Source organism: Trichechus manatus, unplaced genomic scaffold, assembly GCF_000243295.1.
Source record: "Trichechus manatus latirostris isolate Lorelei unplaced genomic scaffold, TriManLat1.0 scaffold00007, whole genome shotgun sequence".
NCBI lineage: Eukaryota > Metazoa > Chordata > Mammalia > Sirenia > Trichechidae > Trichechus > Trichechus manatus.
In genome coordinates this window covers 6,302,320-6,374,408 of record NW_004443943.1, presented here as the reverse complement: position 1 = coordinate 6,374,408, position 72,089 = coordinate 6,302,320, and positions in this window count along the sequence as shown.

Sequence of the window (72,089 nt, the reverse complement as noted above, 5' to 3'; positions counted from 1 at the left end):
ATATTTATCAGGAGACTCTCAAAGAATGTCAGAAGTATATCTAGAGAAAAATGTAGATTAAAATTCAAATTCACAAAAAATGGACCAGACTTACTGGTCTGACAGTGACTGGAGGAACCCCTGAGACTATGGCCCCCAGACACCTTGCTAACCCAGAAATGAAGCCACTCCCAAAGTCCACCTTTCAGCTAAAGATTAGACAGGCCTATAAAACAAACTATAACACACATGAGAAACGTACTTCTTCGTTCAATCAAGTATACGGGACCAAATGGGCAACCCCTGCCTGAAAGCAGAGATGAGAAGGCAGGAAGGGACAGGAAAAATGGATGAATGAAAACTGAGAACCGAGGGTGGAAAGGGAAAGGGGGAGAGTGCTAACACATTGTGGGTATTAAAACTAATGTCACAAAACAATTTGTGTACAAAAATTTGAATGGAAAAAACAAACAAATAAATAATAGAGAAAGAAGAAATTTAAATAGCTGTTAAACTGGAGGCAACATGTAGGTTTTATTAGGTAAAACGCATAGAAGACAGTTCATTGCTGTGTTTGGCATATCAGCAGCTACTGTGATATTCCTGATAAAATAGCTTAACATTTCTTATCCAAGTTATTATAGGACCACTTGCTTATGCCCCTGCAGCTCAGTCTGTGTTAGGATTTTTAACAGGAGACCATTCACTCTCCTAACTTGGTGTAAAATCTGCATATAAAAAAAACTGTAGGTCATAGATTGAATTGTGTCCCCCCAAAATATCTGTGAACTTGGCAATGCCATGATTCCCAGTATTGTGTCACCATCCACCATTTTGTCATCTCATGTGATTTTCCTCTGTGTTGTAAATCCTATCACTATGATGTTAATGAGATGGATTAGCAGCAGTTACGTGGATGAGATCTACAAGATTAGACTGTGTCTTAAGCCAGTCTCTTCTGAGATATAAAAGAGAGAAGAGAGAAGAGAGACACGGGGACCTCGCACCACCAAGAAAGTAGTGCCAGGAGAAGAGCGCGTCCTTTGGACTCTGGGTCCCTGTGCCGAGAAGCTCCTAGTTCAGGGGAAGATTGATGATAAGGGCCCTCCTTCAGAGCCAACAGAGAGAGAAAACCTTCCCCTGGAGCTAACACCCTGAATCTGAACTTCTAGCCTACTAGACTGTGAGAGAATAAATTTCGCTTTGTTAAAGCCATCCACTTGTGGTATTTCTGTTAAAGCAGCAGTAGATGGCTAAGACATGGTATATTTTGTAAAAAGTATATCCAGCAGAAGTCCTTAAAATTATCTCTTCATCTCTCTTTCCATTTCCTATCCTCTAAAAAAAATCCCTCCCCACCAAAAAAACCTTAGCTCACCAAATCTCTTTTTCAATCCACCAAGCAGCTAGAGTTCTGTCTTTTCCTCTTTTGTCTCTCCTACATCAAAGTAAGTTTTTCTCTGTCTAAGGGGGGAAAAAAATCCCCAGGCTGTCTCTTATCTTCAAGTTCTCAGATATTTCTGTTCATTGTCTTTGTCTTAGTCATCTAGTGCTGCTATAACAGAAACACCACAAGTGGATGGTTTTAATTAAGAGAAGTTTATTTCCTCACAGTGAAAGTAGGCTAAAAGTCCCAATTCAGGGCGTCAGCTCCAGGGGAGGGCTTTCTCTCTCTCAGCCTTCTCATCAGTGTTCCCCCGGACTAGGAGCTTCTCTGAGCAGGGACCCCAGTCCAAAGGACGCGCTCTGCTCCCAGCACTGCTTTCTTGATGGTATGAGGTCCCCAACTCTCTGCTTGCTTCCCTTTCCTTTTATCTCTTGAGAGATAAAAGGTGGTGCAGGCCACACCCCACGGAAATTCCCTTTACATTGGATCAGGAATGTGACCTGGGTAAAGGTGGTGTTATAATCCCACCCTAATCCTCTTTAACATAAAATTACAATCACAAAATGGAGGCCAACCACACAATTCTGGGAGTCATGGCCCAGCCAAATTGATACACACATTTTTTGGGGGACATAATTCAAACCATGACAGTCTTGATTAGCTTAACAGAAGACCTGGAGGTAAGCAGGCAGTAACAAAGTTGTGAAGTGTCATACATGAATACTTTTAGCCCCAGTTGCACAATAATTTTTAATATAATCCATACAGCCGTCTGTTCCACAGTCACTAAATGGCAAAACGTTTTTTGCAATAAGAAGCAAGTTCAACGGACTTGCCAAAAAGCCACGTTTTTGAAGTCCGGAGGAAGGGATGAGGAAGAGAGTTGAAATGTGGCACAGGATGGGCAACGGCTTTGAGCAGACATTAAATTCTGTCTACATCCACCTCTTTCCCTTCTCTGATGACATCACATATCCTGATGCTTTTCCCGGGAAGCCCTTTTTTTTTTAAACCTGGGGTCATGAACCAATAAACCATTTCCTTGAAGATATTCCTACTTCCTGATGGTTATTTGATAGAAGAATCCTAAAAGGGAGAAAATAGAACCTCGGGGTCAAATTTGGCCATTTTGCTTCTAGCTCATGTCTAATGCCTGCAAGGTCTTTATGAGGATCCCATTTTTCTGCTAATATAAAACAATATCTGATCTCTGCCCATCCAGAGACCAGTATGGGCCAAAACCACCATTTAATGCTGGAATCTGAAGATGGGACAGGTAAGGTTCTTGAAGCATCCAAAAACCAAAGCATGTGGAGAGAGAGTCTAAGAGCATCTAAGATAAAAACATGTAAATAGTATGATTTTATAAGATATAAATATGACTGAAAGAAATAGAAAAATACTAAATGCACACTAAATTTAGACATACTGAAGAAATTGCCAGATAAGAGGGTTTTCAGAGTGTGGTAGAAGAAATCAAGAAATGTTCCCTCAAAAAATAGTGTATCTAGAAAATTTTCATGTCACCTGTAGTTGTCTAGGTACTAGAGCTACTTTGCAGGCAGCTTCTAAATGCTAGAGCTATTTTCTTGCCTTTTCCGGCTTCTAAAGGCTGCCTACATTCCTTGGTCATTCATTCATTTTTATTGCTTGTTCATTCATCCATTCCTTCATTTACTCAAAATACATTTAAACAGAATCTACTATGTATCAGAGCCCTGGAGGCACGGTGGTTGAGCACTTTTTTGCTAACCAAAACGTCAGCGGCTTGAACCCACCAGGAGCTCCGCGGGGGAAAAATGTGGCAGTCTGCTTCCGTAAAGATCTACAGCCTTGGAATCCCTTTGGGGTAGTTCTACCATCCTATAGGGTCGCTATGAGTCAGAATTGACTCAACAGCAGTGGGTTTGGTTTTTGATTTTTATGTATCAAGCACAGTTTTAGATACTAGGAATTCGGGCATGGAATAAGACTGACATGGTTCTTACTCTCTTGGAGCTGACAATATAATAAGGCAGACAGACACTGAATAGGTTATTACTTGTTGAGACATTGAATGAGTGCATTGAAGGTTATGATGGAGGAGTGCATGGTGCTATTAGAGCTAGTGACTCAGAGAAGGCTTTGTGGAGGACAATGACAAAAGAGAGGACAGTCACCTTCCTTTCCACAGCATACTACACCAGGTCAATATCAGCCGAGCAATTCAGGTGCCACTGCTGTCACCTCTGGTAAAGGTTTTTCTCTTTTACCTGAAGAGAATACATTAACATCAGATTAAGCAAGGAGCTCATAAAATGCATGATAACACACAGACCAATCAAAACATACCAAGCATTCTTTTCTAGAGGATTGGGAAAGAGATTCATTTTGAAATAATTATCTGGCAATAGGTTCAACCTGGAAAAAATAAACATGAAGCCATAATTCTTTTCAACAGGACAGGAGACTTATTCATCCTACTTTCTGAAATAGTATATCTATTTCATAGCATTGGAAGCTCAATACTATGTTTTATGTTCTGAGGGTGAAAACATGATGTCTGTTTTATTTCACAACACGAATTGAAAGAATTTGTGGGACAGGAAGTTGTTTTGGTTCAATAGGTTGTTCCAGGTTCCTAAGGAGTTTTATCCAGTAACTGCTTTCAGCTTTAAGAAATTGATGTTTCCATTTGTTTTTCAGATCCAAAGACTGCGTAAGCAGATTTTTCTGTTTTTTGATGCCTTATCCTACTGCTAGTGCGGTTTAAGGCAATCAATTATATAACTGAGAGTAATAAATAACCCTTGTTAAGAGTTTTTACACAAGTAAAACTTGCATTGGTTTGAGCTGGGATGGTGATTGTTCAACGATTGTAGGAATAAGTTGGAATCAAGCCTCAAAAATGTACCAGATTTGCAGCTCATGCACTGGTTGAGAACATTGTCCTTCAAGTTAATGCTGGTAAGATGCCAGGTGGACTTATGCTAAGATAATGAGAGTACCTGATGGGAACAGTAAAGTGACTGATTGCCTTGGACTACTGAACAAGTCTCTACCTGTACCTTAGGAAGCCTCCTGCCAAACTCCAAAGGGAAAACCCATTCTCTCTTGTCTTTCTCGGGGACCCAAGTCCAGGGTTTGTGCTTAGGAACAGTGAAACAAGTTTGTCATACTGGCTTCTCTCAGGACCCCTTTCCTCTTTACTTCTAGCTCCCAGTACTTTCTTTTCTACTGGCCTCTAATGGCCTAGAGTTCATCACTATGGATCCCTATGTTGGTCTGCCCCCCTTGGCCCAGTATTACTACCTTTTCTGACATTTCCCCCCAGATTTTATGCTTTTCCATTGTATTAGTTTCCTGTTAATGTTGTAACAAATTGCCACCAGACTTAGGGCTTAAAACAACAAAAAGTTGTTACCATACAGTTTTGGAGTTTTGAAATCTGAAATAGGTCTCACTGGGCTAAAATCAAGGTATTGGCAAAGCTGTGTTCCTTTCTGGAGACTCCAGGAGAATCCATTTTATTGCGTTTTCCAGCTTCTAAAGGCTGCCTGCATTCCTTAGTTCATGGCCCCTTCCATCTTCAGAGCCAGCAATGGCCGGTCCAGTCTTTCTCACATTGCATTACCTTGACTCTGCTTCCACTGTCACATCTTCTCCATCTAACGCTTTGGTCTGCTTTGTACTAGAAGAAAACTTGTGATTACATTAGGCCCACCTGGATAATTCAAGATGCTCTCCACATCTCAAAGTCAGCTGATTAGCAATCTTAATTCCCTCTGCTACCTAAATTCCTCCTGGCTACGCAAAATAACATGTTCACAGGTTCCAGGGATTAGAGTGTAAACATCTTTGCGGGGTTGGGGGGGACGGGGGAGGCATTATTCTGCCTATCACACCTACCTTCAACTCTACCGTTAAAACTTATTTTTATGTTCCCCAACAACTCCGTATTAAATTAAAAAGCAATCTGATAATTGAACCAACAGAGGAGTTTAAGGCAAGTACGTAGATCAGTTTTCTCCTTATTCTCCTAGATCTATTGACATTTCATGAATCAACCATGGTACTTTTTTTTGCTAAACCCAAACGAGCCTTTAGAATCCTATTTAAGGTGATCTTTATGGCAACTACTTCCAATTAATCAGATTTGGCATTAAAATGAAACTCATTTGATGTCACTGCTTTAGTGGGTTGTCTCTTTCATTTAACTGGGAACTTCTGGAGATGCAATAACTTAACCCAAAGAAATGCTTTGGGTGGTAAACTTTAGAGCACCAGTAACCAGCCTGTGGAGACAAGTGTGCTTGGAAGGTTTTCCTGTATTCTTTCAGGATACAATGAATGGGTGGCTTCCTGCTCTCCCTCTTCCTAAATCCACCACTGCACAGGGAACAGGAATGGATGCTCTAGCACAGAGCTTCTCGGCCAGGACAATATTGACGTTTGGGGCCAGATAATTCTTTGTTGCATGGGGCGATATCGCACATTGTAGAATGTTTAGCAGCATCCCTGGCCTCTATCCATTAGATGCCAGTAGCAATTTCCAAGTTGTAACATCCAAAAACATCTTCAGACATTGCCAAACGTACCGTGGGAGCAAAATCACTCTTGGTTGAGAACAACTGTTCTAGTAGAATGGAATGGAAACCACCTATTTCTGGGGACTTGGGCCTATTGTAAGACAGAATATACTTTTAAAAAAAAAAAAACACTTTTTTTTTTTTTAATTCTTTTTGGTTTGTCTTTACTGGCATTCCTTTGCCAATAGAAGACCCCCATTGACAATAGCATTTGCCCAAGTCTTCATTTCAGAAATGACGATTCCCAGAGTAGACCACAGCCATTTGGCAACAAGGGCTTGGTTAGCATGAGGAAAAATATTGATTCTACCTATCTTTTGAGGCTCAGCTTAAGCCCACCCCTTCCAGGAACCTTTCTCTGAATATTCTACTAGGAGTGCTTTCTTCCTTTTGAACGTCTATTGGCTAAACTTCCAATAACCCTTGTCATGTACATTTGGTATTATTAGTCATTTTATTTATGCGTACATGGCAGATATCCAGCTAGAATGTCCAGATAGTAAGTGCCTTGAAAACAGGTTCTATGTGTTATTATGTCAATACCTTGTGTGTACTTAATTACTTAAATTTTTAAAAATTTCTTTCAAAATTATACATGCACATAGCTTAAAGAATCAAATAATTCCTTTAAGTTAGTTTATGAAAAATAATGGACCCAATCCTTTCTCCTACCCTATACCTGATTTTCTAAAACCTAGAGGCAACCACTTTTACATTTTTTAGAATATAATTTTGGCATTACATCCATGTTGTTGTATAATATGCTTGCATCAAAATCAAGCCGCTTCTTGATTTTTCAGTTTTAGGCATTATCTATATAGGAAAGGTGGGGATTTATCTCTCTTTATTTCCTCTAACTCCATTCTACACATACAAACTTCCAATCTTTAGAAAATTAAAATTATATTATTAATGTGTACTAATCTTCCCAAAACAGTTATAGCATAATTTTGAGTTGGTATAATATTCATTATTTATATCATTATTACTATGTAAATACTATTTATAGCTAAGCTGTGTAGAACACTATGATTACTTTTCCTTTTTTGCACAAGTTTTTGAAGTTAATATTGATCTACAGTTTCTTACCTGCAATTCCAAAATTCAAAAAACTCTGAAATCAAAATAGTAAATATAAAATTTTAAATATTGTAAGTTGGTGATAAACTCCTTGTTATGGATTGAATTGTGTTCCCCAAAAGTGTGTGTCAACTTGGCTAGACCATGATTCCCAGTATTGTGTGGTTGTCCAGCATTTTGTCATCTGATGTGATTATCCTATGTGTTGTAAATCCTAACCTCTATGACGTTAATAAGGCAGGATTAGAGGCAGTTATGTTAATGAGGGAGGACTCAATCTACTGGATTAGTTTGTATCTTGAGTCAATCTCTTTTGAGATATAAAATAGAGAATTGAGCAGTGAGGAGAGGGACCTCATTACCACCAAGCAAGAAGAGCCCAGAGCAGAGCACATCCTTCGGACCCAAGGTCCCTGCACTGAGAAGCTCCTAGACAAGGGGAGGACTGATGACAAGGACCTTCTCCCAGAGCCAACAGGGAGAGAAAGCCTTTCCCTAGAGCTGGTGCCCTGAATTTGGTCTTCTAGCTTCCTAAACTGTGAGAGAGTAAACTTCTGTTTGTTAAAGCCATCCACTTGTGGTATTTCTGTTATAGCAGCACTAGATAACTAAGATACTTGTTTGACAGCAAAATGCATTCATCTGTGGCTACTTATAGTTTTTATTTATACTACCTGGTATGATTATTCAAGGAGCCCTGCTGGAGCAGTGGTTACATGCTCAGCTGCTAACTAAAAGTTCAGAGGTTCAAACCCAGTCTGCTTTGGTAAAGATGTACAGCCAATGGGGTTGGCAACCAATGTCACAAAACAATATGTGTATTAACTGTTTAATGAGAAACTAATTTGCTCTTTAAAGCACACACACACACAAAAAAAAGATTTATAGCCATGGAAAACCTATGGGGCAGTTCTACTCTGTCCTATAGGTTTGCTATGACTTGGAATCGACTTGACAGCAATGGGTCTGTTTTTTTTGGTTTTTGGTGTGATTATTCAGGTGCTTTGCTGTAGAATTTTTGATTGTATAGAGTAGCTTAAAACCTACTGGGGGGTTCTATAACACATATCATATTATCATATATTTCTAAAATCTGAAAAAAAAATTGAAATACATCAGTCCCCAATATTTTTCTTATATCTTCTTCTACAAGTTTTATAGTTTTAGGTTTTATACTTAGGCCTGTGATTCATTTTGAGTTAATTTTTATTTGTGATGAAAGGTATGGATTGAAGTTCAGTTTTTAAATTGAATATAGATATCCAGTTATTCCAATGCCATTTGTTGTCAAGACCACCCTTTCTCAACTGTCCATGTATATGTGCCATTACGTTTGGACTCTGTATTCTATTCACTTGATCTATTTGCCATCTTTACAATAATACTACATTCTTTTGATTACTGTAACTTCATAATTCTTGAAATCAGGTAACCTTTTTCATATTTGTTTTGGCTATTCTAGGTACTTTGCATTTCCATATGAATTTTAAAGTCAGTTTGTCAGTTTTTAGAAAAAAGTCTGATGGAATTTTTTTTGCGATTGAGTTGAATTGAGATCAATTTGGAGAGAACTGACATCTTAACAATATTACGTCTTCTGACCCATGAACAAGGTATAACTCTACATTTATTCTGTTTTTCTTTAGTTTTTGTCAGTAATATTTCATATTTTTCAGTGTTCAGTTTTTTCATGTACTTTATCAGCATTATTCCTATTTCCTATTTTTGATGCTATTATAAGTGATGTTGATTTTAATTTTAATTTTCAATTGTTAGTTGCTAGTATATAGAGGAAATGATACATAAATCCACTCCATCACATCAAGAGCACATAATGTCTGGATATCCCACTCTTAGTTAAGGTAAGACTTAGTGAGTTCAGACAGTGTTAACATGCATCCATTCAGAAATTCTCCATAAATCTTTCACTTAATAATTCTAGACCATTAGATGAATTATGTCATTAAACCAAAAGAAAAAAAAACAAAAACAAACCAAACTTGTTGCTGTGAAGTTGATTCCAACTCATAGCGACCCTACAGGACAGAGTGGAACTGCCTCATAGGGTTTCCAAGGAGCACCTGGTGGATTGGAACTGCCAACCTTCTGGTTAGCAGCCGTAGCTCTTAACCACTATGGCACCAGGGTTTCCAATTATTTCATTAGGGTTGCAAAATGGTTACTTTCTAGTTCTATTATTCTTCTCGAATTTATTAGCTGTGATTCACCTATAAAGATGAAATTTTGTTGGAGAACTCTTTTGTTAGCTGGAAATACAGTATATGGTGATAGCAGTATAAACATGTGATTCTTTTATTTATTACTTTTAGAATAAAAATTTCATGCCCTAGTAACTTCTAAAAGTGATCAATGAATTTTTATTTTGGGGCTATCATTACAAACACCTAGATTTATGTATATATTTGATGTATTTCAATTCATTGGAGCCATTACTTTTTAGATGCTCAAATTATTCTATCTTTGCCCACTGTGAGCTCCTTCCAACTGGCTCCTGTGTTCTCTTTAGTATGATCTCAGTAGCTATTGATAACAAGATGTCTCAGACTCATACTGTACATTTCCTGCTCCAGATTTGGGATCGCTATTTTGATAAGGTTCCCTATTCCTTTTTTTGAGAAATAATGTTTAGAGATCACAATCAAGATGCTAGGGGCACTTATTACTTCTGGATTGTTATTGTTTCTTTCAATGATGTACTTTTATAAACAGAAGTATTTAATTTTGTCAAATTTATTGTTTTTCTTGTATGGTTAGTCCTTCTTGTGTCTTGTTTGAGAATATTCCTTCTCCTGATGTTATAAAAATATTATCCTGTACTATCTTCTGAAAGGGTTTATTGTTCTTGCTTTCCTATTTAGTGCCATGAGCTAACTAGAATTGATTTTGTTACTTGGTAAGTATTCCAGTTTCATTTTTTACCAAAATAATAATTGATTTTCTTAACATTAGTTACTGAAAATTTCACCTAACTGCTCTATAGTACTACCTTTGTCATAAATCAAGTATCCATATGCTGATATTTTTAGGTCAGTTTCTGGGCTACACGTAGTTTATTCTACTGGTCTATTTGCCTATTCTTGCACCAATATCACATTGTCTTAAGTACCATGTTTTTATTGTTGTTGTTGCTGCTGTCGAGTCAGCCCCTGACTCATGGCAACCCCGTGCACAATGGAATGAAACACTGCCTAGCCCTAAGCCATCCTCATGATCTGTTGCAGATCAGACTGTTGTAATCCATAGGGTTTTCACTGGTTTATTTACTGAAGTGTATTGCCGGGCCTTTCTTCCTAAATCTTTCTTAATCTGGAAGCTTTGCTGAAATCTGTTCAACATCATAACAACTCATAAGCCTCCACTTTCAGATGGGTGGTAGTTGTGCATAAGGTGCATTGGCCAGGAATCAAAGAGCGTCTCCCACATGGAAGGTGAGAATTCTACCACTGAGCCTCCATTGCCCTCCATTTTACCACAGCTTTTAATATGTCTTAATATCCAATTAAGCCAATCCTCTTACTTATATTGGTTTTCTAGGGCTGCTGTCACAAAGTACCACAATTGAGGGGTTTATAAGAACAGAAATTTTTTTGTTTTACAGTTCTAGGGGTTAGGAGTTTGAAATCAGAGTGTTGGCTATGTTGATAAATTCTGTCTTAGTTATCTAGTGCTGCTATAACAGTAATACCACAAGTGGATGGCTTTAACAAACAAATTTATTCTATCACAGTCTAGGGGGCTAGAAGTCCGAATTCAGCGTGCCGGCTCCAGAGGAAGGCTTTCTCTCTCTGTTGGCTCTAGAGGAAGGTCCTTGTCATCAATCTTCCCCTCGTCTAGGAGCTTCTCAGTGTAGGCACCCTGGGTCCAAAGGACGCGCTCCACTCCTGGCTCTTCTTGGTTGGTGGTAATGAGGTCCCTCTCCTCACTGCTTGATTCTTTTATATCTCGAAAGAGAGTGACTCAACATACAAGCTAATCTGGTAGATTGAGTTCTGCATTATTAACATAACTGCCTCTAATCTTGCCTTATTAACTTCATAGAGGTTAGAATTTACAACACATAGGATAATCACATCAGATGACAAAATGGTGGACAACCACACAGTCCTGGGAATCATGGTCTAGCCAAGTTGACACACATTTTTGGGGTACACACTTCAATCCATAACACCTTCTGAGGGATCTGAGGGAGAATCTGTTTCATGCCTGTCTCCTAATTTCTGGTGATGGCCAGCAATCTTTGGCATTCCTTGACTTGTAGATGCATCTTCACATGGCCATCATCTGTGTTTCTGTATCTTTTCTCCTCTTTTACAAGGACACCGCAATGATTGGTCTGAGAGCCACCCTACTCTGTTATGACCTCATGTTAAGTTAATTGATAACATCTTCAAAAACCCTGTTTACAAACAAGGTCATTTTCACAGGTTCCAGGGGTTATATCTTCAACATATCTTTTTGGGAGACAAAATTCAATCCATTAACACTACCTAAATTGTGTCTTGACTGTTCTTGGCTCTTTGCATTTTATATATTTTAGAATTGGCTTGTCAGTATCTTCCCAAAAAACTCTTGAGATATTCATTGTATTGCATTGAAACTGTAGGTTAATTTGTAGAGAATTGCTATCTTTACAGTATTAAGCCTTTCAATCTATGTATATATCTCTTTATTTGTTTAGGTCTTTTAAAATTTTCTTTATTAAAATTTTTCAATCTTTGTCAGAATTTTTTTACATCTTAGGTTAGAGTTATTCCTAGTTACTTAAGATTGTTAATGTTATGAAAAATGGCATATTCTTTTTAATTTTCTAAATGTTTGTTACTCATATATATAAATAACAGTTTTTGTATATTGATTTTATATCTAGCAACATTGCTTAAAATAATTTAGTCTAATAATTTATCTGTAGATTTTTAAAAATTTTCTATGAGTATAATCATATCACCTGCAAATAATGTCATTTATATTTTGTTTTAAATCTTTACATATCACATTTCTTTGTCTTGTTTTACAGTTCTGGCTAGGACCCTCAGAAGTTGACTAGAAGTTGGGATGGTGGCATCCTTGTTTTGTTCCTTATGTCAAAGGGAAAACTTTCAATGTCTCCTCATTAAGATGGTGTTTTATTTATTTATACTTATTTATAGGTTTTATTTATTTATATTTATTAACTATTTTTCAGGTAAGGAAGATCCCTTCTATACTTAGTTTGCTAACCTTTTTTTCTTTAAATCATGAAAGAATGTTGAATTTTATCAAATGCTTTTTCTGCATCTGTTGAATTGATCATATGATTTAACTTCTTTAACCTTTTAATATGGTAAATTATGTTGTTGTTGTTGTTGTTGTTTTTTTTAAGTGTTAAACCAACCTTGAATTGCTTGGATAAGCCCATCTTGGTTGAATTACATTATCCTTTTACTATACTGCCAGATTCAGTTTGCCAATTTAGTCGGGTTTCAAGGGTTAGTGAAAGTAGATGCATGTGTTCAGTTTGCCATTTTTACCTCCAAGTTAGTACTCCTTAATTTTTGCCAGTCTACCCTGCCACTGTTCTCTCCCCTGAATCCTGGCACAGCTAATTACATCATCTTCTGGGTGCAAATGTAATATAAACGCTCCCAGCATTGCAGCTGCACTACATAGAAAGTATTTTATTTACGCTAATTTTCCTTTATTAGATTGTGAACTCTTTGAGAGCATAATCTTGTGTCTTTGTCTTTGTACTGTCAAATGCCTGGCATAGTACATGATTAGTAAATTTGTGATGAATGAAAAGCTGGAATGGGATTTCCATTTTCCCCTGATATATGTTAAAAATCCCTTTCTGCTACACTGCCATTTGGCAGCTGCAAAGAATGACAGCTGCCAAATGGTGCACAGGAATGTGGCTAAAGGCACCATAGGGTGTAATGAATTACATTGGCATGGAACCTTCCTTAAAATAACCTTTCAAATAATTTTCTTTGATCCTAACAACTGTGAAATAGGTAAATGAGTAGCTTTAGCCCTGCTTTACACGTAAGTAAATAAGTCCCAGAGAGACTAAATATTTACCTAAGATCATATGGCAAGTTTTGGGCCAAATTTGGGCTAGAATCCATGTCCCCAGACATTTAAGTCCAGGCTCTTTTCAAAAGCTCAGTGTTCCACAGACTAGGAGTCTCAGGGGCTGCTGCTGAGTGGGGATGGGAGATAACGTAGAGGGTGAATGCTCAGGAATTTGGGTCCTCCAATTGTGTTGCTGGTTTTAGTCTGCGTTACGTATTAGTGTTCCACATAATATTTCATTTGGAAAATAGCCTTTTTGCTGACCATAACATGAATCTATTAGTCTTCAAGCATGTCCTTGCTTTCTGGCACAATGAGATACTTTAGCTTTACTTTGTATTTTCTCTATCCTAGACCTGGTTTCAGCCATTTCTACAAAGAGCTCTGGTTCTTTTTAGTGGGGAATGAGATTTAGAATTCTGTATCTAGGCTCTAGGTGTGCTCATTGCTGCTGGTGCATAATTGCTTCTAGCTCTTCTCAGTAGATAGAGCTAGGAAATTTCTTTTTAAGAAAATCCTGAGTTCTCACTGATACTTACAATTCAAAACCAAACCACGGTGTTATTTCTCATGTTCTCCCATTCCAGATTTGTAGCTCTCTTCTTCCATTGTGAAAATCCTGGTTTTGAAACAACATTGCAAGCAATATTTGCTCATTTACTCTGTCCTACAATGCATATAAGACAGTGTTAGGGCTTCACTACCAGTTCTTCTATTGAAAATAACACTAAATAGAGTTCAAAATTTCTTTGTAATTTTTTAAATCGTTAGAATATATGTATCATATTAAGGGTGTGTAGCCAAAGAATTGTGTTCAAAAGTTACTTGAACTAATTTTTTCCCCTGTGTGGTTAAACATTCTATCAATTTGATTTATACGTAAAGACATTTTTTTTGTTTATATTCAGTTTTAGAGTTTTTAAAGTCTGTTTTGATTTGACCTTTCTTAAACATTCACAACATTTGCATGGTTCACAAGTCACACACACACACCCCTCAGAAAAGTCCTGATCCTCATTTCTACTCCATATAGCCATTTTCCACTGTTGCTGGTTATCTTTTCCCTCCTTCCTTTTCAACAATAAATGCATATACACTCTTATTTTTCTTTCTTTTTTTTTACAAAAAAAGCAGCATACTCTATTGCATCTTGCTTAAAAATTTTAAAAATATAGTCAAATTTATCTATGTATGCTCTTATATTTAGCACTTGTTGGTTCTTAGAATCCTTTACCTAGTTACAAAAATTTCCTACCATATTATTTTATAAAATTTTAAAAGTTTTTGACTTTCACATTTAAGTCTTTAACCTACGTAAAGTTGATTTTGTATACGGTGGCGGGGGGGCATCCATTTTTTTTTCATATGATAGACATTTATCCCAGAACCTTTGTTCAATAGTCTATTCTTTACCCACTAATCTTCAGTGTCAGTTCAGTTACATATAACATCTTCATACTTCCATAAGTCTGCTTCTGGGCTTTCTATTCTGTTCTATTTGTTATTCCATCTATTCCTGAGACAATACTCTTATTTTTTTTTAAATTTCAGATATTACATTTTTTAGTTCTAGACTTTCCATTAAAAAATTGCTTCTGTTTCTTAGCTGGAGGATTTCCTACTTTTTTGTTCATTATGAATATAATTTTCTTCAATGTTGTTGAGGATAATTATAATAAAATCCTTGTCTGCTAATTATAACACCTGGCTCATCTCAAGCTCAATCTGCACTGATTGCCTTTTCTCCTGAGTATGAATCTCATTTTACTTTTTTTTCACATGTATAGTAATTTTGGATTGTATCCTGGATGTTGTGAATGATACTTTGTAGAGTCTCTAAATTATGTTATATTCCTCCAAACAGTGTTGATTTTTGTGGTTTTTGCAGGCAATTAACTTCGATGGATTCAAACTCCTCACTCTGTCTATCTTGCAGATGAAATCTCTGTTCAACTTATTTAGCCATAGTAGGGCTGCTTAGAGTCTGTTCCACATGTGCATAGTTCAGGGGTTTGCCAGAAATTTGGGCAGAATTTGGGAATCTCCCTTCAGGCTCTCTCCTTTCCTGATTTTTCCCTCTCATTTTCCAACTGCTGCATGGCCCAAAATTCTGTCCTTTGTTTCTTCAAGCCACTAAAATTGCAGATTTCTATTCGAGTTTTAGCCAACTAATGCCTGCCTTCAGACAAAAATCCATTAAAAAATGGAAAACTCACTCAGTAGCATTTCCTTCACCTAAGTGTAGACTCCCTCAGTTTCTGTCTGCTTTTAGATAAAAAAAACGAAAATGATGAGTGAAAGTTTTTGTACTGGAAAGCCTGTGTTAATGTCTTTTCTGGTTTGGAATATAACTGACAACGCACTTCTTTAACAACTAGCTTTTGTTTGCCATGCAGATATAATTAAAAAAGACACTAACTTGGGAGGCAGAAAAGCTGGGCTGTAGGCAGTTCGAACCCACCAGGCGCTCCTTGGAAACCCCATGGGCAATTCTACTCTGTCCTATAGGGTCGCTATGAGTCGGAATCGACTTGATGGCAATGGGTGGTTATAGTCTTAGTTTGCTAACTAGCTGTATGAGCTTGGTAAATCATTGCAATATTCTGGGCCCTGGTTTCCTCAACTATTGAATGAGACAATGGAAAGAGTGGAAAGGGTATGGAAATGAGGAAACAGAAGGTCCACATTCATACCCTGGCTCTGCTAACTCTTTCCTGTGTGACCTTTGTTGGCAAAGAACATAATCTCTGAGTATGACTCCATCTCTGCCAGGCAAGACTCGTGCCCAACATGGCAACTCTGAATCAGAGTAGAATTTACATGAAAGTGCTTTGTAAATTGATACACTAGCATAGACACTGGTATCAGACAGACTTAGCTTCAAATCCTGACTCCACCACTTTCTATCTATGTGTTTATGGGCAAGTTACTTAAGATCTCTAAGCTTAATTTTCTTAACTTACAAAACAGAAATAACAATAACTATATCATGAGGCTGCTGTGATGGGTAAATTAAGTGAAATAATGTAAGGAAAGTGCTAAAACAGGATCTGGTACAAAGTACGAAAAATAGTAATTATTACTGCTAGTAAAAGACAAATGATATTTACATAAAAATGATCTTCATGTCAAACTTCTATGATTCTGATTGGCCGAAACCAAACCAAACATGTTTTTAAACTTTGATCTGAATCAAAGTTGTTTTTTTCCCTTTACAAAAAGTTTAAAAAGAGCATCAGTGAAATAAGTCAGGCACAGAAGAACAAATACTATGTGACCCCGCTTACAGGAAATATGTATAATAGGCAAATCCACTAAAACAGAAGATGAGTGGTTACAAGAGGCTGTGGGGGAGAAGGGAATGGAAAGTTAGAAAAACAACAACAACAACAAAAATTTCTGTTTTCATGGAATTCACTTTCTAGTGTTAAGGACAGATAATAAATAAATTATTTAATTAAATATGCCAGATGCTATGGAGAAAAATAAAGCAGGAAAGAAGCAGTACCTAGAGAAGGGAGGGTTTGCAGTTTTCTATATGGTAGCCTGAGAAGGTCTCACTGAGAAGGTGATATTGGGACCTAGCAGAAGGGAGGGAGGGACCTAAATGGATAGCTGTGAGAAAAGACATTGCAGACAGAGATAACAAGTTGAAAAGTAATGGGGCAGCTTTAAAAAAAAAAAGAGTAACTCTCAAAAAATGCCTCTTCAATAGATTCTTTTTTGTTTGTTTGTTTATTGTTGTAGTTTAAGTCAAAGTTTACATTTCAAGTCAGCCTCTAATACAAAAACTTATACATACACTATTATGTGACCCCAATTGCTCTCCCTATACTGCGACAGCACACTCCTCCTTTCCACCCGATTTCCCGTGTCCATTCAGCCAGCTCCCAACCCTCTCTGCCTTCTCATCTCACCTCCAGACAGAAGCCGCCCACCTAGTCTCATGTATCTACTTCTTCAATAGATTGTTAAAGTTTCAAAAATGTATCTCAATCATACTCCCAATACATGATAAATTAGTGTGGAAATAAGTAAGCTTGGGGAGTAACTGAACCAGAACCTGCTGAATCTCCATGTTTTGCATCATATGGCTTCCATGTACTCTAGCATACAAAACATGTATTTCTAGATTTGTTGTTGCATCCAAGACCCCCATTTTCCTTTTTGACTAAAATCAACAAATAACAGGCTTCTGAAATAAAAAAATCCCTGAACAATGTATTTAAGATTTCAAGATATCTAAAAAAAAAGCATCCAACAACAGAACAAAACAAACACAGTAATCCAGTTTAAGTTGAGTGTGAACCTAGTTGTTTTTTGAAGCCCATAAGAGCCCAACACATCCAAACATCCTGACCCAAACTTAGCCAGCCCTGCAAAACTCTGCTGTACTGAGGTAAAAAAAGAAAAAAGAAATTTACTTCGGCCAGAAAAGATCATGTTCTCTTTTTCAGAAAGGAGCCTATGGAAACACTTTGGTCTGTAGTGATCCAGGAAGCAAAACCAAAAATCCCAGATACACACTGTTGCAGACTGTGTTCTCAGGGCAACATTCCAGGCTTCTGTAAAACCCAGATCACAGGAGTAACTCTTTGTCTAAATGGCTCTCCACACCTTGCCAATATCCCAGGGTACACATGAAATCAAACTACATCCAGATGGTAAGAAATGGGTTGAAACTCACATCACAAGACAGCTGAATTAATCTTTCATTAATGCATCGATTTACTCATCCTAAACACAGCTATTACAGGCTAATCTGCACTAAGCACTATGCTAGATGCTGGGGCTACAGACATAAAGCAGGCAAAGACCCTTCCCTCAGGAATGATACGAGATACAAAAATTCTCATACACATCACTTGAAGGACTCTAATATCAGCAAGATAAAAATTGCTCATTCATGTGAGATGATAAAAATAATACAAAATTATGATACCTTAAAAACATTCAAACTGAGTATGATGTGGCCATGAAGAATACAAGTTTGTTTCTAAATAAGGCCTTGGAAGGAATATAAAATATTTGTAGTTACATAAGGATAGTGGAATTTTGGATAACTTTTTTCCATTTTCTAGATTTTTTTGTGGTGTTATTAGGCGTGTAAGCAAAGTAAGATGTTGTCATATGCTGTCATTTGGATGATTGAAGGGAATATTTCTTATCTTTATAAATATTTCCTTCAATACCATATCATTCGAGATACCTAGTCAATTTGTTAATCATCAAGCATATCCTGAATGACTAGTATGAATGTGCCTAGCACCGGGGGTCATCCCCGGAGTGGGGTCCCCATCATCAGTGTATGGAGAGACTTGGGATCAACGGTTCTCCCTCCCCCAGAATAGACCTCAAAAGAGCCAAAGTAAATAGAATTTTCTGCCTCAACAGCTGTATTTATTCTGGGCTTTTTCTCCACCTACAACGCCCATTTGCTGTCCTTAGAGCTTCTGAACCTGTTTATTTTCAACCTCCCAGAGGCAGGCAGCTGTTGTATTCCTGTTTCATGGCAGAAAGAAGTCAACAAGTTCTTCTAGAGGGAAGCAAGCCATTTCAAGATCTTAAAGGATATAATCCAAAGGAGAGCTTACCAGTTGGGTCCATTTCCTGAGCAAGACACCATCCTGCTCTCAAGTATCTTATTCAAGTAGCTTAATAAGATGTAACTGGAGATAGAACTTGAGCACTGAAAATTACACAATAATATAAAAAGAGCTAAAGAGCAATATAAGCTCAGGGTTTAAGCGATACCCCAAGACAGTAAATGATCAATTACCATATGAATGTGATTGAACAGTCTCCCAGTCAGTGGGCTGGACTAAGCTCACAGAAATATTGTTTCTTTGACCCCCAAGTCTGTGAGTTTATTTGCTTTTTTTTTTTTAATGAGCCATTATATGAGCCAGTATTTAAAACACCACTAATAATCTTTGGTTTCTATATTATTTGCTTATTTCATGTAAGTGAGATCATACATTTGTCCTTTTGTGACTGACTTCGCTCAGCATGCTGTCTTCAAGGTTCGTTCATGTTGTGGCATGCATCAGGACTTTATTTCTCTTTATGGCTGAGTCACAGTCCATTGTGTGTGTATACCACATTTTGTTTATCCATTCATGTATTGATGGACATTTCTGTTGTTTCCACATTTTGTCTATTGTGAAAAGTGCTGCAATGAAAATTGTTGTACAAGTTTCTGTTTGTGTTCTTGCCTTCACCTCTTCTGAGTATATGCCAGTTGCGCTTGCTGGATCATATGGTAGTTCTGTGTTCAACTTTTTGAGGAACCACCAAACTGTTTTTCACAGTGGCTGTGTCATTTTACATACCTGCTAGCAATGGATGAGGGTTCCAGTTTCTCCACAACCTTGCCAACACCTGTTTTTTTTTTTTTTTTTTTTATCATTGCCATTTTAATAGGGGTGAGGTGGTATCTCATTACAGTTTTGATTTTCATCTCCCTAATGGTCAGCGAGAGGAGCCCTGTTGGCGCAGTGGTTAAGTGGTTGGCTGCTAATCGAAAGGTCGGTAGTTTGAACCCACCAACCACTCCGCAGGAGAAAGATGTGGCAGTCTGCTTGCACAAAGATTTACAGTGTTGGAAACCCTATGGGGCAGTTCTACACTGTCCTGCAGGGTCACTATGAGTCAAAATCAACTCTACGACAATGTGTTTACGGGTAATGGTTAATGACGTTAAGCTTCTTTTCACGTACTTATTACTCATTTGAATTAAGTGTCTGTTCAAGACCTCTGCCCATTTTTTGATTGGGTTGTTTGTCTTTTGGGGTTGTTTTTTAAGTTGTAGAAGTTTTACATATACTTTGAATATTAGACTTTTATTGGATATATGGTTCCCTTAAATTTTCTCCCAATCTGTAGGTTGTCTCTTCACTTTGTTGGTAAAGGGCATTGGGTTTTGAAATCAGTTTTTGTTGAATGAATGAAAGAATGAATAAATGGTAGAATAAATTAAGCCATTTGTTTGTAGGTAGCTTTCAATATAAAATCCTATTAATGATACACTCTTGATTTTCTTAAAAACATTTATTTCTTCTGATGAAAGACCAGAAATATACAGAGTGAGGGAAGAGAGCAGGAAGTTTAATTTTAGTATGGATGGAGAGATTAAAGCAGGGCTTCGAGCTGGTTCATTCTGGTTCAAACTCCCGCAGAGAATCTGTATTTCCACCCCAGGTATTCTGGAGTGGAAATTCACACACATCTTTACATAAATTTGCCTTCTCTGATATACACTCAGTCTTGGGGGTATTTTATTTTTGCTGCATGTTTATCCTTACTCTTCAATTAGATTTTTTTAAATATCCTGAGACTCCAATTTGCCTCCTCATCTTGACTGCTTAGTCTCTAATAGATTTTTCTAGAGAAATGTCTCCTTCTCTAGTATTTAGGGGAGGGAAATGTGGTATATCGGGAAAAACTATCCTTGGTTTCTTAAATTCATCCAAAGCACAATCATCCTCGTCTGTGTTTCCTCGCTCACGTTTTAAATCAGCTATGGAAAATATTTAACATCCCATTTTGAGTCCTCCGGTTGAAATCAGTACACACGATAAATTGCACGGGGGTGTTTAATTTGCCTTGCAACAGAAACCTTTATCTTTGCCTGGTGGCTGGTCTGTAGTTTAATAAAAGAATGGCTCTTTGAATACATTTTGTGCAATATGGGGTCTCAACCACCAGGTCTCTGAATAATTTATCGGGCAAGGATCTTGTTTCTGTTTATGAAATAATATTCTGGAGACCATTAGGACTAGACCTGTGCAGTAGTCACAAAGTTCTTGAATTCCAGCTAGGAATATGCAGAAAATTGTTGTTGCTATAACTCCTCAAACATATGGCTAAGTTCAAGGGAATTTGTTAACTTCTTGTGTTGCGTCCAAAAGTTTCCAATTATCAACAAAAGATGGCATACCAGCCCAATTACTCCTGATGTATTCCAGTCAAGGATTCCAAGTAACCATAGTTGTGTGGGCGTATGTGGTCTGAAATAACAGGAATCAGTGAAAATTTCAGGCATAAATACACAACGGAGATCATTTACATATCACAACCAGACAAACGTAGCCCACTGAGCTGAATGTGCTTTCAACAGGAAGCAGGGATTCTTGGGCCCCCTCCCAAGCCCCAATTCCCTGCGGTCGTAAACTATTTGAGATACATTTGTTCCATCTCTGCAACAAACTTCTCCGACAGCTTATTTGTTTCATGTGTCAACATACTTGAAAAACACAGTGCCTCTTACATAAGATAATTGGAAATGTGAAAAGCTATTGTTAGTGACCTGTTTACCCCCAAAACTTGGACCAAGAATTACAGGCTGTGACATGGAAGTGGGCTTATCTTGAGGAGCCTGAGTATGCTGCCTTGATTCCTAGATAACTCCTATACTCGTTGGAATGAATCCACTTGAGATCTTTTTAAAGGTTGTGTATTTTTAGAGTGATTCTGTGAGCCAAAAAAATAGCAAAGTAAGAAAGGGGAAAGAGAACTTTGTATAACTTCAGGAAAATATAGGCTGCCTGCTTTGGAGGCAAATAATTTCTGAGAATGAGGCCACAAGGGAGATCCCTAAAGGGAAAGTCCTCCCTGCCCAGGCCCTGTGCCCACACACACTATCACCCTTATCTGTCCATATATCAGCAGAAACTACCAAGCCTGCCCATGAAAGTGGCAATAATTCAAGCATGATCTTCCTAAAGTGCAGGTCAGCTCATGTCACCAAACCTTTACTGGTTCTTCATCATTTGTAAAATAAGTGCAAACTCCCCAGCCTAGCTCTCAATGCTCTCTCCAAATGATATTTCAATCTTATCTTCCATAATCCTCTAGATTTTAATAAAGCCAGACTGCTGACCTATCCCTGAAAATGCCCCAGACTTTTCTGTTTTGTTGTCTTTGTTTACATGGTATTGCAAATAGTATTGCTATATTACTATCATTAAATCTAGTATTTGTTAAGTACTTACTGTGTGCCAGGTGCCATGCAATGACTTTCCATGCATTGTCTTATTTAATCTTCATAACAATCAAGATAATGAAAAGACAAGCCACAGATTGGGAGAAAGTATTTGCAAAACACATATCTGATAAAGAATTTGTATCCAAAACATTTAAAGAATATTTAAAACTCAACAATAAGAAAACAAACAATTCAGTTTAAAAAATGGGCAAAATATCTGACCAGATAAGTCATCAGAGAAGATATACAGATGGCAAATAAACATGAAAAGAGGCTCAACATCATTTGTCATTTTTGTTAGTTGCTGTAGAGTCAGCTCTGGCTCATGGAGACTTTATGTATAACAGAATGAAATGTTGCCCCGATGCTGTACCATCTTCATGATCATTGGTATGTTTGAGTCCATCAGTGTGGCTGTTGCATCAATCCATCTCATTGAGGGTTTCCCTAGTTTCTGCTGGCCCTCTTCCAAACATGATGTCCTTTTCTAGCAATTGGTCTTTCCTGATAATGTGTCCAAAGTAAGCCAGTCAGAGTCTCGTCATCCTTCCTTCTGAGGAACATTCTTATTATATTTCTCCTAAGACTGACGTGTTTGTTCTTTTGGCAGTCTATATAGTATATTCAATATTCCTTACCAACACCACAGTTTGAATGCATCATTTCTTCTGTCTTCCTTTTTATTATACAACTTTCATATGCATATGAGGTGATCAAAAAGACCGTGGCTTCAGCTGGACACAAGACTTATTAGAATGGCTAAAATAAAAAAACGAAAACAAAAACTGACAATACCAAGTGCTGATGAGGCTGTGGAGCAACAGGAACTCTCATTCATTGCTGGAGAGAATGCAAAATGTTACAGCCACATTGGAAGACAGTTTGGCAGTTTCTTACAAAGGTAAATATAGCCTTACAATACAATCCAGCAATTGCACTCCTAGGTATTTACCCAAATAAGTTGAAAACTTATAGTCCACACAAATGTTTACAATACTCATAGCAACCTCTGAGGTAGTGACATAGAATCATTAATCAACTGTTTTGAGTTCACAGAACTTGTAAGTGGCTGATAAAGGGGTTTTGAACCCACGTACATCTGACACAAAAGTACTGTATCACTGTGCTGTATCTGAACCACCATAAGAAATTGCACCTCTGAGAGAGTTTATTTTCTCTACCCACTGCAAAAATAATCACTTAGGAACCTTTCTGATTCCTGCCTGCACTACACGGTGAGCTTGGGAAGAGTAGGAATCATATCTTTGTGTTTTCTGTATCCCAGTGGTGTACTGCAGTTGGTTTGTACCAGTTCATGAGAGTTGATTACAGGTATCTCTTCTAAACTCCATGTTCAATAACATCCTATTGGAAGCTTGAAATTAGCCATGTGGGAATATTTATACCATGGAAATTGGCAAACACTACAAATCAGTCCCCTCCCCCACAGCTGGTTTACCAAAACATTGGAGCCTGCCCAAAGATGGGAGGTCCCCATGATCCCAATTGCCCATTGCCTTTTCCCTGCTCCCTTTGACTATTTCAACTTTTGGATCCACAAAACTTTGTTAAGTGCCTTCTAGAAGCAGATGGTCTGCCAGGTGATATGAAGACTAGCAAGATTAATACCATCTGGTTCCTCAGTAGGAACTGGGTCTTCAGTGGGAAATAACAGACACATGAATAACATGAATAATTGCTAACAGGTGATCTCATTCCCACCCCTCTGCTCTTGGTTGGTCTCAAATTGAAAGCAGGGCTTCCAACCTTTTGCTCTGGTTCAAACGCCTGCTGAGAATTTGCATTTCTAACAAGTTCCCAGGCAATGCTAATGCTGTTGGTTAGGGACCAATTCTGAGAACCACTAGTAGAGCAGTGGTTCTTCAAATTTATTGTACATAAGAATCTCCTGGGGATCTTGTTAAAATGTAGATTCTGATTCAGTCTGTCTGGGGTAGAAATGCAAATTCTCAGCAGAGGTTTGAACCGGAGCTAACTGATTCAAAGCCCTGAATTTAAAAGGGCATATTTACATACACAAAAATGTCGAAAAGTTTAAGCAGTATGAAAGCAGAGACTTTGGCTTTTCACGGCTGTTGCCCAAGTGCTAGAACAGTGTGAAGCACATAGTAGGTGACAAACAGTGAATGAATGAAATTGCACATTACAAATATACTAAAATGCTAACAATGCTTATCTATGAGTGATGGGATCATGGGTCATTTTAGTTTTCTTTTTTTGGTAAGGTGTCTCTTAATCTGTTAGTGCTTCTGTAACGGAAATACCACAAGTAGGTGGCTTTAACTAACAGAAATTTCTTTTCTCACACATAGGCTAAAAGCCTGAATTCAGGGCACCTTAGGGCCAAAAGGAGTCCTGGTGGCTCCGTGGTTAAGAGTTTGGCTACTAACCAAAAAAAGGCTGGCAGTTCGAATTCACCAGCCACTCCATTTGGTGCAGTTCTACTCTGCCCTATAGGGTCACTGTAAGTTGGAATCGACTTAATGGCAATTTTTTTTAAGTGCCAAAAATGGATGTCCTATATCCAGGCATAGGATGTTTTTGCAAACAGAAGGATACTGAGAGGAATAACCATGGACCTTATCATCTATGGGAAGCTAAAAGCAAGAACCTCCTATGTCAGTTAAGAGCGATCACTGCCCTTATTACCCCTCTCTTCCTCGACAAATTTTGTCCATCGTCATCCTTTCCTCATTCTTTCATCTACTTCAAATAATAAGAGCTCCCATTTATTTGAGCACTCACTATGTACCAGTCACCGGTCTAAGTGCTTTACATGTTTATCTCCTTTGCCTTTTAGAATAGTCCTATGATATAGGTAAGATTTTAATTCATATCTTACAAAAGAGGAGCCTGAAGATCAGAGAGGTTAAGTGATGAGTCAGTAGAAGCAGAGCCAATCTTCATGGTCGTCTTCCAAACTATACTAGCTACAATGCCTGATTAATGGAAAAACTGATGTGGTGTTTTTCCAGTTAAGTATTGAACTCAAATAAGTTTAGGAAATACAGTTAATTAAAACGAAAAGACTTTCTTTTCTTTTTTCTATTCTTAAGGGTTTTCTTGCAGAGAAATCTCAGAGTCTTTAACACACTGAAGGCACTGTGAGTCTTTAAGGGAGTAGATAGGTTATCTGTCTTTCCCCAAACTTTTTTGACCACAGAACTCTTTTTCCAGGAGACATCTCCAACGTCTGATGTGCCTTCGAACACATATTGAGAAATATTGCCCTAAAATAATGAAATTTGTTCCTCTCCTTCTGGAAAATTAAGCATCAAGAATTTTGCTCACTCCAGAGAAATACGAGAAATAGCCTTGAAACTTTATAGTCAGACCCTTAAAATAAAAATACCAAATGGAGGTACCCAGCTTGATCTTTAGAAGAATGATCTGTATGATTTGTCTCCAAATAACTTTTCAAAAAATCACAGCCAGTACTGATAACTTATTATCACCAAGTATATTCAAAAGACTGTGTCACAGTCTACAGAGGATAGTTACCAAGGGGGAGTTCCAAAGGGGCAACACTCACTGGGAGACATACATTTAATGATGCTAAAATTCTAAGCAATCTCACCAAAAGGAATACACAAAAATGTTGAGTGACTATTATTGGGTTGTAGGATTGATTATGAGTGGTTGTTATGTTTTTCTTTTTATTTATGTGCATTTAAAAATTTCTATATTGTGTATTATTTTTGCACTTAAAATGTTTTTTAAAAAGACATTTCATATTCAAAAGGGCAAAGAAGTTTTAAAAACTGAGTCTGAAGCTCAAAGAGGAAAATGATTTTTCCAAAGTCACATAGTCTGTCAGAGGTCAAACTGGAGCTCTTAATTCCCTGAGCTGGGGCCTTCCCAGTATACTGTACATTACTCCATAGTCTAAGGGTGAGCTACTGCTGGGGCTGTCCCTCCTCAGGAAGGTAGTCCTAAAAAGAGGAGAAACATAGGTTTTCCTTGGTAGGTGGACCAGCAGGAAGGCTAGGCAGCTCCTTCCACAGACTCTTTTGCTTATGCTTCAGGGTTTTCTACTATTCTGTTTAGGGTGTGTCATGAAAGGAGGGGAAGGATTCTGCTATTAGACATGTGGGAGAATTAGTCTGTCTCAGGGAAATCTTCTACAATACTTGGAGCATCACTGCTGCTGGTTTTTCCAGGCTTTTGTTTATTGCTGTTTGAGCATTCCCGGAAGACATGGAGAAAGAAAGCACATTTCAAACCCCTCTTGGGAAGAGTGACTGGAGCTACCTCACGCAAAAGTTTAGAGGATCTTCGGCTGCTGAGGTTGGGAGATTGGGAGGTCTGTGGTGATTCTGGAACTCATTTTACACAATAGACAATGAAGTGATTGATTCACTGTTTTCAATTAAGATTGAGTTTTTGTGGTTTTTCTTGTGGAAATAAGAGCTCAGTGGGATGATGGCATAACATTGGAGAAAGGATGTTGAAACCTCACCCACCTGTATTTGCTTTCTTATATAACTTGGGCAGTGAAATCGGAAAGTGGAGGGTGAAACAATAACTAGGAGCAAATCTCCTTTATCAGACAGACAGAATTAGAAGGAGCACTTAGGAAGTCTCAGTTCCAATCTCCTCATTTGGAAAACTATAAATTTTATAGATGGGGAAATAACATTTGTTTATTGAGCACCTATTATGTAGACACTGTGCTTAGCGTTGAAGATATAGCAGAAAACAATACAGATGAGCCCCTGCCTTCTATAACCTAGAGACCCAGGGAGGGGAAATGACAAAGCAAATCCAGAACTAGAATCCAGGTTCCAACAGGTGGTCTTTCCTATGTTTTCCATCTAATGTACTTTAGACACCTAAGATTTTCTATATGACTTTGGGCAACTCACTGAACTTCTATAGGCTTCAGTTTTACTAACAACAACAAAAGACATTTACATACTTACTCTTTCATTTATTTATTTACCAAATATATACTGAGAAGCAACTATGTTCCAGGCATAAAACTCACAGAAAAGGATTTTTTTTTTTTTTTTTTTTTTTTTTTTTGCTGAGAGTAAATTTCCATCTGCTACTGATTTTCTCCAAACAGTAACCAATAGGTAGCTGGAAAATCCAGAGTTGACTGTATTTTCTTTTTACCATTGAAGTTGGCTTACTCTCTCAAGTACCTTGAATCCCAACTTGGATTACTTTTTCCCTTCCTTCCTTCCTTCCTTCCTCTCTCCTTTCTCCCTCCCTTCCTTCTCCCTCCCTTCCTTCCTTCCTCCCTCCCTTCCTTCTTCGCTACCTCCCTACCTTCCTACCTGTCTTCTTTCTTTTTATACATCTGTTTTCCTTCAATTTTATGTATAAACTGTAATAATAAGAGATTAAAAATCATAAATCTGAACACTTAAGAAATCTAAAAGTCACGAATCTGAATATTTGCATTGGCATGGCTAGTGTGTTCCTGCTTATAGTTGCTCCACGTTGTAACTTTTATTTATTATATCTAAAGGAAAATTTTTCCTAGGTCTCAAGATTTTATTTAACATAGAAGAAATCAATACTGGATTATATCCACCACTGTATCAGGAAAACATGTTATTGGCATTAATCTCAAAGAGGGCAAGGGTGAGAGGGAGAGAAAGGAAAAATGCAAAAAGACATGACTGATTCTTGACAAGTCCAGATAAAAAGGAAGAAAAAAGTGCTGGTCTTTATCAGAGCAAACAGTGTTATCTCCCAAAGTACATAAGAATTTCCAATATTAACCAACCTGTACCCTTCAGAAGACATTTTCTCATAGCTGAAGAATCACATTCATGTTGGCAGCTGATTTATAAGGGCAGGAATGTGGTTTCTTGGACTATTGCCTCTTTAGAATGGAGAGAGTAGAAATAAGTGATGCTCATCTGTTTGTTTTTCAATTCAGTTGTATGTATTTTTTTCAATTTTGAGGCGATTAATGGAAAATAGTTATTTGAAATTAGCCAGAGTTTATGGGTACTCTCTAAACACTGCATAGCAGCCCTTTCAGGGTCTTATTTCAATAAGTGGATGAGGCAAATTTGCATATTCTTTTTGAAGACCATTGTTATATCAGTGCAAAGACTCACTATCTCACTGAGACACCGCTCCAGCTAAGCTGGGTGCTGCCCCATGCACACTTGATCCATTCACTGCTCGTGGTCTGTGTGAGTATGTGTGTGTGTGTTTGTGTATGTGTCAGAAGGCACTGGGCTCCTTAGCAAATACAACTGAGGGATCAATGAGATGCTTGATGAAAAAGGCAAGTCCAGGCTGGAGAAGCACAAAGCTGGCCCTCTGTCTTGGCAGGATCTTAATGCTGCCAGGATTTGCCTTTGCTCACCCAGGGAGCACTCTCCCGGAGACCAAGTGTGGGCGATTCAGACAGCTTCCTATAGGTAAGAAAAAAAGACAGTTCTTTTAGCCCTATTCTATCTCCTAGTAGAGGAAGTTCACAATCAGGAACTAGGCTGGGAAAAAACACTGTTCCTCAGAAAATCCTACTTGATACTCCACTGCACTGTGTTTTTATTCTTTTACTGAATTCTGTACTTCTGCTAGTAGCAACATTAACAGCAAACTGTGCTACTTTATTTCATATGCAAAGTTCTTTGCAGAGTACCTGACACAAAGCAAGTACTTAATATCTCTTAGCCACAATCATTATTACTGTACGACTCCTACTTCTAGTACTATTACTACTACCAGTCTTTCTACAGTTCCTTCTCTGGGTCACTTCAGTACAGTATTTGGACACTCAGTTACCACAGTATTATCATTTTTAAAATAGGTTTTATTTTTAGAGCAGTTTTATGTTTACCAAAAATTGTACAGAAAGTACAGACAGCTGCCTATACCCCCTCTCTCCCACAGTTTTCCCTATTCTTAACATCGTGCATTAGTGTGGTACATTTGTTACAATTGATGAACCGATTTTTTTTTTATTATTATAATATTTCATTGTGTTTTTGGTGAAAATTTACACAGCAAATTAGGTTCCTATTTGACAATTTCTATACATATTGTTCAGTGACATTGGTTATATTTTTTACAATATGTCAACATTCTCATTATTTCTGTTCTGGTTGTTCTATTTCTATTAATCTAGCTTCCCTGCCCTACCCCCGCTTACCTTCTCATCTTGGCTTTAGGGTAAATGTTGACTGTTGGTCTCATATGGATGATTTTTTTTTTTAAGGGAACACAGTACTCACAAGTGATAATGTTTATTTTATGCACCAATCTGTTGTTTAGCTGAAAGATGACCTCGTGGTGTGGTTTCAGTACATAGTTTAAAGGGTATCTTAGGAGCTCAGGGGTTCCTCTAGTCTCTACTGGTTCAGTAAGTCTGGCCTTTTTCAAGAATTTGAGTTTGTTCCACATTTTTCTCCCATTCTATCTGGGGCCATTTATCGTGTCCCTGGTCAGAACAATTGGTAGTGGTAGCCAGGCACCATCTAGTTCTTTTGGTCTCAGCGTAGATGAGGCTGTAGTTCATGTAGGCTATTAGTCCTGTAGACTAGTTTCTTCTTTGAGTCTTCTTTGGTTTCCTTCTTTCTCTTTTGCTCTAGATGAGTAGAGACCAACAGTTGTATCTTAGGGGGCCACTCATAAGCTTTTAAGACACCAGATGCTACTCATCAAACTAGAATGTAGAACATAAACTTTATGAACTATGTTATGCCAATCGACCAAGTTGACTAGTGAGACTCTCGTCCTAAGACTTCAAATCCAGTAAATCAATCCCATGAGTTGTTTGGTTATGTCTAGGAAATATCTGCAACTGTACCCCCTATGTGCTTTATTATATGTATAAATATATATGCAGCACACACATACATGTATATACATATGCCTACAGATACGCCCATACATGCACCAGTATATGCACATATATGCCTTTGATGAGCCAATATTGTTACATTATTATTAACCCATAGTTTACATTAGGATTCAGTCATTGTATTCTACAGTTCTGTGGGTTTTGACAAATGATTAATGTTATGAATCCACTGTTACAGTACCATACAGAAGAGTTTGCTGCACTAAAAAAATAATCCCGTCTTCCACCTATTCCTCCCTTCCTACCTCCACCCCAAGCACCTGGCAACCACTGATTATTTTTACTATCTCTATAGTTTTTTACCTTTTCCAGAGTGTCACATTGTTGGAATCACACAGTGTGACCATTAAAGTTGTGTGTCAACTTGGCTGGACCATGATTCTCAGTGGTTTGGCAGTTATGATGCAGACTGGCAGTTGTATAATGATGTAATCATCTCCTTGATGAGATCTGATATAATGTGATCACCTATGATGGGATCCCCTGTGAGTAGCCAATCAGTTGAAAGGAGTTTCCTTGGGGGTGTTGCTGCATCCAACTTAGATGGACTTTCTGGCAAGGCTAGGCTTACTGACTTTTGCTCATTCTGGATCCTACAGCTGGCTCCTGTTCATCTGATCTCCAGTTCTTCAGACTTGAGCTAGCAGCTTACCTGCTGATCCTGGGTTCACCAGCCCCTGCACCTACATGACTCAGGAGAAGCCTGTAGCCTGAATGACCCATGGACTTGGGACCCCTTTCCAGCCTCTACAACCACGTAAGCCATTTTCTTGATATAAATCTCTCTCTCTATATATATATGTATATAGACACTTCACTGGTTTTGCTTCTCTAAAGAACCCAGAGTAAGACATTTGGTACCAAGAGTGGTTCTAGAGAAACAAAATTGTAAGGATGAGTTTTCTAAATTGGTTCTCAAGTCTGAGTTAGTCTTAAAGTTGTTGATGACCCTGCTCCCAGTAGTAAAGAGGGCACTGCTAACTCATGATGTGAGGTAGCAATAGAAATACTCAAAATATCACCACCAATAGATCAGGTATTGGTGAGAGGTGAGGCACTGGGTGATCACGTTTGATACCTGTCTACAATTTTGTCATCCTGATAAGTAAAAGGAAGCTGATTAGTTGGTTCTATTTCCTTTCGACAAAGTGGTGAAAGAAAGAGGTGAGCTCAGGGTTTCAGATTCAAAGCTCAAGTGCTACATAAATGACCTCAAAACTTCTGCTTGTGCCTTGAAAGAGAGCCTTATTTCTGGTAGTAACAGAGCTGATATTGCCAAAAACCAAACCCAGAGTCTTATCATAAGAGTGGTTGAATTACAACACCAACTGAATTCCCGATCTTGAGTGGTGTCTAAACTTAAAGTGAGACTGTTGATTGGGAAGAAATGGGATCCTAAAACTTGGGATGGACATATGGACAGATAATCAGGAAGCTGGGGACACTGAGCCCCCAAGTTCCATTGAATGACTCCTGCCAACAGAACCAGCCCTCTCTCACTCTCATTTGAAGAGATTACTCCATCTTTGTCTGCTAAGCCACCCTCCCCAGTAAAACCATTAGCCTCTCTATCCCCATCTGATGAGATTAATCCAGCTGTGTCTGAAGAGCCTTTGTCTGAGTCATTGCCTGGGGCATATTCTGGCAGATGCCTTACAAGACAATGCTGAATGTTCTCAAAACACATCCCACTACCCATTTTGGCTTCTAGACCTATAAGTAGACGTAAGTCCCAGCAAGCCATAAAAGGTGAAGTACAAAGTGTGACCCAGGAGGAGCTACACTACACTCCAAAAGAACTGCTTGGCTTTTCTAATATGTACATACAGAAACCTGGGGAGTATATGTGGGAATGGCTATTAAGGGTGTGGGATAACGGTGCAAGGAATGTAAAGACAGATCAGTCTGAGTTTATTGATATGGACCCACTAAGCACAGATTCTTCATTCAATGTGTCAGCTCAAGAGGTTAGGAAAGGGTCTAGTAGTTTATTTGGTTGGGTTGCAGAAGTATGGATTATACAGTGACCCACACTAAATCAAGTTGAAGTACCAGATCTGCCTTGGTATACTGTAGAAGAAGGTATCCAAAGCCTTAGGGAAATTGGCATGTTAGATTGGATTTATCAGGTTAGAACTGCAGACCTACACATGGAATGCTCAGAGAACACGCCTTCCACATGGTGAGGAACAAATTTGTGAAGGGAGCCCCTGGATCCTTAAAGACTCCTATGATTGCTATTTTATGTAAGTCAGATTTGACAATGGAAACTACCCTAACTGAATTAAGATACCTATCTACAAAGGGGCTGATTGGACCCCGTGGTGGTAGGAACCAAGTAGCGGCACTCAATTGACAAAGACAAGGTATGCATGGTTACTGTAATGGATAGCAGTCAAAGCAGTAATCAGAATAGTCGGATTCATATGGATTTATGGCATTGGCTACTTAGTCGTGGTGTCCCTAGGAGTGAAATAGGTAGGAAATCTAGTAAATATTTATTTGTTCTGTACAAACAGAAGAATTTGAGGTCAAGTGAATGGCAGTCTAACTTGAATCACCAGAATAGACAGTCACAGACCCTCAATCAATTCCCAGACTTGAACAAGTTTACAGACCCACAACCCCTTGAATGAAGGGGAGGCTGGGTGTCCTTGAGGAAGGACCCCATTACATTGCCAAAAATTTGCACTGTTAATCTTTCTACCAGTCTTCCCCTAATGGCTCTATGACTTTTACAAGAGTGACTGTTCATTGGGGAAAAGGAAATAATAAGACTTTTCAGGATTTACTGGATACTGACTCTAAACTACACTAATTTCAGGAGACCCAAAACATCCCTGTGGCCCACCAGTCAAAGTGGGGACATATGGAAGTCAGGTTATTAATGGAGTCTTAGCTTATGTCCGTCTCACAGTAGGTCTGTTGGGTCCCCGAACCCATCCTGTAGTGATTTCCCCAGTTCCAGAATGCATAATTGGAATAGATATACTCAGCAACTGATGGAGCCCCCACATTGGATGTCTGACAAATGGAGTAAGGGCTATTATAGTAGGAAAAGCCAAGTGTAAGCCATTAGAACTTCACCTACCGAGGAAAATAATAAACCAAAGGCAATACTGCATTGCTGGAGGGATTGCAGAGATTACTACCACCATTAAGGACTTGAAGGATGCAGGGGTGGTGATTCTCACCACATCCCCATTCAACTCGCTTATTTGGCCTGTGCAAAACACAGATGGATCTTGGAGAATGACAGTGGATTATTGAAAACTTAATCAGGTGGTGACCCCAACTGCAGCTGCTGTTCCAGATATAGTTTCATTGCTTAAGCAAATTAATATATCTCCTGATACCCGGTATGCAGCTATTGATCTGGGTAATGCCTTTTTCTCCATACCTGTTTTGAAGGACAACCAGAAGCAGTTTGCCTTCAGTTGGCAAGGCCAGCAATACGCCTTCACTGTCCTACCTTAGAGGTATATCAACTCTCCAGCCCTATGTCATAATTTAGTGCGCAGGGAACTTGGTTGCCTTTCCCTTCCACAAGATATCACATTGACCCATTACACTGACAACGTTATGCTGGCTAGACCTAGTAAGGAAGAAGTGTCAATGAATCTGGACTCACTGGTAAAACATTTGCATGCTAGAGGGTAGGATATTCATCTGACAAAAATTCAGGTGCCTTACACCTCAGTGAAATGTCTAGGGGTCCAGTGGTGTGGGGAATGTTGAGATATTCCTTCTAAAGTAAAGGATAAGTTATTGCACCTGGCCCCTCCCGCAACTAAAATGGGGGCATTACCCCTGGTGGGTCTCTTTGGATTTTGGAGGCAACATATCCCTCACTTGGGTGTGCTACTCCGGCTTATTTATCAAGTGACTAAAAAAGCTACTAGTATTGAGTGGGGCCCAGAACTAGAGAAGGCTCTGCAACAGGGTCAGGCTGCCATTCAAGTGGCTCTGTCACTCGGACCGTATGATCCAGCTGATCCAATGGTGCTTGAAATATCCATGGCAGATAGAGATGCTGTTTGAAGTCTTTGGTGGGCTCCTATTGGTGAATCATAGTGCAGATCCTTAGGTTTTTGGAACAAAGCCCTGCCATCCTCTGCAGATAACTACTCTCCTTGTAAGGAACAGTTTTGGCTTGTTACTGGGCCTTAGTAGAGACTGAATGCTTAATCATGGGCCACCAAGTCACCAGGCAGCCTGAGCTGCCCGTCATGAACTAGGTGTTGTCTGACCCATGGAGCCATAAATTTGGACGTGCACAGCAGCACTCCATCATTAAATGGAAGTGGTATTTATGAGATTGGGCCCAAACAGGACCTGAAAGCACAAATATGTTGCATGAGGAAGTGGTCCAAATGCCTGTGGTCTCCACTCCTGTCACTTTATCTTCCATCTCTCAGTCTTGACCTATGGCCTCATGGGGAGTTCCTTATGATCAGTTGACTGAAGAAGAGAAAACTCATGCCTGGTTTACAGATGGTTCTGAAGGATATGCAGGCACCACTTGAAAGTGGACAGCGACAGCACTACAGGCCCTTTCTGGGACCTCCCTGAAGGACAGTGGATAGGGAAAATCCTCCCACTGGGCAGGACTTCAAGCAGTGCACCTGGTTGTTCACTTTGCTTGGAAGGAGAAATGGCCTGCTGTGCAATTGTGTACTGATTCATGGCTGTGGTTAATGGTTTGGCTGGATGGTTCAGGGACTTGGAAGGAACATGATTGGGAAATTGTAGACAAGGAGGTATGGGGAAGAGATATGCGGATAAACCTCTCTGAATGGATCAAGGTATTTGTGTTTCATGTGAATGCTCGCCAAAGTGTGTCCTCAGCAGAGGAGGATTTTAACAATCAAGTGGATAGGATGATGCGTTCTGTGGAAACCAGTCATCCTCTGTTCCCAGATACTCCCGTCATTGCCCAGTGGGCTCATGAACAAGGTGGCCATGGTATCAGGATGGAGGTTATGCATGGGATCAGCTACATGGACTTACAATCACCAAGGCTGACTTGGCTACAGCCACTGCTGAGTGCTCAGTCTGCCAGCAGCAAAGACCAACATTGAGTCCTCTATATGGCACCATTCCTTGAGGTGATCAGACAGCAATCCAGTGGCAGGTTAATTACATTAGACTGCTTCCATCATGGAAAAGGATGTGTTTTGCTCTTACTGGAATAGACACCCGGGATATGATACAGATTTTCCTTCCCTGCACATAATACTTCTGCCAAAACTACCATCCTTGGACTTAAAGAATGTCTATCTACCATCACGGTATCCCTCACAGTATCACCCTGGATCAAGGAACTCACTTCACAGCAAATGAAGTGCCACAATGGGCCCATGCTCATGGCATTCACTTGTCTTCCCATGTTCCCCATCATCCTGAAGCAGCTGCCTAGATAGAACGATGGAATGGTTTTCTAAAGACACAATTACAGGGCCAGCTAGGTGGCAATACCTTGCAGGGTTGGGGCAATGTTCTCCAGGGGTTTGTATATGCTCTAAACCAGCGTCCAACATATGGTGCTATTTCTCCCATAACCAGGATTCATGGGTCTAGGAATTAAGAGGTGGAAATGGGTGTGGAACCACTATTACCCCTAGTGATCCGCTTGCAAAATTTTTGCTTCCTGTTCCCGCAGCCCTATGCTCTGTGAGTCTAGAGGTCTTAGTTCCAAAGGAAGGAATCCACCTGCCTTGAGACACATCACTGATTCCATTGAACTGGAAGTTAAGAATGCCACCTGGCCACTTTGGGCTCTTTATGCCTCTGGATCAACAGGCAAAGAAGGGAATCACCATATTGACTAGTGTGATTCATCCTGATTACCAGGAGGAAATCAGATAGATATTACATAATGGAGGTAAAGAAGAGTATATCTGGAATGCAGGAGATCCCTTAGGGCATCTCTTAGTACTACCATGCTCTGTGGTTAAAGTCAATGGAAAATTACAGCAACCCAATTCTGACATGACTACCAAAGGCCCAGACCCTTCAGGAATGAAGGTTTGGGTCACCCCAGCAGGCAAAGAAGCACAACCAACTGCGGTGCTTGCTGAGGGCAAAGAGAATATGGAATGGGTAATGGAAGAAGAAGTTCTAAATGGCATTTACGACCATGTTAACAGTTGCAGAAACAAAGATTGTAATTGTTAGGGATATTTCTTCCTTGTATGTGTGCATCAAATATTTTTTTGTTTTCTTCACTTATAAAATATAAGATGTAAACAGGACGTGCATTTTTTGGTTGTATGTGTATTAGGTGTATCATGTTAGGCACAAGTATGACTTTATAATTGTCTTTATTTAGAGATTATGTATGGTTTAAGGAGATATGTACAGGTGCTAAGTTGACAAGGGTTGGACTGTGATCATTAAGGTTTTATGTCAACTTGGCTGGGCCATTATTCTCAGTGGTTTGGAAGTTATGATGTAGTTTGGTAGTCATATAATGTAATCACCTCCATGATGAGATCTGATATAATGTGATCTCTGCCATGATGGGATCTGCTGTGAGTAGCCAATCAGTTGGAAGGGAATTTCCTTGGGGGTGTGGCCTGCATCCAATATAGGTGGACTTTCTGGCAAGGCTCACTGACTTTTCCCCACTCTGGATCCTGCAGCTGGCTCCTGTTCATCTGACCTCCAGTTCTTGGGACTTGAGCTAGCAGCTTAACTGTTGAGTTAGCCAGCCCCTGCAGCTATGTGAGTCAGGAGAAGGCTCCAGCCTGACCCACAGACTTGAGACTTTCCAGCCTCTATAACTCTGCGAGCCATCTCCTTGATATAAATCTCTCTCTCTCCATATATTTAGATGCTTCACTGGTGTTGCTTCTCTAGAGAACCTAGCCTAAGGCATATAGTATGTTGCATTTTCAGACTGACTTCTTTCACTCCGCTGTTGCATTTAAGGTTCTTCCATTTAGCAATATGCATTTGAGGTTCCTCCATGTACCTTCATGGCTTGTTAGCTCATTTCTTTTTATTGCTGAATAGTATTCAATTACATGAATGAACCAATTTGTCTATCCATTCACCTATTGTAGGGCTTCTTGGTTGTTTCCAAGTTTTGGCAGTTATGAATAAAGCTGCTATAAACATTAGTGTAAGTTCTGATATGGACATAAGTTTTCAACTCATTTTCATAAATACCAAAGACAGTGATTGCTGGATCAATATGGTAAGACTCTGTTTATCTTTATAAGAAACTGCTAAATTGTCTTCCAAAGTGACTAGACCCCTTTGCATACCTATCATCAGTGAATGAAGGTTCCTATTGTTCTACATCTTGCCAGCATTTGATGTCAGTATTTTGGTTTCAGAATGTAGCCATTCTACCAGGTGTGTAGTAGATATCATTGTTGTTTTAATTTGCGATTTCCTGATCACATATGATGGTGAACATCTTTTCATATGCTTAAGTTTGTCTATATATCTTCTTTGGTGAGGTGTTTTTTCAGATATTTTGCTCATTTTGTAATTGAGTTGTTTTTTTTGTTGTTGTTAAGCTTTAAGAGTTCACTGAGTATTATAAAAATTAAACACTTATGTCTTCAAAAGACTTTATCAAAACAATAAAAAGACAACCTACAAACTGGGAAAACATCTTTGGAAACAACATATCCAATAGGGTCTAATCTCTAAAATATATAGAAAACTCCAACAACTCAACAACAAAAAGACAAACAACCGAATTAAAAAATGGGTAAAGGACATGACCAGACACTTCACCAAAGGGGACATTCAGGCAGCCAACAAACACATGAAAAGACACTCATGATCATTAGCCATTAGAGAGATTCAAATCAAAACTACATTAAGATACCATCTCACCCCAGCTAAAATGGCACTGATAAAAAAACAGATAACATCAAATGTTAGTGAGGATGTGGGGAGATTGGAACCATTATCCGTTGCTAGTGGGACTGTAAAATGGTACAACCACTATGGAAAATGGTATGGCCCTTTTTCAAAAAACTAGAAATAGAAATTCCTTGTGATCTAGCAATGCCACTCCTAGGTATATATCCTAGAGATCTAATAAAAGAGACATGGACAGACATATGCATACCTATGTTCATTGAAGCATTATTCACAATAGCAAAAAATGGAAACAGCCTAAGTGCCCTTCAGCAGATGAATGGATAAGCAAAATGTGGTACATACATACAATGGAATATTATGCAACCATCAAGAACAATGATGGATCTGGAGGACATAATGCTAAGTGAAATAAGTCAATCATATAAGGACAAATATTGTATGATCCCACTTGCATAAGGAGACTAGAATAAATATATATACAGAGACCAATGTTCATTGATGGTTACCAGGGATGGGTAGGGGAGGAGAGGTGGAATCACTCTTTAGATCATAGATACTTGTTAGTTTTGGTGATGGAAAAAGTAGCACTGAATGTGGGTGTAATGAGCACAGCTTGACCAAAGTAAACGATGCCACTAAAAAGTGCACAAGAAAAAAGGATGTTTGTGCTAAATAATCTGACATATATAGTTTGGCAACAATATCAACAATATCCAAAAAATGACTGTATGGTCACATATGTATGTGTATGGGTAGGTACAGGTGTGTACACATGTGTGCACAGATAGAAGCATCTATATGTACATACATACAGATATGTGTATGCACACGTATGTATTCATAGAGGACACAGTTACAGATACTCTTCAGACATAACCAAACACCTTGTGAAATTTGTTTTCTGGACTTGCAGCCTTAGGACCTTAATCTCATGGGACAACTCAGTCAATTGGCATAATATAGTTCACAAAGTTCATGTTCCACATCCCAGTGAGGTGAGCAGCATCTGGGATCTTAAAAGCTTGCCAGCAGCCATCTAAGATATAACTATTGGTCTCTACTCATCAGAAGCAAAAGTGAAAGAAGGAAACCAAAGTCTCAGAGAAGAATCTAATCTACAGGACTACTAGCCTACACTAGCCATGGCGTCATCTACCATGAGACCAGGAGAACTAGATGGTGCTTGGCTACCACTACTGACCATTCTGATTAGGGCCACAATAGATGGACCCTGACAGAATCGGAGAAATAAGTGAAACAGAACTCAAATTCTTATAAAGTCCAGACTTACTGGATCAGTTGAGACTAGAGGATTCCCTGAGACTATCACCCTGAGATACTCTTTAAACCTTGAACTGAAACTATCCCGAGGTCATGTTATAGTGAAATAACAGATTGGCACACAAAATAAAGAATATTACCCATGAGTACAGTGCTTCATTAAAGAAAACATCTATATGAGACCAAAAGATCAACAATTACTCTAAAGCAAAGAGGAAAAGATGAGGGGGCAGGGAAGCTAGAGCACTGGAAACAGAACAACCAGAACACAATTAAAGAGAATGCTGACACATTGTGAAAAATGTAACTAATGTCACTGAACAATTTGTATAGAAATTCTCAAATGGGAACCTAATTTGTTTTGTAAACTTTCACTGAAAACACAGTAAAATGTTATTTAAAAAAAAAAAAAAAGTATTCACTGTATGTCTTGGATACAGTCCTTTATCAGATGTATATTTTAAAAATATTTTCTCCTAGTCTGTGGATTGTCTTTTCATTTTTTTAAGTGTCTTACACAGAACAGAAACTTTAATTTTAATGAAGTCCCACTTATCAATTTTTTTCTTTCATGGATTGTGCCTTTGGTGTTATATCTGAAAAGTCATCGCTAAACCCAAGGTCACTTAGATTTCCTTTTATTTTATCTTCTATAAGTTTTATAGTTTTGTATTTTACATTTAGGTCTATGATTCATTTAGAGTTAATTTTTGTGAAAGGAGTAAGGTACATGCCTAGATCCTTTTTGTTTTTGTGTGCATGCTATGTTCAGTTGTTCCAGTGTCAGTTGTTAAAAAGACTATCCTTTCTCTGTTGAATAGCCTTTGTGCTTTTGTAGTTTTGATTTGAATCTTTCTAATGGCTAATGTTCATGAACGTCTTTTCATGTGTTTATTGGCTGCTTGAATGTCCTCTTTGGTGAAGGGTCAGTTGAACTTGCCAATGGCCATACAGTTAGAAGGTGATAGTGTCAGGATTTTAACCCAAATCTATCTCACTTCAGGACTCAAATTGTGTGGATCTGTTTCTGAGTTCTCTATTCTGTTCCACTAATCTATTTGTCTATTCTTTTGCCAGCACAACACTATCTTGATTACTTTAGCTTTATGGTAGGTCTTGAAGTAGGTAATGTCAGCCCTTCAACATTGCTTTTCTTCTTCAATAGTGTGTTGGCTATCATGTGACTTTTGCCTTTCCATATAACTTTAGAAGAAGTTTGTCAATAACCAGAAGATAACTTGTTGAGATTTTGATTGGACTTGCATTGAATCCATAGATCAAGATGGGAAAAACTGACACCTTAACAATATTGAGTCTTCCTATCTATGAACATGGGATGTCTCTCCATTTATTTAGATCTTCTTTGAGCTCTTTCATGAGAGTTTTGTAGTTTTCCTCATATAGATCTCGTGCATATTTTGTTAGATTTATACCCAAGTATTTCATTTTTGGGGGTGCTAATGTAAATGGTATTGTGTTTTTAATTTCAAACTCCAGTTGTTCATTGCTGGTATATAGGAACACAATTGAATTTTGTATATTAACAATATATCCTACAACTTTACTATAATCACTTATTAGTTCCAGGAGGTTTTTTTTTTTTTTTAATTGTATTTTAGGTGAAAGTTTACAGCACAAATTGGTTTCTTATTCAAAAATTTATACACAAATTGTTTGTGACATTGGTTGCATTCCCCACAATGTGTCAGCACTCTCCCCCTTTCCCTTTACACCCTGGTTTCACCATGTCCATTCGTCCATATTTTCTGTCCCTTTTTGCCTTATCTTTGCTTATGGTCAGGTGTTGCCCATTTGGTCTCATATACTTCATTGAACTAAGAAGCATGCTCCTCATGTGTGTTGTTGTTTGTTTTACAGGTCTGTCTAATCTTTGGGTGGAAGGTGGACTTCAATTCTGAATTAGTAAGGTTTCTGGGGACCATAGTCTTGGGGGTTCCTTCATCTAGGAGGTTTTTTTGATTATTGCTGATTCTTTGAGATTTTCTACATAGACAATTATGTCATATGAGAACAAAGCCAGTTTTATTTCTTCCTTCCCAATAGGTATACCTTTTATTTGCTTTTATTATCTTATATATTTAGCTAAGACTTGCAGTATGGTATTGAATAGGAGTGGTGAAAGGGGACATCTTTGCTTTGTTCTTCCTGTATTTAAAAAAAAACATATTAGCACATATGTTTTAAACAGAAAGCACATTTATTGTGCTTTTCCTATAACTTCATTACTTCAATCCTCTGTAAGTTTGTTTTTGTTTTATTTTTTGATTATCAGTCATCTTTCTTGATTCTTTGAGTGTGTAGTAAGTTTTGGTTGTATGCTGGGCATTTTGCATACAAGAGCTGTAGAGACTCCTGATGATATCTTACATCAAAGAGGGAACTCCCCTATGGCAGATGGGGTGAGAGGCTGATTACCAATTCAAACAGAGATTGAGTTGGAGTAGAGCTGAGCTTATAGTTTTAGCAAGATTCTTGGTTTATCTCTGTCCTTTGATGGTCTTCCCAGGCTTTTGATTGACAGCCTGGAGTGTCTATGTCTCTTCAGCCTTAGAAATGGCTTTTCCTTTTGGAATTCTAGTTCATCTAGTTTTTTATATTTCCACAGCTCTTTCATGACTTTAAAATGTTTCTTTCAATTTATCCATTTGGTTTTAGTTGTTGCAGCAAGAGCTTTTACCTGCTGTGACTGAGTACATTTTATCCAGGAGTGGAAGTACACATAATTTGTTATCATTACTAATAATGTTACAGTGAATAATCTTATACATACTTCATTTCATACGGGTACAAGTATAGCCATAGTATAAATTCCTAGATCAGAGTATGCACATTTGTAATTTTGGTAGCCATTGCCAAAAGTCTCTCCTTAGGATTGTATCAGTTTATAGTTTCGCCAGAAACATGAAAGTGCCTGTTTTCCCAGCACCATTACCAGTACAGTGTGTTAAATATGAAGGTTTGTGAGCATGGGAGTGGAATGATCAGAGGTTTGCATTAAGAAGGTTAATGCAGTGGAAATATGCTAGATGGATAGGAAAAGATCAAGGGCAAAGTTTAATTGCCTCACAGTTTTGCTTCTGTTTCTAGTGACGTACTGAGTGAAAGCCTACAATATTCATACATGAAACATTCTCCAACTTTTCCTATTAGGCTTATTTTTAGCTGGAAAGTTAGTGGCTCAAAGTCCTTTCATGGGCTCAGTACAGATGTTAGGAGGTTTTTAATGGCTGCAGTGTAGTACATCTGTTTGTCACACCAATCTCAGCATCTGAGTGAAGAACAGCCAGTTTTGTGATTCAAGAATAGAAGGTACAGAGATGGCCGTTGTTTCCCCTTAAGGCTGTACCAGAGGAGACAATCTGGGGACAGTAAAGAACATGAGATGATGTCTCTGTTAAGTAGAAATCTGTTCCTGCCTCATTCTTGGCCCAAACAACCGTAAGCCTGATGAAACAATGTTGCATGTTAGTTTCAGGAATGTAACTCAGCCATTTCAGTGTTTCCTTTCTGCGTCTCTGTGGACTTCTAAACCTCACTTTAACAGTAAGGCTATATTATCCTTGTTTTCTCCTGCCATCACTTAGCTGTTTTTCTTTCTCCTGGGTTCAGTGACTCATTTCCTCAAGTCTTCCCTGGTTTGGCTTTAAAAATTTAGGATAATCATCTAGAGCTGTCCTCTTCTCTCCTTCAGGCATGAATTCCTCTCAGTGTTAGAGACCTTTAGCTTCCCAGTGTCTAAGGTGGGTGGGCTCTGGCTCTGATTCTTCCTTAATTCTTAGTGTGTGTGCTAGAGACAGCCGAAGAAACAGACTGTGAGAAAAGAATGTAACAAAATAATGTGCCAGAGAAACTGAGATAGACATGCACACACACACTAGCACACACACACACACACACACACACAGACAGGTGCAGACCCATGCGTCATCCAAGTTGTTGATAGAATGCCTTATTAAAATATTTAAAGTATCAGAAATCACCTTCAGAATAATATGAAAACATTCATTGGCATTGTGAGAAGTTTTATGGCTCTTTCTATTCTGCCTTCTAAATATTAGTATTCTTTCCCATGGTGTAGTTGTTAAGCACTTGAATCCTGAAGTGAGACAGATTTGGGTTCAAATCCTGACACTACCACCTTCTAACTATGGCCATTGGCAACTGAATGCGTTTTTACTTACTTATCTGAAAAAATAGCATAATAATACCTACCTCATAGGATTGGTGGAGCAATTCAATGAAGAAAAACACATAGAAAGTGGTCCATAAATTGTAGCCGTCACTATTATCATTTCTATGGAAATTTACATTTATGCCTACAATTTGCTTTTATATTTTTCTGGAATGTTCATGTGGTATTCAATAAACAACTAGGTCTAGGTCAGGTTGACAAACTATAGCAAACCACAGCCCACTAGTCAAGTCCACTCCCCACGCCATGTTTATAAACAAAGTTTTATTAGAACACAGCCATACTCATTTGTTTATATATTGTCTATGGCTGCTTTTGCTCTATAATGACAGAGTTGAATAATTATGACAGAGACCATATGGTCCACAAATCCAAAAACATTTACTATGTACCCCTTAATAGAAAAAGTTTCCCAGCCCCTGGTCTACATAGTCATATTTTAAATGTGTTTATATATAGTTGTGGACATATGTGTAATTCTATGCTTCAGTTTCCCCAACTGAAAAAAATGCATATATTACATAAGATGACTTCTAAATAGGATCTTTCTAGAACTATTTGGCTCTTACTGTAACTCATAGAATCTGGGAATTTGCAATTGGTTTGGCTTTTCTGATGGGCTCTTCTATATATTACCTGTTAAACCTGTTGCTATCGAGTCAATTCCGACTCATAGAGACCCTGTAGGACAGAGTAGAACTGCCCTCATAGGGTTTTCAAGGCTGTAATCTTTACAGAAGCAGACTGACACATCTTTCTACCACAGAGCGGCTAGTGGGTTCACACTGCCAACCTTCCCAATAGTAGGTGATCACTTCACCACTGAGCCACCAGGGCTCCTTCTGTATGCTGCAAAGTGAGATAAAAAGCAGAAAACAACCTTCAGAACTCAGCTATCAAATATCACCCTAAATCATGAGAGGTGATTTATTCCAGAGAGGGAAATGACAGTTTTAGTGGCTAACTTTTTCTCAGTAGCCAGGTATAGGAGACCTTGGTAATCACTGGCCCCTCCCTGGCTGGTGTAGCAATTTTCCTAATTCTTTTTTTTTAAAACCATTCTCTCTGCCTCCCCACTGCCTGCTCCAATACTACTCCCTCTCCACACTGGCCCCTGCCTTTTTGTCTTCCTCCAGACTGACTCCTTTCTCGTGTGGTTTCTCGGCTCTCCATTCTCCTCTCTTCTCCCCGAAATGTGAAGGAGGCAGTCTGCCAATTCTCCGAGCTATCCCCAGCCACGCCAACTGTAATGCTTCCAGCAGAACCTCCAGCTCAGGCCTTTCACAGGGCTTGAACTTTAAGCAGCAGGGGGACCAGCAAGTCATACGAAAGGGAAATACCAACCATGATCTGCGTCCTTTGAAGTTTGGGGTTGGGAAGCAGAGGAGTCTGTGAAATGTTTGACAATTTCCCAGTGGGTACCTGTGGAAAGCCTTAGACCGGGAGTCAGGACTGTCTGTCCCAGTCCCAGCTCTGCCCTGAACTAAGCTCAGAGTCCTTGGGCTAGTCATTTGTCTTCCCTGAGCCTCAGCTTCCCTTTGTTCGTAAAATGAGGAGATAATTTCTGTCCTGTTTTCCTCACAGGGCTTTTATGGTGGCGATGTATATGTGGAAGAGCTTTCTTTTTTTTCTTTTGTAAATGAATATTTTACTTACTTTTTCCCCAATTTCAAAATTACTATAGGTTTATATGATGTAAGAACATTTGTCATTTTATGGCCACCCAGCAGCATCCACTATCCCGCTTACAGAACCCTGATTTCCTTTAGGAGAGTCAACTTAATTCCATCATGTATAATCTTGCTGAGATGGAAATTCAGGTATCTGTACCCTAAGGGCCCAGATTGTTCCTTTCCTGCCTCCAGTTGCCAGGACGTGGGCAGTGGACTCAGCTCAGCTGGTGAAGTTCTCTGCTGGGAGTTTCACTTTTGAGTAGGTGAAGTTGGGTGAGTGAAGAGATTCACATTCATTTATTCTGGCAGCCGCATCCCTACTAGAATGCTCTCACTGCAAGACAGGTCCTGTGATTGCTGTTATTTAACTGTGAAAGCTGAACTGGTTTCTGCCTGTTTACAAGCTTGGTTCTCCAGCTTTTCTGAATTATTTTTAATAAATTGTCCTGTGTTTAAACTGCCCAAAATTTGTTTCTATTGCCTGTAATCAAAAAACCCCAACTAAGACACATGCTTGGTGCTGAGAACCACATATGGCGTTCTTATTATATTGGGGCCATGTATTTAATTCTCTCCATAAAAACAAAACAAAACAAAACAAAAAAGCAGCCTGTTGCCATCAAGCCAATTCCAACTCATGGCAACCCCATGTGTGCCAGAGTAAAACGGTGCTCCATAGGGTTTTCAATGGCTGATTTTTCAGTAGATTGCCAGGCCCAGGGACTTAAGTGCTCTACATACATGTTTTAAACTAATCTCCACAAAAACTCTAAGAAATTGATAGCATTTCCAAATTAAGAGGTGGAAACTGAGTCTCTGAAAGGCTAAATAATCTGCCCACATTTGTATAAGAAGCAAGTGACAGAACTGGGTGTTATAATGCAGGTTTGAATCAAGATGTCTTTGACTCCAAACATTTTAACCTTTATGCCATGTGAAAATGAAAATAATAGTGGGCATTTTGTTTTGTAGCCTGTGTTTTCGAGTTAACAATATATTATGGACATCCCCATGTCAATAGTATTCTTGAACAACACAACATATAATGGCTGCCTAGTAATCCATCATTTGAATTCACTAGCATTTACCTATCCAAGCTCATATAATAGACATTATAAAATGCACTGTGATAAATATACTTTAATTAATTTTGATTGTATCTGATTTTGTCCTTAAAATAAATTCTGAGAAGGGGAATTGCTGGGTTTGAAGCTCATGCATAATTTTAAGGATTTTGATGCATATCGACACATTGCCCACCAGAGGAATTTTATCAAATTGTTTTTTCCATTAGCAGTGTATTTTTTTTAAATTTTATAGTGCTTTAGATAAAAGCTTACAGCACAAATTAGTTTCTCATTGAAAAATTTATACACAAATTGTTTTGTGACATTGATTGCAATCCCCGTAATGTGTCAGAATTCTTGCCCTTTCTCTTTACACCCCAGGTTCCCTGGGTCCATTCATTCAGATTTCCTGTCCATTCGGTTTCTCAAGGTGTTTGGATGTGTCTAGCAAGCTTCTATGACTGCCTTGGTCAAGTTGTGCTGAGTTTCCCTGTATTGTGTGTTGTCTTTCCCTTCACTAAAGTTAACACTTGTCTGCTATCCAGTTAATGGTTTGCCCTCACCACCCCTCCCCTTCCTCCTAACCATCAAAGATTGTTTTTTTCTGTATGTAAACCTTTTCTTGGGTTTTTATAATAGTGGTTTCATATGGTATTTGTCCTTTTGTGATTGACTTATTTCACTCAGCATAATGCCCTCCAGATTCATCCATGCTGTGAGATATTTTGCGGATTCATCATTGTTCTTGATCATTGTGTAGTATTCCATTGCGTGTATGTACCATAATTTGTTTATCCATTCATCTGTTGATGGGCACTTAGGTTATCTCCATTTTTTTTGCGATTGTGAATAGTGCTGTGATGAACATGGGTGTGCATATGTCTGTTCATGTGACAGCTCTTATTTCTCTAGGATATATTCCTAGAAGTGGGATTGCTGGATCATATGGTATTTCTATTTCTAGCTTTTTAAGGAGGTGCCATATCATTTTCCACAGTGGTTGTACCATTTTACATTCCCACCAACAGTGCATAAGAGTTCCAATCTCCCTGCAACCTCTCCAACATTTGTTATTTTCTGTTTTTTTGATTTGTGCCCGGTATCTCATTGTAGTTCTGATTTGCATTTCTCTAATGGCTAGTGGGAGCCCTGGTGGTGCAGTGGTTAAGAGCTCAGCTGCTAACCAAAAGGCTGGTAATTCAAATCCACTAGCCGCTCCTTGGAAATCCTATGGAGGCAGTTCTACTCTGTCTATATGGTTGCTGTGAGTTGGAATCAACTCAACGACAATGAGTTTGGTTTTTTAATGGCTAATGATTGCCAGCTTTTCCTCATGTTTCTGTCAACTGCCTGGATGCTTTTTTGGTGAAGTGTCTGTTTATATCCTTTGCCCATTTTTTAAATTGGATTGTCTTTTTGTTGTTGAGGTGTTGAAGTGTTCTATAGATTTTGGAGAATAGACCCTTGTCAGATGTGTTGTAGCCAAAAGTTTTTCCCAGTCTGTTGGTTCTCTTTTTACTCTTTTGGTGAAGTCTTTTGATGAGCATAAGTGTTTACTTCTTAGGATTTCCCAGTTATCTAGTCTATCTTCTGGGGGTTGTGCATTACTAGTTGTGGTTTGTATTGTATTTATGCCATGTATTAGGGCCGCTAGCATTGTCCCTATATTTTCTTGTCGTTTTAGGTTTTATATTTTGGTCTTTGATCCATTTTGAGTTAGTTTTTGTGTATGGTGTGAGGTATGGGTCCTGTTTCATTTTTTTACAGATGAGCATCTAGTTTTGCCAGCACTGTTTATTAAAAACACTGTCTTTTCCCCCTTTAATGGATTTTGGTCATTTGTCAAAGATCAGCTGACCATAAGTGGATGCATTTATGTTTAGGTTCTCGATTCTGTTCCGTTAGTCTATGTGTCTGTCATTGTACCAGTACCAGGTTGTTTTGACTACTGTGGCTATATAGTAGGTTCTGAGACCAGATAGTGCGAGGCCACCTACTTTGTTCTTTTTTTTTTTCAGTAATGGTGTGCTTATCCAGGACCTCTTTCCTTTCCTTATAGAGTTGGTGATTAGTTTCTGCATTTCATTAAAGAATGCTATTGGTATTTGGATCCAGATTACATTACATCTGTAGATTGCTGCGGGTAGAGTTGACATTTTCACAATGTTGAGTCTTTCTATCCATGAACATGGTATGTTTTTCCATTTATGTAGGTCTCTTGGTTTCTTGCAATAGTGTTTTGTAGTTGTCTTTGCATAGATCTTTAACGTCCCTGGTTAGATTTATTCCTAAGTATTTTATCTTTTGGGGGCTATTATAAATGGTATTGTTTTCCTGATTTCCTTTTTGAAGTTCTCTTTGTTGGTGTACAGGAATTCAACTGATTTTTGTATGTTTATCTTGTATCCTGCTACTCTGCTGAATCTTTATAATTAGTTCCAGTAGTTTTCTTGTGGAATCTTTGGGGTTCTCTATGTATAGTATCATATCATCTGTGAATAGGGATAGTTTTACTTATTCCTTTCCAAATTGGATGTCCTTTGTTTCTTTTTCTTGCCTTATTGCTCAAGTTAGGATTTACACACAATGTTAAATAGGAGTGTTGATAAAGGGCATCCTCGTCTTGTTCCTGTTCTCAGAGGGAATGCTTTCAGCCTCTTTCTGTTGAGGATGATGTTGGCTGTTAGTTTTGTATAGATACCCTTTATTATGTTAAGGGATTTCCCTTCTACTCCTATTTTATTGAGAGTTTTTTTTTTAATCAGGAATGGGTGTTAGACTTTATCAAATGCCTTTTCTGCCTCAATTGAGATGATCATGTGCTTATTTTCTTTTGTTCTATTTATGTGGTGGAACATGCTGATCAATTTTCTAATGTTTAACCATCCTTGCCTACCTGGTATGAATCCCACTTGGTCACGGTGTATTACATTTTTGATATGATGCTGAATTTTATTGGCTAGAATTTTGTTGAGAATTTTTGCATCTATATGCATGAGAGATATTGGTCTGTAATTTTTTTTTTTTTTTTTTTTTGTGATGTCTTTGCCTGGCTTTGGTATCAGGGTTATACTGCCTTCATAGAATGAATTTGGGAGTATTCCTTCCTCTTCTATGCTCTGAAATAGTTTGAGTAGTAGTGGTGTGAGCTCTTCTCTGAATGTTTGGCAGAATTCTCCAGTGAAGCCGTCTGAGCCAGGGCTTTTTTTGCTGGGAAGTTTTTGTTTGTTTGTTTTTTTTTTTAAATTACCTCTTCCATCTCTTCTCTTGTTATGGGTCTGTTCAGATTTGCCATCTTAGTTTGTGTTAGTTTAGGTAGGTAGTATGTTTCTAGAAATTTGTCCATTTCCTCTAGGTTCTCAAATTTGTTGGAGCACAATTTTTCATAGTGTTTTGTTATGATCCTTTTTATTTCAGTTGGGTCTGTTGTAATGTCCCCCATCTCATTTCTTGTGTGAGTTATTTGCTTCCTCTCTTGTTTTCCTTTTGTCAGTTTGGCCAATGGTTTTTCAATTTCGTTGATCTTTTCAAAGAACCAACTTTTGATCTTGTTGTTTCTTTCTATTGTTTTTCTGTTCTCTATTTCATTTATTTCTGCTGCAATCATTATTATTTCCTTTCTTCTGGTACCTGTGGGGGAAACTCTGGTGGTGTAGTGGTCAAGAGCTATGGCTGCTAACCATAAGGTCAGCAGTTTGAATCCACCAGACACTCCTTGGAAACCATATGGGGCAGTTCTACCCTGTCTTATAGGGTCGCTATGATTCAGAATAGACTTGGTGGCAACAGGTTTGGTTTTTTTTTTTTGGTCTGGTACCTGTGGGCTGTTTTGATGTTCTCTTTCTATTTGTTTGAGTTGTAGGGCTAATGTTTTGATTTTGGTCTGTCCTTTTTGGACGTGTGCATTTATTGCCACAAATTGTTCTCTGAGCACTGCTTTTGTTGTGTCCCAAAGATTTTGGTATGATGTGTTTTCATTCTCATTTAGTCTAGAAATTTTTTGATTCCTCATTTGATTTCTTCTATCACCCAGTTTTTTTTTTTTTTTTTAAGCAAGGTGTTATTCAGTTTCCATGATTTTTTTTCCTTGCTCTTCATGTTACTGATTTCTACTTTTATGGTGTTGTGATCAAAGAGAATGCTTTGTATTATTTCTGTGTTTTGGATTTATTGAGGGTTGCTTTGTGGCCTAAAATGTGGTCTATTCTGGAGAATGTTCCATGTGCATTGGAAAAGAATGTATACTTTGCTGCTGTTGAGTGAAGTGTTCTGTGTATGTCTGTGAGGTCAAGTTGGTTGATTGTGGCCTTTAGATCTTCTGTATCTTTGTTGAGTTTCTTTCTAGATGTTCTGTCCTTTACCAAGAGTTATGTGTTGAAGTCTCCTACTATTCTGTGGAACTGTATTTCTTTTTTTCAGTGCTGTTAGGGTTTGTTTTATGTATTTTGGAGCCTCGTCATTGGGTGCGTAGATATTTATTAGAGTTATATCTTCTTGGTGGATTGTCCCTTTAATCATTATTTAATGTCCTTCCTTGTCTTTTATGATTGATTTTGCCTTAAAGTCTGTTTTATCTGAGATTAGTATTGCCACTTCTGCTCTTTTTTGGTTACTCTTTGCTTGATATATTTTTTCCATCCTTTGATTTTTAATATATTTATGTCTTTGTGTCTAAGGTGTGTCTCTTGTAGGCAGTATATGGATAGATCAAGTTTTTTTTATCCGTTCTGCCATTCTCTCTTTATGGGGACATCAAATCCATTTACAGTCAGTGCGTTATTGATAGTTATGAGTTTATTGTTGTCATATTGTCGTGCTTTTTTTGTAGTGCTGATGTTTTCTTTGTTCCTCTTAATTTCCTGTGGTGAGTTCGTTTTGTTTGTGGGTTTTCTTTTCTTTTGTTATTATAGATTTTGTGTTTCCTCTGTCTTTATGTTTTTCTTCTTTTTTATTTTGAACCAGTCTTTTATTACTTGATATTGCCTTGACTTCCTCTCCATTTGAAAGTTCTATACCTACACTGTTTATTCCCTACTTTATTGTTTTAATGTTGTCATTTACAGATTGACAACTCTGTTTCCCTGTTTTAAGTCTTTTAGCTTTGTTTTATTATTCAGAGTTCTTTACCTAGGTTGGTATCTGGCTGGTGCTGTCTTGTATCCTAGACTCAGGTTATTGTCTGATGTTGTTAGTTCTCTAACCAAAGGCAGTTTCTTCTTCCATTCAGTGGCTGATCTAGTTCTTTATCCCTTCATTTGATGCTTAGAGTTCCAGGATTGATGTTTGTATCTGTTTTACTTAGTTTTTTTGGATCTTTGCTGCAGAGGGATGGCATGGTACATCTATCTAGGGTGCCATGTTGGCTCTGCCTCTCAGCAGTGTATTTTGGTAATAACAAAAATATTTTCTACGTAGATAAGTGCTTAAAAAAAGTATAAAGGACTAATTAATTAATACCTTTTTTATCTAAAGAAAAAAAGGTAAAATGTCTTTCCAAAATAATACAGAAATAAAAAATAAATAAGTAAGGGTCTAAAATTAAGATACAATCTGAAATTAGGTTAGTTTTCAAAGTGTTGGTATTGGGCTCCTATACACCTTCTGGAGAAAGGGAGTTATTTTGATTCTGAGACTTTTTTTAGGAGTCAAGGCAAAGAAGCAAAAGATGATGATGATGATGATGATGATGATGATGATGGAGAGGAATTGGAAGAAGAGAAGGGAGAGAAGGACTTACCATCCCCTCCTCACATTGCAGCTCTGATGGTAGTAGTAGTAGCCACTTAGATTTACTCTCTTTCTGAGACTTTGCTCCACATTCCTGCAATAGACAAAGGAAGTGAGGTTTCTCCCCAGACTTTTGGTAGCCCCCGTGGTAAGAAGGCATCTGGGCCACCCGGACTTACATATTTGAGGCAATAAACAATGATAAAAGCAGTGTTATTTCAGGGAACAAAACTCTTGTTTCCATAGACCATGTTCTTTATTCCTCAATACATGCACATTGGCTCCTTTTGGAAGAAAGCCTGCATTAAGATGAACATTTGACATTTGAAAAAGTTATACACTAAGCCCTTGGCCTCCATGAAAATTCTAGCTAGAATTAGTTCATACATTTCATTCCAATCATTTAGCAAGACTTAAAAGAATGGGATATAGGACTTGACTACTTTCAAAGGGACAGGAGATCTAGAAAAATCAAAATGATCGTGGTCAGGAGTAAAGGACACCCCTAGGAAGTTTTGGAGACTTTTGGGAACCAAGTGGGAGCTTTAGTCTTCAGGAAGCCAGGAGTAAGGGTATGAAGAGCCATCATTAGATAAAAAATGGGATGTGTAGTAAGGAGAAATGTAAATACACTTTCCCACTTACCATAAAGGCAGCAAATAATGACTTGAGAATAGAAAATGAGACTGTTTAGTTCTAAAAAAAAAAAAAAAAATCCACTCAAATTATTTAAGAAATAGGGGTTTATTTTAGGGCTAAAACTGGTGAAGGGCAGCAAATTAAGCACAGCCAAGTCAAACAGGCAATGAAAGTAGAAAACGGGGAACTGAGGCTACTCTATCACCTTTCAAGGAGCCGCCTGGTCTCCATCCTTGTGCTACTGTCTACACACTGGATGTTCATTTTCTCCCTTAACGTTGACTCACACACGACTTTGGCTGTGAGGCTGATCTTTGATCTAGACTGTAATGTCTTTAAAACTTGGTTTCCCCAGCTAATTGAGCCAGTCTTTCAGTGACCAAATTCCAAATTCCCAGAATGGAAAAACCTGATTGCCCCAGATTGTAACTACCCATGGTCCAATCAGTTGTGACTAGGGACTCTGCAGGGACTACAGGTGGGAGTAGATTATTTTAGAAACAGCTGTGGCAGTAGTGGCTGCCATCATTGGTATAACATAAGTGAGAAAACCAAAAACACCAAACCCATTGGCACTGAGTCAATTCTGACTCATAGTGACCCTACAGGATAGAGTAGAACTGCCCCACAGGGTTTCCAAGAAGTAGCTGTTGGATTCAAACTGCTGACCTTTTGGTTATCAGCCAAACCCTTAACCACTGCGCCCCTGGAGACTTCACATAAAAGAAAAAATGGGGCTTTATATCTTCTAGTTCTAATTCTTCTTTTGAGTACTTTTATGTCAATTTAATTCAACAATTACTTAAATCTCTTCAATTCCAGAGCAAACTTTTTAAATAATTTAATATATCTGATATTTATTCATGCCTTACTGCAAATCGTTAACACACTCGGCTGCTAACTGAAAGGTTGGAAGTTCAAGTTTTATCCAGAGACGTCTTGGAAGAAAGTCCTGGCAATCTACTTCTGAAAAATCAGTCATTGAAAACTCCGTGGAGTACAGTTCTACTCTGATACACATGGGGTCATCATAAGTCAGAGCTGACTGACTATTGGTTTTTTTGTTGTTTTTACAATCAAGTGTGCATTACATCTGGTGTTATTTCTTTGCCTCACACCCTTCCTTAGCTGAAAACTATTATTAAACTGGTGAGGTTTTTAAAAAGAGGAAATATGGCATGTATTATCAACAGGGCATCAATTGCTTTCCATGGTGGGTAGGCTAAAGGGGCCACTAGATATTGGGCTGGGTTGGAAGATGGGGAAACATCAAATTTCTTTTTTCTATCAACCTGTTATGGATTGAACTGTGTCCGAAAAAAATGTGTGTCAACTTGGCTAGGCCATGATTCTCCATATTGTGTGGTTATCCTCCATTTTGTGATATGATGTGATTTTTCTCTGTGTTGTAAATCCTAACCTCTATAACGTTAATGAGGCAAGATGAGAGGCAGTTATGTTAATGACGCAGTACACAATCTACAAGATTAGGTTGTATCTTGAGTCAATCGTTTTTGGACATAAAAGAGAGAAATGAGCAGAGAGGAGAGGGACCTCATTACCACCAAACAAGAAGAGCTAGGAGTGGAGCATGTCCTTTGGACCCAGGGTACCTGTGCTGAGAAGCTCCTAGACCAGTGGAAGATCGATGACAAGGACCTTCCCCCAGAGCTGACAGAGAGAGGAAGCCTTCTCCTGGAGCCCACACCCTGAATTTGAACTTCTAGCCTCCTAAACTGTGAGAGAATAAACTTCTGTTTGTTAAAGCCATCCACTTGTGGTATTTCTGTTATAGAGCACTAGGTAAGTAAGACACACCCCTAAAATTTTGCACCAAAGAAGGATGCTATATTCTTTTTTGCTGCAAGAGATGAAGTTCATTAAAGATTCGGAGGTGGTCTCAGGATTTACAGTCCTGAGAAGTAAATATTTATCTTACAGAATAATAACTATTGGTGCTGACGGAACAGGAAGTCAACACTAGAGCATGTGGAAGCACAAAATACAGCTTCGTATGCAGCTGAATTCCAATTTCTTTGCTGGATTGCTCAGATTTTTTAAAACAAAGCACTTCCTTTAGAACTGAAGTTCTTTCTACTTGGTTTCAACCCAAAGGTGAGCATTTTTAAGAAGGTTAAATCTTTTCAGATGTTTTTTAAGGTGTTCAAAGTGGAAAAGCCAAATCATTCTCTATTATGCATACTTCTAGCTTCCCATTACCCAAGTGGCTTTGAACTTTACTATTTTTATTCTATTTTGAGAGTTCCATGATTTGCTCAAAAGGTTGCTTATGGAAAAAAAAAATCTCAAATCAGTTCTGAAAATTATTACTTTTCTATTTGCTTAAAAGAGTAAACTTTTCACACTACATGAGAGGTACACATATGATAAGGCCTATGTATAGAAACTCATCAGTTGGAAAATAAGCAGATAAAATCTGGTAAACTTGAACCAGGTTTTACAAGAACAGTTAACCTTTAAAGCACCCATGAATTGGAAAAATAGAGAATTCAAACTAATTACTGAGGCTTCATTGTATGATTCAGCTTTGACACTTACTACCTGTGTGACCATGGTTAAATTACTTCCTCTTTCTCAGATTTCTCATGATAAAATAACCTATTTGAAAAGGTTGTTGTGATGATTAAATCAGGCAATAAACCTAAAGTACTTAGAACAGTATTTGGCACATGGTAAGCCATCACCAAATGTTTTCTGTTAATAACATTTAAAAATATTATTTAATTAATAAATAAGTATTGCCATTTTAGTGTTTACGTGGATTTTCAACTCATTTTCTGACTCAGTGGAAATTTTTTTTTCTTATTTCAGTAATTTCAAGTAATGCATCAAGTTTTTCTTTGCACTTGGTGTAGATCTCCCTGCCAAATTGCAGATAGATTGGGCCACTTGGAAATGGGACAGTTTCTGAGTATGAGCTATTCAATATGCATAGTAAAAATTCCATGCAACTCACTAGACCTCACATTTGGAGATACTCTCCTGACATTTGATATATCTCTGGAAAAACAAAAGATGACTCAAGTAGAAACAGTATACTCTGTTGGCTTCCAGTTGGCCCATCTGGGTCCAACCACACCCAGTGGCCCTCAGCATTAGACTTGCCTACGAACCATAAAATATGGGTGTAACTGATGCCACCGACTTTAAATGGGTTGATATACCTGTTTTGTATGGTGCTAATGAATTCCTCTGTTTTTTTTTTTCAATTTTAAGTCTGACTAGGCCATTAGCTCTTTGCTTAGCATCAGTGACTATGGGCAGTCCCTGGGTCTCACTTACGGACAATCCATTCTTGCCCTTTAATGTTATGTAAATTTCAAACAATTGAACCAACCCCTACTTGCAACAAATTCTTCATCACAATCACATTCACCTCCTGTACATGCAGCTTTTAAGTCATTGAAAAAGCTTCGAGCCTTCTCTTGTACTAAAACAAAAAAAAAAAAACCAAACCCGTTAAACCTGTTGCTGTCAAGTCGATTCCGATTCATAGAGACCCTATAGAACAGAGTAGAACTGCCCCATAGGGTTTCCAAGTGGTGCCTGGTGGATTCAAACTGTCAACCTTTTGGTTAGCAGCGTAACTCTTAACCACTACACCACCAGGGTTTCCTAAAGTAAGGCTAAATAAGAACCATGTTCTGACTTACCTATAAATTTGACTTAAAGACTTAAATATTTAAAGACACAGTTAGGAATGGATCTCATTCATAACCCGGGGACTGCCTATACTTTTCAAAGTGCCTTAAAATGTGGTAGACACTCAATTTGTTCAATGTGTTAACAAATGAAGGATGGATTTACGATACCAACGAGTGTTGATTTATGCATTACATATGTTCCTAAAATTGTGCTATACACTAATTTTTTAATAAATGAAATATGTACCCTATTGCCTTTTCATAGACATATTATAATTTTAAAGATATTTTTACTTGCCTACCAGACAGTTAACACTTCAAATTTAAGTGTTTCTTCCTTCTTCTTATTTTCTAACCTGCCAACATCCACTCCCTCCTCCAGGTCTCTGTCTAGCATTTTATTATATGTAGGGGTCCCTTTAGAATTAGAATAATCATCTCCTAATTTAATTCTTGAAAATTTTAATTTTCAAGTGACAGATTATCTTAAAGTAGAAGCATACTTGTAAATATGTCTTTCACCATCAGAAGGCAGTTAGAAATAAATTTCAAAAGTAGATCATGGCCCAAATTTTATAACCCTTGGCTTAGTGATTAACAACAGTGTAAATCCTAAGAAAATAAAAGATGAAAGTTTTGGGTAAAAATCCTTTAACTGTAACAAGAAACCTTTTTCATTTATGACACAAAACCACAGTACCTATTTTTTTTTCCCTTGGCACAAATAATATGTGTTGGCTAGCTAGAATGGTTGTAATTATGTGGTATACAATAAAGGGTTCCATTGTTGCCAAAAACAAAAAGAAAATGGGTGAACCAGACCAGAAATCACGTATTGGGTAAACAACTTCCCAGACAAATGAATTTAGCTGATATATAAAAAACCAGTTTCTTTTACTTTCAATTTTATGACCTTTACAGGTAGATCTGAACTCTTTAAACAAAAAAAAAAAAAAAAAAAAAAAGAGGAAAAGAGTGAGTCTCACATATTTTAGTCCACGAAACAGTGGAGCCACATATTTAAAGAGAATGAATTGATTATTCTTTCAGGATTTCAAATACCAAACAACTTAAAGCTGACTTTTGTACGATTTGTAAACAGGGTAGGGATCTGATTGGATCTTTCTTTGTGGATTATGACATTGATATTTTGAGGGTTTTTTTTCTTCTCAGGAGAAAAATTTATTTCTCTTTGGGGGAAGATGCACGATAACTTGAGAGATTAATGATTCTGAAAAATGTTTTTCTGGGATTGAATATATATATTTAAATATATAGTTAAATTTTAAAATTTGAGTTACTTTATATTTTCTCAGAAAATAGAAAATACAGATAAGCAAAAAGAAAAAAAAATCTATAATCTTATCCACCCAGAGATAATCACTGTTAACTTCAATACATGTATATCCAACCTCTTGTTCCCCCACCTTTTTAATGTATATCAATCCAGATTTTTAACAAATGGACTATATTTATAACACAATACTATAGTATTGTTCTGAAAGTTATTTATTTTACTTAACAGTATATAAATAAAAAACCAGACCCAAACCTGTTGCTGTCTAGTCGATTCCAACTTACAGTGCATAGACATTTTTCCACGTCACTCCATGGAAGTTTTGACATTTCCTGTTTTTGCACAGGACCCAGCGTGTCCTGGAGAATTGACAGATTTGGAGGCTTCTTCAAAGCAGCTTTTTGAGAAACAGACGTGGATAAGTGGGAGCTGGAACTCTAAATTGTGGGTGTCTCATAACGGATTCTGCTGATAGAATGCTCTGTGAGAATATATAGTGCCCTCTTTGAGGAACTCTTTGAGATGCTCTGGCAGGTAAGGAAGTGCTTGGTTGGAAATAAATGTGACTCCCATTTGTAGTCATAAGTGGCTGAGGAAGGACCAGGATTCTCTGCTTTTCTGTGTATGAATTATACATTCATCACCACAATTAACTAAGCAGTCAGGATCTAGTCATGAAAACAAACAACAAAAAAAACCTCCACACTAGTTATTATTATTTTTTAAATAATACTTTATTGAGTTTTTGGTGAAAGTTTACACAGCAAATTAGGTTCCTGCTTGACTATTTATTTCCACACAAATTGTTCAGTGACATTGGTCTTGTCAACATTCTCTTTGTGTTCCGCTTGTTTCCTTTCCAATACCGTAGTTTCCCTGCCCCCTCATCTTCTCACCTTTGCTTTCAAGTAATTGTTGACTTTTTGTTGTCATACTGATGGTTTTTAAGTCAGGCACCAATTTTACAGGTAATATCCTTTATTTTGTGTGCCACTCTGCTATTTTGCTAAAAGGTGATCTCAGTGGATAGGCTTGGTTTTAGGCTTAGAGAGTGTCTCAGGGGGATAGTCTCAGGGAGTCCTCTGTTCTCTATCATATCCCACACTAGTTCTTTTTAACAGAGAGAATTTAACACAGGAAATTGACTAAACAGTATTGGACTGAAATGGCAAAAGGAGAACACTAGATAATGCAGAGAAATAATTGAAGGGAGCAGCTATGACCCCCATGGCTGGGGAAACAAAGGGAAGAGATAGATTATCAAAAGTGGCAAGCTTAGAAGGATCCTGAGAAGCTGGGAATAATACCTTAGCAGAGGAGGTGCCCGCCATCTGCTGCTAGCACCTCGGAGGGCACATGGTGAGGCTGGGTCTGCAAGTGATGGAGGAGGCTGGAAGGGAACTAAACTTTGCTGCTGGGGTGAAAGGACATTGCAACGATGACAGGAGCAAGAAGCTGAGGGGACAGAGCAAGTCCTTTCTTCCTCTTCCAGCCTTCCATTCCCCCTCTGTTGCTTCCTATTGGCAGACCCAACAGAAAGTGCTTTGGAAAAAGAGAAATGGCACCTTCTGAGCCCCAGGCGCAGAATCACAGAGCAGAATACAGAAGACAGAGGTGGGTTTATAGCTGAGAGACAGTAGCTAAATCCAGCACAAAGAGTACTTGGATATAACCGTGATTCCTTTTTGTAGTCACAGGAGATCTTGAGCTAAGGGAGACCTGGACACTCATGTTTCTCTGGTTAGGGGTTATTAATTCACAGCCCCAAGCAAAGAAACCTCTGAAAAAGACAAGTTGTCTAACTAAGTATGTTGTTGTTGTTAGGTTCCGTCTAGTCGGTTCCAACTCACAGCAACCCTATGTATGACAGAATGAAACACTGCCCAGTCCTGAGCCATTCTCACAATCATTGTTATGCTTGAGATTATAGTTGCAGCCACTGTGTCAATCCATCTCGTTGAAGGTCTTCCTCTTTTTCACTGATCCTCTACTTTACCAAGCATGATGTCCTTCTCTAGGGACTGATCCCTTATGATAACATGTCATTGCTTCTAAGGAGCATTCTGGCTGTACTTCTTCTAAGACGGATTTGTTTGTTCTTCTAGAAGTCCATGGTATGTTCAATATTCTTTGCCAACACCGTTATTCAAAGGCATCAATTCTTCGATCTTCTTTATTCATCGTCCAGCTTTCGCATGCCTATGAGGCGATTGAAAAGACCAGGGCTTGGGTCAGGGGCACCTTAGTCCTTAAAGTGACATCTTAGTTTTTTAACACTTTAAAGAGATCTTTTGCAGCAGATTTCCCCAATGCAATGCATCATTTGATTTCTTGACTGCTGCTTCCATGGGCATTGATTGCGGCTCCAAGTAAAATGAAGTCCTTGACAACTTCAATCTTTTCTCTGTTTATCATGCTGTTGCTTATTGGTCCAGTTGTGATCATTTTTGTTTTCTTTATGTTGAGGTGTAATCCATATTGAAGGCTGTAGTCTTTGATCTTCATCACTAAGTGCTTCAAGTCCTCTTCACTTACAGCAAACAAGGTTGTGTCATCTGCATAGCGCAGGTTGTTAATGAGTCTTTCTCCAATCCTGATGCCCCATTCTTCTTCATATAGTCCAGCTTCTCAGATTATTTGCTCAGCATATAGGTTGAATAAGTATAGTGAAAGGATATAACCCCGATGCACACCTTTTCTGATTTTAAACCACGCAGTATCCCCTTGTTCTCTTCAAATGACTGCCTCTTGATCTGTGTACAGGTTCCTCGTGAGCACAATTAAGTGTTCTGGAACTCCTGTTCTTCACAATGTTATCCATAATTTGTTATGATCCATACAGTCGAATGCCTTTGCATAGTCAGTAAAACTCAGGTAAACACTTTTCTAGTATTCTCTGCTTTCAGCCAAGATCCATCTGACATCAGCAATGATATCCTTTGTTCCACGTCCTCTTCTGAATCCTGCTTGAATTTCTGGCAGTTCCCTGTCAATGTACTGCTGCAACCACTTTTGAATGACCTTCAGCAAATTTTACTTGTGTGTGATTGTTATTATTTTTAATCGTGCTTTAGGTGAAAGTTTACAGCTGAAGTTAATTTCTCATTCAAAACTTTATGCAGATAGTATGTTGTGATGTTGGTTGTGATCCGCACAATGTGACAGCATGCTCCCCCTTTCCGCCCTGGGTTCCCTATGTCCGTTCATCCAGTTCCTGTCCCTTCCTGACTTCTTATCCTGCTTTTGGACAGCAATTACCCTTTCGGTCTTGTATATTTGATTGAACTAAGAAGTACATTCCTCGTGTGTGTTATTTTTTGTTTTATAGGCCTGTATAATCTTTGTCTGAAAAGTGGGCTTCAGGAATGGTTTCAGTTCTCGGTTAGCAGAGCTTCCAGAGGGCCATCATTTTGGGGGGTCCTCCAGTCTCTGTCAGACCAGTAAGTCTGGTCTTTTTATGTGAATTTGAATTCTCTTCTACATTTTTCTCCTGCTGTGTTTGGGGATCTCTGTTGTGATCCCTCTCAGGGCAGTCGTTGGTGGTAGCCAGGCACCATCTAATTCTTCGGGTCTCAGGCTGCTGGAATCTCTGGTTCATGTGGTCCTTCTATTATTTTAAAATTTTCTTTTAATTTGTATTGAAATTTTAAGTTATACATTTAGAGGGCATGTCCTTCTGGCATGCTTTCAGTATCTCTAGGGACATTGCCTATATTATTCTGCTTCTTAACCAGCCCCCCTTTTTTTCCCTCATAATAAGTTTATACAGGCTCCAACCTCAATTCATTTTTGTTGCTCATTTTTAAGTGAAAGTAGATTTCCTTAACAAAGAGATAAAAATATATGGACCTATATGGCTGAGATTTGCCTCCTCTGATCTCCTCCTCCACTTGTATATTCACCTTCTCTTTCCTTTGCCCCTATTTCTCTCTCCTACTTAATTTGATTCTATTTCCAGAAGTTTCTCCTTAGTACAAGGCTTTGACCTGGAAGAAACTTTGTTTTTTTTAGTTTTGAGAGTTCACAGGGTCCAGATAGCTTCAGCACCAACCATCTGACCTTACTGCTTTCCCACTGAAAAAAAAAAAAAACACCAAACCCACTGCTGCTGAGTTGATTCCGACTCATAGCGACCCTATGCGACAGAGCAGAACTGCCCCATAGGCTTTCCAAGGCTGTAATCTTTACGGAAGCAGACTGCCACATCTTTCTCCCTCAGGGTGGCTGGTGGGTTCAAACGGTTGACCTTTTGGTTGGGAGCCAGCGCTTAACCATTGCACTTACCTACAAATTGGGTCCTGCAGGACCCCCACCTACCTTCAGCTGCTGTTTTCAGATTAGCTTGCTGTGCTTTCCAGTGAGTAGCTTGCTGTGCTTTCCAGTGAGTACCTGATGGCAATTTTGGACTCATCCTGTTCTCAGAGCTGTCAGAAGCCCTGTTACTCTTCCTCTGCCTTTTCCTGCAGAGATGCTGATGTTTTCCCCACTAGCCTAGCCTGTATTCTGGGGTTTATGGGGATACTTTGTCATCTAGTTTTCTTGTGTATACTGTTAGTAGGTTTTTGTTTTTGCAACCTAGTTGCTTTGTCTGTTTTTTTGGGAGGGAGATTCAGGGAGTTAAAAAACAAAACACTGCTAACCCACCGCCATTTTCCATTATCAATTGATTGATCTATCTGTCCATCTATCTATCGATCTATCTAGTATGCTTTCTCTCCTCAGGTAGATTTCTCAATTTCTTTAGTTATGCACAAAACAATTATTAAAAATAGTAGTCATCATTTATTGAGTGCTTACTATATTCCCAGTGCTAAATGAATTAAATGTTGTATAAAATATTCACTCTTCTTACAACAACCCTTGGAGGTAGCTATTTTATGCCCATTTTAAGTAAGTGGCAACTGAGGTTTAGAGAGGCAAAACACCTGGTCCCAGATTGGGGTAGAGAGCCTCTAAGAGAGCACCAACAATGCCTGCCTCTTGGTATTCACACCCTTTTGTAATTCCTTCCCCTTGAGTATGAGCTGGCCCTAGTGACTTGCCTCTAGTGGATAGAATGTGGAAAATGTGATAGTATATTGCTTCTGAGATTAGTTTACCAAACGCTTGTGGCTTGGGCACTCAACTCTCTCTTGCTTTCTTGCTTGCTCACTCTGATAGAAGTCAGTTGCCGTGTTGTGAGCTGCCCTATGGAGAGGCCCATGTGAAAGGAACTGAGGGAGCCTTCCAGCCAACAACCAGCAAGGAACTGAAGCCCGCAGTCCAACAGCCCACGAGGAACTGAATCCTGCCAACAACCATGGGAATGACTTGGATGTGACTCCTTCCCAGAGCTTTGAACTAGTTCATTCCGGCTCTAACCCCTGCAGAGAATTTGCATTTCCACTCCAGATATACTGAATCAGAATCTACATTTTAACAAGATCACGAGGTAATTCTTATGTATAATAAATTTTAAGAATCACTGCTCTGCTAATGATTCTTAGAATTGGTCCCTAACCAGCAGCATTAGCATCACCTGGGAATTTGTTAGAAATACAATTTCTCAGCAGGGACTTGAACCGGAATGAACCAGTTTGAAGCCCTGATCCTTCCTCAGTTGCACCTTTGAATGAGACAGCAGCCCCAGTAGACCTTGACTGCAGCCTTGTGAGATCTTGAGGCAGAGGCATCCAGCTAAGCTGTACCAGGATTCCTAACCCACAGAGATGCACAGATAATAAATATTCGTTGTTTTAAACTGTTAATTTTGGGGTGATTTGTTACACAGCAATAGACACCTAATACACAGATGAGGGTGGTGCAGAACTGGGCAACATTTCATTCTGTTATACATAGGGTCACTATGAGATGACAGTACCTAATTACAACAACAGCACAGATGATGCAAGTAATGAGTGGCCCAGCTGGCTTGGAACCCAGGAGGTCTGATTCCAGGGCTTGTGTTCTTTACCTCTGTGTGGTAAATACTGACTTTGATTATCCTACACCTTTGTGAGTTACTATGTCCACCTCATTGAGGTTGACAGTCTTTCAGTTCTTCTTTGATTCTTCTAGTCATTCTTCTTTGAAAGAACCTTTACTAAATAGAAACTGTTGCTGCACCAGGAAGTTATTTTCCAAATGAGCACTTTCTTCAAGTCATGAAAATTTATAGTTAGGAAAAAGCTAGAAATTCATATAGTCTAAATCATTCTGCCCCTGATTTTTATAGATGAGGAATTAGAAGCCCAGTAAAATTAAGAGATTTGCTTAAAGATGCACAATTGTGAAATAATAGAAATTAAAACCCCAGTCTCCAAAGTCCACTTCAGGACTGTGAGCAGGTACAAACTGATAGTTCTACATGTCCATAGCTCACTGCATTCTTGATCTGGAGCATGTTCAATGCAATCCCCATTTATCTGAACTATACAAAAACACAGAGATCCTGAAGGGAACAGCCAACAAATAATGACTAAGATATTTATTTCCTTTGCTCTTAGGCTCACCTTCCCTGAAAGAAGGATCAACAGCCTGTGTCCAGCTGAGTGACTATATATCTTCCAGTCCCTTAACCACAGCACTGGATCCAAATGGCAACGAGTTTTCATACTGAGAGCCAGGTCCAAATGATTGGTCTTGGCTGTTTGGACTTCTTATTGAGAAGCGTTTCCTGAGCTGGAGTGGAAGAGGCTGTGATCCTAGTAATGTCAGCCATTAGAGGACATCAGCGGAGTGGTGGAGTGAGGGCCATGTATTTGCCGGCGGGATTTCTGTGGATTTTGCTCCTAGTCTTTCCTTTGATGATCTACTCTCTTCCTGCTATGACCCATTCTTCCCACACAAGCTGCCCAGAAAGGCTCACTGTCAATGCTCCATTGGTCCTAAGTTCTAGAAACATTTTCTATGCATTTGATGTGAGATTTAGCACATAAGTGGTATTGGTGGAATTTACCTTGTAACTGAGTGTGGTGTTAGAAGCAGAGCCAGTTCTCACATTCCCGAGGGTTGGACACTTTTATGGCTTAGTAGGCTTTCATTTCTGGCTAGACCTAAAAGCCACATTGCCAGGAGACTGTCAGTCCATCAGAAAAAAAAAAAAAAAAAAAAGTGAGAAGGTGCAACTTTGCAAATGCTTATTCTGTTGTCTTGCAAAACATTCCATCTTCCTCAGTCCCAGGGGGTCACAAGAATAAATTTACCTATGAGTGTGAGTCCAGGAGTAAAAAGATGACAGGGTGAAATACTAGGACTATAGATCAAAAGCTCAATTAACATGTACACTGAAACCTGGACAACTGCAAGCACAAGAGCTGTGAGGCTGAGGGTTAATATCTCTACAGGTGGTAATGTCAACATTCTTTGGTGGTATTGTAGCTTTTTTTCTTTTTTTTTTGTGAAGTTGAGTGTTGGGCAATGTTAGAATTCAGGTTAGTAACTGGGAAAAGTTCAGCTCCTTCTTCCATTCTCTTGCTTGCTCTGTAACTTTCTTATTCCATGTTGATCCATTCTACTCTTTTTTGAATGGCCCATGTTTCCTCTCATTCTTTTCAGTATTAGGGTGCTGAAATCATTTTACTTCTCAGAACATTTTTTGCCAGAACCTTACTTTGTTAAAATAGTAAGAATCCTAGGACTCCCTCTGTCAACAAGATACCATCTTATTTACTTTTGGAAAATACAAAATATTTCTTCCCTTCTGGCAGGAAAGTGGAGTTGATGGTTTGAGCTGTGGAACTTGGGCAAGGCACTTTGGCTCTGTTAGCTTCATTCAGGTTATGCATGTATGAAATATGGTGTGTGTGTTTGTGTGTGTGTGTGTTGGAAGGAGTCCTGGTGGCTGCAGTAGTTAAGCGCTTGGCTGCAAACAAAAGGTCAGAGGTTCAAACCCCCAAGCTGCTCCTCGGGGAAGGAAGTGGCAGTCTGCTTCTGTAAAGATTTACAGCCTTGGAAACCCTCTGGGGCAGTTCTACTCTGTCCTATAGGGTCACTACGAGTTGGAATTGACTCGACGGCAATGGGTTTGGTTTTGGGTATGTGTTAGGGGTAAGAGAAAGAGAGAGAGAGAATGAGATCAGCAGTTTTCAGACAGAGTTTTAGGAGCCCTAGGATTACGAAAAAAAGAGGCCGAAATAGTGAGAACCCCCTGTCCTTCTTCAACCAGAACAACTCTGCTATTACCAGCATTCTGTAATGGCTTTCTGCATTACAGTTCATTTGAAGGGTGGTTTCTATTTTTTAAATGTGGAAACAACTACCGGAATCAATGAGTTTTAGGTTCCTTCCTAAAATTACAAGTAATGAGATGGCCCCAGAGTGGAAAGGAAGCCCAGGTAAGAGCAATGGTTAAGAACAGAGTTTTCCCATCAGATCTCTTTCTGTTTGAGTTACAACCACACCATACTGTGGGTCTTCACTCAAGTTAGCTAACCTCTCAAGGCTTTGTCATCTCTAAAATAGACATAATAATTGTACCAACCTCAAAGGATTGTAGTGAGAACCCAATCAGATAATTAGTAGTGTTCAGCAAATTATAAATGCTCAATGAGTTTTATTAAGTGTTAGTCTGAAGAAATAGTTGTGGATGGTATGCTCATCTTCCTTTATTCATCTATGTTTATTGCAAATATACCTCCTTCTAGAACAAACTATAAAGGTGTTGAAATAGAATAGCTATTTCTTTGCTGCCCTTTTAACTTGCATTGCAGAGAAAAGCTGTATGGCTTATAGAGTGTTCACTAAAGACCAAGCTGATCTCCAAAATATACTGCACCGTGCCATGGCTGTGTAGAATTTTGGCCAAAAGTTTCAGTTAAAAGTTTAAATGGAAAAAAAAAAAAAAAAAAAAAACCCACAGAGAGATGAAATGAATGGTTTCTGTGGATGATGCTTTTCTGAGAATCAGCTTTTAATAAACTTTAGGCATATATTTGCAGAACTTTCTTTTTCTCTGAGTCTTTGCATCTTAGTGTCTTGAACTGTGAAGTAAATGGACTGGGCCAGATAATTTTACACAGTCAACATTCGTGATTCGAAGTTTCTTTCCGTGTAATGTGGTTTCTAATGAATTTGTCTCCTTTCTCCAGGCTTCTGTTTCCTCAGCTGCAAAATGAGAAGAGAATGTTCTTACCTAATAGCTGCCTTTATTTCTAGCATTAGAGTTTTAACTTCTCTTTTTATGCTCCTCTTCAATTTACTTAGGAGCCTTGGTGGCACAGTAGTTAAATGCTCGGCTACAAACTGAAAGGTCAGCAGTTTGAAACCACCAGCTCTCCGCAGGAGAAAGAGGTGGCAGTCTGCTTCCATAAAGATTACAGCCTTGGACACCCTACGGGGAAGTTCTACTCCGTCCTATAGGGTTGCTATGAGTTGGAATCAACTCGAGGGCAGTGGGGTTGGTTTGGTTCAATTTACTTACTCTATGGTTACATAGGAAGAAAGGCCTGGGGATTTATTTCCAGAAATCAGCGAATGAAAACTCTAAGGATCACAATGATCCGATCTGATTGTGAGTGGGGTTGCCATGAGTTGGGGGTTGACTTGACAGCAGCTAACAACCACAGCAACATGGTTACATAATCATCAAAACTGTATCACAATTTAATTTCTAAGCATATGTTTCTAGGTGCATGGTTAGAAGCTTGTCAGTCCATGCCAGGCGTTTGCTAGATGCTAGAAATACAAAGGTGAAAAGACTTGTTTCTTTTAGAAACTCACAAACTAATGATGTCAGGCATCAAACGTACAACAATAATAAAGCTAATGATAATAATAACAAACAGGAAAATAAGGAATGAGCACAACAGTCACAGGAAACAAAAGAGAACCTAAATGGACCTGCTGGCAGGGGTATTCGTGAAGGCCAGGGGAACAAAATGGGAGAGAATGTTCCAAGCTAAAGAGACACTGTTTGCAAAGCAGAGGACTCTAGATGAGAGAGCAGGACTACACCAGGAATTCCAAATAGTTCAGTATTATTGGAGACTGTCTTAGTTATCTAGCACTGCTATAACAGAAATACCACAAGTAGATGGCTTTAACAAAGAGAAATTTATTCTCCCACGGTCCAGGAGGCTAGAAGTCCGAATTCAGGGTGCCAGCTCCAGAGAGGGCTTTCTCTCTTTGTGGGCTCTGGGGGAAGGTACTTGTCATCTATCTTCCCCTTGTCTCTCTTTTATATCTCAAAAGAGATTGACTCAAGATACAACCCAGTCTTGTAGATTGAGTCCTGCCTCACTAACATAACTGCTTCTAATCCTGCCTCAGTTAACACCATGGAGGTAGGATTTACAACACATGGGAAAATTACATCAGATGACAAAATGGTGGACAACCACACAGTACTGGGAATCATGGCCTCGCCAAGTTGACACACATTTTGTGGAGACAAAATTCAATCCATAACAGAGGGTAAAATGCAAAGAGAGATGATGTGGGATAGTAAACAGGGGCTCCTTAAGAGTCTCCTATACCATTTTATCGGCTGTATTGAATATCTGGCCATATATTGAGATTATTCAAACATAGTTGAAACGCCAAGGTTTTAAATTAAAATAGAAAAGCAGATGTAGGGTAAACTTCTGAAACTCTTTGAAAAATACTGTAAGTTGAGGGTTGGTATTTTTGTATTTTGCCTTAGAAAAAATTAATTCAGGGAAACTAATTAAGACTGCTGGAAAGGAACACCAGTCCATTTTGCTGTAAAACATTCCCTGAGGAGCTGGTCAAGGTTAGATGGGTATTTTTAAGGTAAACGTAAGATAACACTCACATTTTGTGTTTAAAACAATCTCTTAGAGTTTTCATATTTTCTGAACCTGAAGATTTGGGGTTATTTAAATTTTTTCTAGTGAGTGTTGAGAGCTTCAATCCATTAGAAATAAATCTACACAATTGATTACCTGGCATCTGATCAGTTCCTATACTTTTAATGTGTGAAAGGGATTCTTCCCTTGACTTAAATGGAAAGAGAAAGGCAAACAAAGCTCTATGAAAACAAAAAGATTGTCAACTATTTCAAGCCTGCTTCTATTTTTGTAGAAAGAGCATAGAACTCAGAAGTTGTGAATTCAAGGTTCTGTTGTTCGTTTATTTATTCTTCATTCCAACAATGGTATAATAAGCATGCATTACTTAATTTGCTTTTCTAAAATTAAAGTTATGCATCCATATGGTTTAAAGAATGAAATATTTTTGGAAGGCTTGTATAAAAACCAGAAGTACCATATGCCTTCCCCCCATTTTCTGTTCCCTACAGGCAACCAATTCCAACATTTTTAGCTTGATTCTATTTTTACCTCCATATTTCCAAATAACATTCTTATATTGCTACTTCTTGATTTTTTTTTTTTAAGTTTTAGGCATATCTAATGACATTCCTTCAGAGCAGATGAGGATTTCACGCTTCTTTTCCACTGTCCCCTTCCCACAAAGTCCCCACTATACACATATACACTTCAGATCCCCCAAATTCCTTATCTAATTCCAGCTAGATTAGTATTCACGGTTTACATTATTATGACTATGTAAATGTTATTCACAGCTCAGTAATGTAACATACTTTGATTATGCTGACTTTCCTGCCTAACGTTTTGTTACACTTGGAGTTAATAGTTGTTTTTTTGGTTTTGTTTTGTTTTTCGCAGCTTAGTTTTCTATGAACTGAGCAGTAATTTAATCCCAAAATTTCAACTAACTTTCTCAATCTTCTCTCAGTATGTTCATTATGTTTATACACTTTAGGAATTCTATTTATTTAATCTAGAAGAAATTATGTTCATATACTTCAGAAATTCTGTTTATTTAATCTAGAAGAAATATCAACACGGAGATTTCCAATCTATTCCAATTTGAGTTCTCCTTTCACTATCATTCTGGAGAGTCCCTCTACCTCTATCATGTGCTGGAACTCTTGTTTTCTGAATTTATGTTTTTCTATTTATCTTGGTTTACTCGCTTGTTTTGGTGACACATGATCTTCAGTAGCTTCCTGACACAGGATGTAAGAAAAGTAGATTTTCTGAGATATTTCATTGGCTGAGAATGAATTATATCCTCATGTTTGATTGATAGTTTGGCTAGGTATAAACATCTACATTGGGAATTATTTTCCGTCAGAATTTTGAAGGTATTACTCCATTACCTTCTCGTTTTTGGCATTGCATCCATTTGGCAGAACTCCAGATAGACATCCCATCCTGTTCATCTTGATAAGCTTTTTCTCCTCTATTTGTGTCTTGGGATCTATTCCGCACACTTTCACAAGACCCTATATATTGACTCTTTCTTTTTTTTTTCTTGTATACTCGACTTCTATCAATTGAATATTCCAGTGACTTTTAACCAGACTCAAAACTTACCCATTAAATCAGTCATCCAAATTACCAGCCAGCCAACTAACCAAATAACCAAAAATGGCCCTCTCTATACCACCACGATCCTCCAGCTTTTGCTCTCTCCTCCCCTTCTCAGCCAAATATCTCCCAAAGGGTTGTCTTTACCCTTCATTTCATTACTTACATTCACTCCTCAACTGCTCCATTCTGGCTTTCTTGCTAAGGTTCCAGTGACCTCCATCAAAAATTTTGACCTCCTTTATTGTACAAAGATGATCACACTTTCTTTTTTGAAATAGTCTTTTTCCTGGGCTTACATGACAAAACTTTTTTTCCCTCTCCTTCTCTCACTGCTCTTTCTATCGCCTTTCTCATTGCACTGTCTTCTATTTGACCACCAAATGTTAGAATTTCTGAAAGGTGTTTTCCTTGGTTCTCTTTTCTTCTAACGCTCTAGATAATCCTACCTATCCACATGGATAGTAGAATTACTACTTACAAAGATATAGCACATTTAAAAATAATTTTTTTTATTGTACATTAGGTGAAGGTTTACAGAACAAATAGTTTCCAATTAAACAGTCAGTACACATATTGTTATACGACATTGGTTAACAACCCCATGACATGTTAACACTCTCCCTTCTCAACCTTGGAGGACCTTTTATTTATTTTTTTGGTGAAAATATGCATAGCCAAAGATACACCATTTCAGAAATTTCTACATGTACAATTCAGTGACATCGATTACATTCTTCCAGTTGTGCTGCTATACTCACTATCCTTTTCCAAATTATTCCGTCACCATTATCTTCAACTCGCTGGCCTCTAGGCTTCCCATCAAACCTTTTGAATTGCTGTTGTCAGTTTGATCTCACATAGATAATTCTTTTTTTTTGTACTTTAGATGAAGGTTTGCAGAACAAATAGTTTCTCATTAAACAGTACACATATTGCTCTATGACCATGGTTAACAACCCCATGATGTGTCAACACTGTCCCTTCTCAACCTTGGGTTCCTGTCACCAGCTTTCTTGTCCCCTCCTGCCTTCTAGTCCTTGTACCTGGACTGCTGTGCCTCATTAGTCCCGTTTTGTTTTATGGGGCTGTCCAATCCACGGCTGAATGGTGAACCTCGGGAGTGACTTTACCACTGAGCTAAAACGGTGTCTGGGGGCCATACTCTCAGGGTTTCTCCAGTCTGTCAGGCCAGTAAATCTGGTCTTTTTTGTGTGTGTTTCTACATCCTTCTCCAGCTCTTTCCAGGACCCTCTGTTGTGACCCAGGTCAGAGCAGTCAGTGGTGGTAGCCGGGCACCATCTCGCTGTACTGGACTCAGTCTGGTGAAGGTCGTGGTAGCTGTGGTCCATTAGTCCTCTGGACTAATCTTTTGTATCTTGTTCTCTTCATTCTCCCTTGCTCCCAAAGGGGTGAGACCAGTGGAGTACCTTAGATGGCTGCTCACAGGCTTTCAAGACCCCAGATGCTACTCACCAAGGTAGAATGTACATTTTCTTTATAAACTGTGGATATAACACATTTTTATCTCTAGCCAAGATCTCTCTTCTGAGTTTCAGCCCCATATATCCAACTGCTTACATGACATTTATTTGTGGAGGTCTTGATGGCATCTCAAACTGAATAGCTCAACTCAGCCTCGTGATCTTTTCTCCAGCGTAGTGTTCTTTATTTCAGTTAATGGCACCTTTTTCTTTCCAATTATGTTAACTAGAACTCTAGAGTCATTCATGACATTTCCCTCTTTATCACCATATCCAATTGATCACCAATTAGGATTTCTCAAAGTGTCTCACACCTCTCCATCTTTACCATCTAGGTCAGCTTCTGAAGACCAAAAACACTGCATGCAGTTGGGTCGATTCCGACTTACAGCAACGCTACAGGACAGAGTAGAACTGCCCCATAGGGTTTCTAATTACAAGTCATTTTATCTCTCTCTGTTTCAGTTTGATTTTAAAATGGGGATCATTATAATAACTAAATCTTTACAGAAGCCGACTGCCACATGGTTCTCCCGCTGAGCTGCTGGTGGGTCCGAACAACCAACCTTTTGATTAGCAGCTGACCACTTAACCACTGCACCACCAGAGTTCCTCTAGGTAGGCTTACCAGCATCTATTATCGGAACTTCCTAGATAGGCTCTTAATTGCTTTAAATACTTCTATCCCTACCCCTCAATCGTTGTCCACACTATAACTACAAAAAAACCAAAAAACCAAACCCATTGCAGTTGAGTGGATATCGACTCATAGAGACCCTACAGAGTCATTCTTTTAAAATGCAAATTTAGTTACACCATCCTTTGCTTAAAGCCTGTATCTGGCTTCCTTTTGTTCTAAGGATAAAAACTCCTTACTTGGCCTATAAACCCATTGCCCTCGAGTCAATTCTGACTCATAGTGACCCCATAGGACAGAGT